We start from the raw sequence: 72,089 nt of genomic DNA, 5'->3' as shown, positions 1-72,089 counted from the left end.
CAGAAGTTAATGGTCTCAACAAAACTCCGATATTGACGAAAAACATGCAGTATGGTATCAATTTTCAAAACGAAAGTACGACATCATCGGTGCTGCTCGCCGGCGCACCTGAATATTGTTGCAGAATGAGTTCCTGCTCAACATTTATTGCTCAACAGTTACCTGGTTATTTCTTGCTACTGTCTAATTGGCGTCTGCATTTCCAAACGCTCTGGCTGTAGAACACTTCCCAACGAACTCCTCCGATTACGTGTCCCATGTACCCACCACCGTTGAAGTGTAAATTCCTCCCTTCAGTTTCCTGTGAATCTCGCCACTCTGACGTAGAGTGGCGACTGATGCGGCAAACAAACGAAAACAAAAAGACAATTGTCATGTCTCTTGTTAACCTTGGAAAATTACAGTAACAAGCGTATTGTCACGTTGCATAGCTGCTTGGATTGGGAACAACTCTGCCAAGAACGCGAGAAATTGCAGAGGGTTGTAAATATCACAGAGACCAAACCACTCATATTATCCATCTACACTCCACGCTGCATAACATTATCCAAACACCCAACATAATCAAAGACTTGGCCAAACCCGTTCAGTTCTTCTTTCCCCTACTCCAATCCGTCAAATTGTAGAGATGATTGAAAGCGCGCATCACCAAACTTAGGAATAATTTCATTCTCTGCTCTATTTGGCTTATGAACGTTCCCTCCATAGGCTAGGGTACTATTAAATTCCCTCTACCCCATTATGGACATGGATCTTCGAAAATAGCGAAAGTTAGTCACCTATTTATCTCTTACTACTTTCGAGATGGCAGTTATATTTACAAACGTTGTGACCTTACAAATGCCAGCTTCGAATCAACATATCGCAACGAACTCCTCTGATAGCTCGTTCTGTGCACAGATCGCCGTCTGAGTATAACGTCTTCCCGTCAGGTTCCTTGTAAATCTTCCCTTCCCACCATAAACCTTTGATCTCTGTTTTTTGATTCCCCTTGCTGGGTAAAAGACTGCGCATTCACCCAATCTGTTCCCCTTATACACCTATATAGCTCCTCTCAGCTTCCTGCGCTCCAAGGAATAACGTCCTAGTCTCTACCTATAGCTCGGCCCATACAAAAAACGGCAGCGAATCCCTGCTCTAACTACTGACGGTAACACCACAAACGGAGCAACGTGCACACACTGAACAGGGTCAGAGTGTAACACAGTAGAGAAACTGGCCAAGCACCTATCTATGTCTATGCTATCCATTTACTAAATGCCATTTATTCGCACCTCATCAGCAGAATATTATGCCCTGACACTATATATTTAAGGAAGGCAGTCCTTACTTAAAATACGATGTAGAGACTGAAGTTGAGCTTTATCTCTCGGATGAAGGAGCTGCCAAAGGAACCACAATTGATCACATCATCTACGCTGTGCAGTTTGGAAGAATACAAGTGAATTGAATGACACTGTAAATGTAGGAGTCTGCGAGGCCTGGACTGGATAGATGTTGAAAGCATTGTACAACCGATATATAGGTGTTGACTTTCGGATACAAGTTACAGAGTGACTTGTGATGAGAAGTAATTTACGCTTGCAAAAAGATATGAACCTCCACGACCCTGTACACCATAAAATTAGTGATGACAACTCATTACGTTAAAACAGGGCTGGAGCGAATGTGTTCGTAGCCAATAAGCAAATAAAAACCAATGTTATGGATTAGTACAAGTCCAAAGTGAGTTCCCGTTTAATATTGAAAATGGGAATAGCATCGCTCTTTAAATTACGCATTCAGCAGTGTACCTCTATGGGATAGAGGGTGGAGTTTCTATTATCTCCAAACGCCGGGACAGAGGTATCTTCACCTACTCTGCCCCTGAATGCTCGATTTTATGACCAACAGTCCTCAGTCAGTGTGGGCAGGTTACACTTCCTCCAGGATAACACCGGAGCCCTGCAAGGATTCGTTTTCAGTCCACTGCTATGCCTCCTTTACATGGAGTACAGGGCCAAATCTGTACCAATTGTATGGAATTGAAAATAGTTGAGAACAAGTTGCATGCGTTACACCAACCAACAATCTGTCGCGGGGCAAGCACTTTGATGCGACACCCAAGGAGGCACACTAACGCCTCTTCTACAGGTGGAGTCTGAGAAAATGGTGTATGTCAACATTAACTTTTACAGTGTTCTCGGGATGTACCGTGGACTGCAGACTGTCGGGTTAGACCAGATTTTGGATCGGGTACGTGTCTGTCTAGCCGGCGAGAAATTGCAGGGAGATATAAATGTAGGCAACTACATCACACGGACCAGACGTTCTATCATTGACTCCATCTGCACATCACGTTGCCTCGAAAAGAAAAGGGCCAACGTAATCGAAGAATTGTCCAAACCTGTCATTTCTTCTTTCCCCTACTCAACTCATGTACAAAGTGTAGAGGCGTTTAAGCGAACACTACCGGATAAAGGTATTTATTCACAAAATGCTGGACTAATTCAGCAGGTCAGGCAGCATCTCAGGAGAGAAGGAATGAGTGACGTTTCGTGCAGACCCTTCTTCAGTCTGATGACAGGGGGGCGGGACAAAGGAAGGATATAGGTGGAGACAGGAAGATAGAGGGAGAACTGGGAAGGGGAGGGGGAGAGAGGGACAGAGAAACTATCTAGAGTTGGAGAAGTCAATGTTCATACCGCTGGGCTGCAAGCTGCCCAAGCGAAATATGAGGTGCTGTTTCTCCAAATTTCCGGTGGGCCTCACTATGGCACTGGAGGAGGCCCATTACAGAAAGGTCAGACTGGGAGTCGGAGGGGGAGTTGAAGTGCTCAGCCACCGGGAGATCAGGTTGGTTAAGGCGGAGTGAGTGAAGCTGTTGAGCGGAATGATCGCCGAGCCTGCGTTTGGTTTCGTCGATGTAAAGAAGTTGACATCTAGCGCAGCGGATACAATAGATGAGGTTGGAGGAGGTGCAGGTAAACCTCTGTCTCACCTGGAAAGACTGTTTGGGTCCTTGGATGGAGTTGAGGGGGGAGGTAAAGTGACAGGTGTTGCATCACGTGCGGTTGCAGGGGAAAGTGCCCGGTGATGGGGTGGTTTGGGTAGGAAGGGACGAGTGGTCCAGGGAGTTACGGATGGAACGGTCTCTGCGGAACGTAGAAAGGTGAGTGGATGGGAACCTTCCTTCCTTTGTCGTCGTCCCCCTTGCATCAGTCTGAAGAAGGGGTTCGACCCGAAACGTCACCCATTCCTTCTCTCCTGAGCGGCTGCCTGACCTGCTGAGTTACTCCAGCATTTTGTGAATAAATACCTTCGATTTGTACCAGCATCTGCAGTTATTTCCCTACACTACCGGATAAAGCATTAGCTTATTTTCCTTCGTAATCACGGTTCTAAACGGTCCCTCCATATACTAGGGTACTGTTCAATTCGCCTCTGCACCATTGCGGATATCAGAAGGTATCTCAAAATGCTGGAGTAACTGAGCGGGCCAGGCAGCATCTCAGGGGAGAAGGAATGGGTGACGTTTCGGGTCGAGGCCCTTCTTCAGACTGATGTCAGGGGAGGGAGCGGGACAAAGATAGGATGTAATAGGAGACAGGAAGACAGTGGGAGAACTGGGAAGGGGGAGGGGAAAGAGAGGGACAAAGGAAGTATCTGAAGTTAGAGAATCAATGTCCATACCGCTGGGGTGTAAGCTGCCCAAGCGAAATATCCTCTGTCATTGCGGATACTAGAAATTGTCGAAGTAATTGATGCACTGCAATAGGGTCCAATGCTTCGAACTATATTCTGCACTCTGTATCTTCCACATTGCTCTATCTTTTGTCATAGAGTTATCGAATCCTACAGCACGGTAACAGGCCTTCTAGCCAGATTGCCCATGCCGACCATTATACCCCATCTACACTAATCACTCCTCTCCGACTTTCATCCACATTACTCTAAATCTTTCCGATTCATGGTGGAGTCTTACTGTCTTTGTCACAATATCTGCCTCAAATACCTCCCCTGGCAGTTCATTTTCTTTGTAAATCCATCTTGTGTTTTCGAGTTTGAACTGATACTGTCTATATATGGTAAATGTCTGGATACCTTGCAAAACAAAGCGTTTTAATGTAGCTCGGCACATGTAACAATAATAAACTTAAACCTGAATCTAAAACCTAAAACGCCTCTCATTTTAATTGTTTACAACAACGCGATCCCAGCGGGATGTTTCATGGCTCACAGAAGCATTGCATCACCCATTGTTCCAGACGTGCACTTCTGCAGACTTAAATACTATGTTTTGCACAAATTATATGCTTGGTGTTTTCACAGAACTCGAAATCTCAAACTGCACTTGTCCGGTTCGATGGAGAGCAGAACTAAGCAATGTGGCTTGTGTAAATGTTGTTCATATTCACAAATATACGGACAATTCAGGGATTAATGGAAATAGCCAACAATAATCAGCATTCTATATCTTCCTCCTCGCTGCATCTGCAGGACGTTAACTGATTGTAACTATGTATGGCTCATCTGAACTGAATGGACAGCGTGCAAAGCGACGCTTTTCACTGTATCTCGGAACATGAGGCCTAACTGAGCCTCACCTAGGCTAATGATCTGACGTAAGTAACATCTATGATGTCTACTAAGATTGTCCATGTATCACAAACAGTATTGATATGCAAAGTAAGGTGTTGAATGTGGGTTAACCACAAATTAACTGTTGGACAAATGCGAAGACAAGGTGAGGAGTGGGCACAGGAGGATGATCACGCAAAAACACCTGATACCGTATAAGGCGCCGTACTAATTGCCGGGTATCTGCAATACAGGTGTAAATACATCTAGAAGGCTCCGATGACGTACTTCCAGGAAGGAAAGTCATGTAATGTCAGAAGAGAATGACCTTATCAAAGATCGTACCATCTCCCCAGTACCCTCTCTGCGTCAAGTCTTCATTTCAGGTTCTTTGTAAATCTTGCCCCTCTCACATTTAACCTGTGATATCTGATTTTTTATACCACAAACGGAGCAACGTCGGGATGCATCACAGCCTGGTTTAGATATAGTTCTGCCCAAGATGACAAGAAATTTCCGAAATGTTGTCGGTTGTGCCCATGTATAGTATGACTGATCTGATCTGAGTGGATGGCATGCAAAACCACGCTTTTCGTTTTAACTCGGTACATGTGACAATAATAAATCTAGCATAACCCAAACCAACCTACTGTCTGGAGATAAGTAACAACTGTGATCAAACCGGAAATATAAGTACTATGATGGGACAAAGATTATCCGCGTGACACAGCCGATGTTGATGTACAAGGGAAGATGACGAATCGCTGTTAACCGCAAATGAACAGTTCGACAAATGCCACAGAAGGTAAGGTGTGGGGGCAGGAGACAGAATAGAGTAAAATGCTCAAACTGTATTGTGGACCGCAGTTACTGCCGGGCATCTGAAATAAAAGAGGAAAAAAGGATCAACCCAGAAGATTCGGAAGACATCAGCTTGTGGGGACAACGTATCTCATGTCAGAAATGAATGACCTTATCAAAGCTCCGATCTCGACGAAACTAATGCCCGCTCTGCTATTGTTTCGCGACGCATACGCCCGCAAAATATTGCCGTTGCACCGCCCTCTGAATTAGCGTGTAATCTGGTTCATCAGCGCACCTCAACATTGCTGCAGAATCAGTTGCTGCCCAACATTTATTACTCAGCAGAAATAAGATCCAAGATGGCTGTGACGCCATGCGGCTGCGACTCGCCGGCAGTCTGTTTGTCTTTTTGCTTTTTTTGTCTATGTGTTAGTGTTAGATATGTGTAGTAGTCTATTTTAGCTGTGTACATATGGGGGGGCACCTTTCTTTTACAAAAAAAAAATCTCTTCCTCGAGGCGCGGCTCGGCCGCGGGACCTTCCATCTCCCAGCACGGCCCGGCCGCGGGACCTTCCATCGCACGGCACGGCTCGATCGCGGGACCTTCCATCGCCCGGCGCGGCTCGGCCGCGGGACCTTCCATCTCCTTGCGGGGACTGCGCGAGTCGGGAGCCTCGGCCTCGGCAGAAGTCGAACTATCTGTCCGTCGGAGAAGCATGGGGGAAGAGAGAAGATTGTTTTTGCCTTCCATCACAGTGAGAGGGTGTCTGGAGGAGTCACTGTGATGGATGTTCGTGTTAAAATTGTGTGTCTTGCGTCTTTTACTCTGTACTGTTGTGGCTGTGTGGCAAATGATTTTCGTTCAATTTATTTTGAATGACAATAAAGGTAATTCAATAACCAAACCTGGCTGCCTATGGCAACTGCTGAGTTGCCCATACAAGGAAATAGTGGTGAACGCTGCTATAACTACTGACGGCGATACCACGTGTGGAGAAACGTGCACACACCGGCCCGATAGCCACTGAGTCACACAGCATAGACATTGGCCGAAAACTCGCTGTATATATGCTGTCCAATTACTAAATCCTATCTACCAGAACTTAGTCCGAAGAATATTATGTCCTGGAGCAATCTTTTTTAAGGAACGGGATACGTACCTTCGACTCGGGGCAGAGACAGAATTCGAGACATCCGTCGCATCAAGCGGCTCTCGAAGGCGAACAGTTGATCAGATCATCCATTCTGCGCTGCTCGTAAGAACGATATGTGAATGTATTGACCCGATATCGAGACTTCTGCGAGAACTTTGCAGGATAGATTTTGAGAGAATGACAGTCGCCTATGGATGATCACGTTCGGATTATCGTTTAGGATAAGAATTCACCTTGGAGTGACTGAGGTCAGATGTAAAATATTCTCGCAGATGTATCTGAATCGTAGACAGTATTATCTACCACCAGAAAACAAGAATGACCATTGATGAAATGCAGACAAGTTTGGGGCGAAGATCTTTGTGAAAAATAGGGAAATGAAAACTAATGAGACCTTGGTGGAAATGAACATGAAACCAAGAATAGTTTGTAATTATGATCTTGTATTCCAAACATACTTGAGCTGGGCATTGTGCGTGTGACCGTGTGTACCTGTGTCTGCTGGGGAGGGGTGGCTGTTATCTCCAAACTACGAGACCTAGGAATCTACTCGCCTCCGCCACTGCTTCCAAGGCTCTAATGCCCTAGGACCACCGACAGTGAGGATAATGGACACCATCTCCTCCATAATAACTCTCCGCATCGGTGCCCTGCAAGGACACGTTCTCAGTCCCCCACTATGCTCCCTTTACATGCTCAACTGTACGGACAAATATGTCTAATTACATCTACAGGTTTTCCCACAACATCACTGAGGTGGGTCTAATCAGGAAGAATGACAATAAGGAGCACGTGAAGGAGAGAGAGAACTAAGATACATGGTGTCAAGACTATCATCTTTTCCTCAATGTCAGCAGGGTGAAGGAGCTAGTAATTGACTTCAGGAAGCAAGATGCAATACATGCCAAATTAGCATCAATGGTGCAGAAGTGGAAATGGTTGAAATGTCCCCTTGGTGTTAATACTATCAAGGCCTATCCTGGATCAAACACATAGAAGCAACAACCCGAAGGCGCATTAACGTCTTTTGGGAAGAATATTTTTATGGACAATATGGAAAACTAATATGACCAGTTATGGAAATGTCTATCAGACCAAGACCAGTGTGATAATTATGATTGAATGTCTAAACAAACCTGAGCTTGGCATTGTGCTTGTATGCCTGTGTTTCCCGTTGGTGATAGACAACGAAGAAACGTGGTATCAGGACAATAACCTCTCCCTCACTGTCAGCAAGAGCTAGTCATTGACTTCAGGAAACATGTTGAAGTGCGTGCCACAATCAGCAACGATGATGCAGAAATGGAAATGGTAGCGAGCATCACGTTTCTTGGAGTTAATACCACCAAGGATATGCCGTGGACCAGCCACATGGATACAACAGGCCAGAATGCCCCCAGACCCCTTTCTATACCGAAGAGATAGAGAAAAATTGGCATGCCTCCAGTGACTCTTCCAAACTTCTATAGATGCTCCATAGAAAGCATTATGTAGGGCTGCATCACAGCTTGTTTTGTGAAAATCTGTGCATGGGAACTCAAGCAGTTGCAGAAATTGGTAAATGTAGACCAGTCCATTACACAGACCAGACTTCTCACCACTGATTACATCTACACTTTGCGCTGCCTCGGAAAAGCAGCCAATGTAACCAAAGACCCGTTCACTCAGACCATTCAATATCAATAGTCAATAGTCGTTTATTTGTCACATACACATAAATGTGTAGTGAAATGAAACATTACCCGCAGTTGAAACACTAAGACCAATAAGAATAATCAATAAAAATGCAATAACACATACAATCATACACTAACACCAAACAAAAGAAACATCCATCACAGTGAGTCTCCTCCAGTCCCTCCTCACTGTGATGGAAGGCCAGAATGTATTTTCTCTTCCCTGCCGTCTTCCCCCACGGTCAGGCTGTTGGAGTTGCCACATCGGGGCGGTCGGGGCTTCCGACATTGGAGTGCCGCGCCGGACGGTGAAAGGTCCGCGGCCTATTCCAGGCCGTGACGGACGGTGAAAGGTCCGCGGCGGGCCGACCCAAGCCCCGCGATTCGGGGCGGGTGAACACGCTGCCTCTGCCGCTGCCGGAGGTCCCGATGTCGACCCCCACCCAGGGCAGGGCCTGCGGGCTTCCGACGTCCACGCGGCCCGCGCCGGAGCCTCCGGAGACGAGTCGCAGCCGCTCCCGCAGCATCCGCAGGCAGCCAGCGCCGCAGGTGGTGAGTCCGGGCCGTGGGCTCTGCGAACCTGAGCCCAAGTGGTCCCAGGTGCATGGCCGGTGATAGGCCACAGCGGGAACAGAGACACGACACAGAAACAAAGGTCGCGTCTCCGTTCGGGAGAGAGAATTTTTTACAGTTCCAGTTCCCTCCCACCCCCCCCCCCCCCCACAAACATAACATACAAACACTACACCATATTAAAACTACAATTCATACAATACAACAAAAAAACACAAAAGACAGACGGACTGCAGGCAAGCCGCAGCTGCGACGGCCTTCTTCTCCCTGCTCCAGTCCGCAGAAAGTACACATACGTGAAAGCGCGCATAACCAGCAGCTTCTTCCCGTCCGTTATTGGGCTTCTTAAGGGCCCTTCCATAAGCGATTGTACTGTTTAATTCACATTTCCTAATTGACGGCATTGAACTTTGTCTCTGGAGCTGATGCGCTACATTGATGAAACTGTATCCGCACTCTGCATCTTCCCCTTTGCTCTATCTATGGTACATGAGTTCGAACTCATTGTACCTGTGCATGGAATATCTGGTTGCCTGGATAACATGCAAAGCACAGTTTCTTCATTCACTGTACCCCATGTAACAATAATAATCCTAATCCTAAACAAACACCTGCAACCCTGTGTGCCTCGCATCGTACAACTCCGGCAAGCCAGTGAGAGGTCTCAAAGGTTACGGAAGTATTGCATCACCTGCCTCTCCAACTCTGCGTTCCCACAGTTAAAAGTGAATTACTGCATATGCTCGAATGAATCTTTTGTGTTTTTACAAAACTCGTATTCTCAACTGTCCATTTCCGTTTCTTAGGACAAACGTCGAGCGGAATTATGCAACGCGGCTTGCGCAGATGTTTTTCATTCTTACAAATTTACAGATAAATCAGGGTTTGAAGACATTAAAGTACGATATGCAGCATGATATTCTATATCATGAACTATAGTTTGCTTGTGTATCTTCCTCTTTCCTCTATCTATTGTACAATAATTAACTGTTTGCAAATATATATGATACATCGGAAAAGATCTGGTAGCATGTGAAACAAATAATTCCACTAGACCCCAGTACCCGTGACACATACAAACCTTACATAAGCTAACCAACCAAATGATTTGAGGTGAGTAAGAAACATGACCAGAGCGGTAATGTTCGTACTCTGATGGAGACTAAAATTGGAGCCGATGCTGGTACACAGGAGAAGGTGATGAATGTTTGTTAACAAATGAACTGTTAGACTAATGCAAAGAGAAGGCGAGGAGAGGGAATAGGAGGAGCAACACAGTAAAATCGTTGATAATGTAAAGCAGATCGTAGAAATTCCCGCGCTTCTACGGAATTAGAGGAAGACAGGATATACTCAGTCGGGGAATCCACTGTGGTTGAAGTTTATGTTAACTTTTATTTAGTTGTGTGTCTTGTTGTTTTTTTTTGTATGGCTGTGTGGTAATTCGAATTTCACTGTACCTTAATTGGCACACGTGACAATAAACTGACCATGAACCTTGAGTCAGAGAGTCACACAGCGGGCAAACATGCCCTTCCACCCAACTTGCCCCTGCTGAGCAACACGAATCGTCGACGTCAGGCCCACCTGCCAGATTAGGACAATATCCGTCTAACCCTAACCTAACTATGTACCTGTCTAAATGTTTTTTTAAACATTGTGATAGCACCTGCCTCATCTACCTCGTCCGGCAGCTCGATCCGCACACCAACCTGCTTTGTTTAAAGAAATATCGCTTCGGTTCCTATTAAATCTCCCACCAGTCACCTTAAACTATGTCCTCTGGTTCTCGATTCCCCTACTATGGTTAAACAATTGTGCATTTACACTATCTATTCCTCTCATGATTTTGTATACCCCGAACGATCATCCTTCATTCTCATGGACTCCAATAAATAAAGTCCTAGCCTCCTCAACCTCTCCGTATCGCTCAGACACTGGAGTGCGGGCGACATACGAGTAAATCTGTTCTGTATCCTTTCCATCTTAACACCATCTTTCCTCCAACAGGATGACCCAAACGGAACACAATACTCTGAGGCCCAACCAATGTCTTGTACAACTTCCCAACATCGATATTCAATACTCTGATTGATGATGGCCAATGTGCCAAAGGCCTTCTTGACCACTCTGTCTACTTGTGACGCCACTTTCAAAGAGCTGTGTACCTGCACTGCTCGATCCCTCTTCACAACAACACTCGTCAGAGCCCTGAAATTCAGGATGTAATCCGTGCCCTTGTTTTTACTTCACAAAATGCAAAACATCACAAGTCTATGCATTTAATTCCGTCTACAAGTCCTCAGCTCACCTGCCCAGCCAATCAAGGTCCTGCTGTAATTCTTAACCACCATCTTCGCTATATGCAACATTAGTGACATCGGCAAACTTACTAATGATGCCTTATACGTTCTCATCCGATTCATTGCTTTAGATGCCAAATAGCAATGGGGCCAGCACCGAATCCTGAAGTGTGTAAAATCATTCCTGGCATATCGAATTTCCGCAGGTTCCTGTTGGTGTGCTTTATTGGGACACGTTTCTATGTGGTCGGTGCACGACAGATCATTGGTCATATTAATGCCAAGGAATTACAAGTTTTCAACTATTTCCAGTTTGGTGCTGATTGGGGCAGGGTACTCGTGTCAGGGGGCGGGATAAAGAAATAATATAGGTGGGGACAGGAAGACAGTGGGAGAACTGGGAAGAGGGAGGGGCAGGGGGGAAAGGGAGAGCCAGAGGAACTATCTAAAGTTGGCGAAGTCAATGTTCATACCGTTGAGCTGCAAACTGCCCAAGCGAAATATGAGATGCTGTTCCTCCAATTTCCAGTGGTCCTCACGATGGCACTGGAGGAGGCCCATGACAGAAAGGTCAGACTGGGAGTGGGATGGGGTGTTGAAGTGCTCAGCCACCAGGGGATCGGGTTGGTTAAGGCGGACTGAGCGAAGGTGTTGACTGAAACGATCGCCGAGTGTGCGTTTGGTCTCGCCGATGCAGAGAAGTTGACATCTAGAGCAGCGGATACAATATATGAGGTTGGAGGAAGTGCAGGTGAACCTCTGTCTCACCTGGAAAGATTGTTTGGGTCCTTGGATGGAGTTGAGGGGGAGGTAAAGGGACAGGTGTTGCATCTCCTGCGGTTGCAGTGGAAAGTGCCCGGGTGGGGTGGTTTGGGTAGGAAAGGACGAGTGGACCAGGGAGTTACGAAGGGAAAGGTCTCTGCGGAACGCAGAAAGGAGAGGAGATTGGAAGCTGTGGCCAGTAGTCGGGTCCCGTTGGAGGTAACAGAAATGTTGGAGGATGATTTGTTCGATACGCTGGCTGATGGGATGGAAGGTGAGGACAAGGGGGATTCTGGCCTTGTTACGAATGGGGGGAGGGGGAGCAAGAGCGGAGCTGCGGGATGTAGAGGATGCCCTAGTGAGAGCCTCATCTATAATGGGAGAGGTGAAGCACTCACTAACTTCATACATTTCACCACCGATTTCCATCCTGCTCTTAAATATACTTGGACTATCTCCGACATCTCCCTACCGTTTCTGGACCTCGCCATCTCCATCACAGGAGACAGACTAGTGACTAGTACGCCTTGCACCGCCAGGGAACCGGGTTCGATCCTCACTCCGGGTACTCCGCGACCGCCCACAACACTCTGGCTGAGGCGAAGGTTGCCAATAGAGACGGAGAGCGGCGGCAGGTTAGTGGGAGGGTCGGTGCAGGTTTCCTTTGTGTGGAAATCAGGCTGCGGTGTTGTTTACCTGCTGCTGCAAGTCCCGCCCAAAGCAGTGATTGCCATTGAAACTGCGGCAGACTGATTCACAGTCCGGAGCGGTGACAATTTGTCCGCCACTTCATTGACCAGTGTGTGAGCAGTGAGCGTTTGTGGACATGCCCCACTGGATAAACATGTGTCCGTTGTATGGCTGTTCGTCCGCAACTCCCCGAGGACTGAGTCCCTTTGTTCTCCCTTCTGTGGCAGAGTCTGGGCGCCGGGGCTGCGGCCAGAAGCCGACAATGTTGATCCGCTCTCGCTCGTTCTCTCTTGGACGGAGCTCACTGCGATTTCCCCGAAGTCTTGAAGCTTCAAAGTCACCGATATTACTGGCAATTGGGCATTCCGTTGCCTCGTCTGGTGGGTCCTTGGTGTGTTGAGGGTCTGAGTCTCGGACTACAGGAGAAACCGTGAATCCCCGTCAATCTTCCTGGAACACTGCTCGGAATCTCAACTCTTGGTCGAACAACTGAAGCAGAAGTGCGTATGTTTGACGTAAGGTTTTGAACGGGAACAAGGGCGGGTCGTTGGGGGTTAGATGCAGGAACTGCAGATTAGCAAATTACCCTCCCTCCGCTCGCCCCCATACCTCCCGTTCCCATTCTCCACTGGACCCCCACTACCAATCCCCCTCCCCAACCATCCCACCCATCTCTCTCCATGGCTCCTTCGCTGTCTTCCCATCACATCCACTCCCCCATCACCCTCCCATTCCCACTAACCCTCATTTTACCCCGCACCCTATCCCCCCGTATCCCCCCCACACAAACACCTGACCGCCAGACCACCAACATATCCGACGGCCTATACCTCATCCCCCACACACTCGACCCCCAACTCCCACACAAGGCACCCCTTGAAACCCAGACTCCCACACTCCTGACCCCCAGCCCCGTTGCACACCTGACCCCACGCCCCCCGCACACCTGAACACCACACCCCACACACAACTGAACTCCTCCCTCTCCTAAAATTGACCCCCAGCCCCCCAGCCCCCCACACGCCAAATAACCCCTGCCCCCACACACCTGAACACGAGCCCCCCTCACACACCTGATCTCCTGACGCCTATCCCGCCGCACACCCTACACCTGGCAAACCACACGTGACCCCGAGACCGACCCCCAGCTTCCCCACACACCTGACCCCATGACCCGCACACACACCTGACCTCCTGACCCCCACACACACCTGACCACCCAGTCCCCCCCACACCTGACCCCCTTCCACTCCCACACACCTGTCCCCCAGCCCCCAACGCAACTTACCCCCAGACCACACACACACCTGACACCCAGCCCCCACAAACCTGACCCCAAGCCCCCCAATTACCTGACCCCAAAACACACCTGTCACCCAGTCCCCCTATACTCCTGCCCCCAGCCCCCCACACACCTAAATCCCAGCCTCGCTCAGAGCTGACTCCCAGCCCCCCACACACCTGACCTTCTGACTCCCCACACACATGACACCAGCCCCCCACACACATGACCACCTGTTCCCCCAAACACCTGAACCCCTGATCCTCAGACCCCCACAAACCTCAACTCCAGTCCCCCACATACCTGACCCCAATTCCCACACAAATCTGACCACCAGCCTCGCACACAACTGATCTCTGAACCTCAGTAGCCACACACACTTGCCCCCCAGCCGCCCCCACCCAACACGCCCGATTCAGCCCCCCACACTCATGACAACCTGCCCGGTCACACACCTGACCCCCTCAAACCCCCACACACCTAACGAACTGCTCCCCACACACCTGAACACCTTGTCACCCAGACCACCGGACACCTGTCCATTATCCCCACCACACACGTGAACTCCTGCCCCGCACACACCTCAACTCCTGCCCCGCACACACCTCAACTCCAACCCCCAAAATACCTGACCTTAGCCCTCCAAAAACCTGACCCCTTCAGCCCCCCCGAACCTCTGACCCCCACCTCTACCACACACCTGAACCCGTGCCCCGCACTCAGCTGACCCGCTGACCCCAGCACACCTGTCCCTAAGCCCACCCACACACCTGAACCCCAGCCCCCCAGAACCCGGAAAACGAGACTCACACACACATGACCCCGCAGCTCCCCCCACACACCTGACCCCCATACCCCAACACACCTGACCCCCAACCCCTCATAAACCTGACCCAGACGTCCAACACATCTGACCCACTGACCCGCCCAACATTTGACCCAAAGCCCCATCACTCACCTGCCCCCACAACCCTCACACACCTGACCCATTGACCCACATCCCCCGCACACACTTGACCCCCATCCCCCCACAAACCTGACCCCCAGCCCCCCACGCACCTGGCAGCCAGACCGCTCAGACACCTGACCCCAACCTCCACATACACCTCACCTCCATACCCCCACAAACCTGACCCCCAGTCCCCCGCACACTTGACCCCCAGCCCCCCACAAAACTGACAACCAGCCTCTCCACAAACCAGAACCCCATCACCACACACACTTGACCTCCAGCACCATGCATACCTGGCCCCCAACCCCCACACACCTGACCCCAGCTCCCCATACACCTGAACCCAGCCCCCCCACACACGTGACCCTAGCCTCCACACACCTCACCTCTGAACCCCAGTAACACACACACACATGGCACCCAGCCCCCCACACACCTGCCCCCCCAGCCACCCCCACACGACTGATCCACGCCCCCCCCCCCAAACCTGACAACCATCCCCCCACACACACCTGACCCATTGGTCCCCACACACCTGAACAACTTCTCACCCAGCCCCCCGGACTGGTGTCGCTCAGACCCCCCATACACCTGAACTCCAGCAAACCACGCACCTCAACACCTGCCCTCCACACGCCTGACCCCTTCAGCTCCCCCACATAGCTTACCCCCCAGTCTTCACACACCTGATCCCCAGACGCCAACACACCTGACCGCCTCAGCCACCCACACCCCTGAAACCCACCCCTCCGACACACCTGACCTCCAGCCCCGCATACACCTGAACCGAAAGCCCCCCACCCACCTGACCACCTCAGCGCCCCTCACACCTGACCCCCAGAGCCCCCCAAACACTTGAATCCCAGCCCCCTCCACACACCTGACCCCCTCATCCCCCCCACACACCTGTTCCCCAACACTCCGACACACTTGAACACCAACCCAGCCGTCCCACACGCCTGTCCCCAGCACCGCACATAGCTGACATCCAGCCCCCCACACAGCTGAAACCTAGCCCCTCCATACACCTGACCCCAGCCCCCACGCACACATGTGACATATAGCCCCCACGCACCTGATCTCCAGTTCCGACACAACTGACCCCTGATCCCATGTAGCCACACAAACATGACACCCAGCCTCCCACACACGTGCGCCCGAGCTACCACACACTCCTGAACCACAGCCCCCCCCCTCGAACACTCAGCCCCCCCTCACATCTGACACCCAGACCCCCACACGCCTGACCCCAGTCCTCCGCACCTGACACCCAGGCCCCCCCCACCACTCACCGGACACCCATACACCTGACCTGCAGCCCCCCACACACCTGACCAACTTGTCACCCAGCCCCCCGGACACCTCATCCCCCCCTCCCACCTGAACCCCCGTCCCGCACACACCTGAATCCTAGCCCCCCACGCACCTGACCCCCACAGCACCTACTCCACACACCTGATTCGCAACCTCCACACACCTGACACCAAGCGCCCCACACACCTGACCCCCTCAGCCCCCACACACCTGACACCCTGCCCCCAAAACAGCAGACCTCAGCCATCCACACACCTGACCCCGTCAGCCCCCCACACCCCTGACCCCCACCCCTCCGACACACCTGAACTCCAGCCCCGTAAACACCTGAACACCAGCCCCCCCACACATAACCCCCTCAGCCCGTCCACATAGCTGAAACCACAACCCCCACGCACCTGACCCACTGACAAACAGCCCCGGCTCACACATTTGACACCCATCCACCACAAACCTGAATCCCAGCCCCCCAACCACATGACAGCCACCCCCGACCCACACACACACACCTGACCCCAACCCACACACACCTCTCCACAGTCCCCCAAATACCTGAGCCCCAGCCCCCACTCACCTGACGCCCTTACCCTCACACATCTGACCGTCTGACACACAGCCCCCCACACCTAAAACCCAGCCCCTATACACCTGATCCCAGCCCCCCACACACCTGACCCCAGCCCCCCACACACCTGACCCCAGCCCCCCACACACCTGACCCCAGCCCCACACACCTGACCCCGTCAGCCCCCCACACAGCTGATCCCTTGCCCACAACAGACCTGACCTCAGCCCTCCACACACCTGAACCCGAACCCCCCCACACCCATGACCCCCACCCCTCCGACACACCTGTACTCCAAACCCCAACACACCTAACCTCAGCCCTCCAATACCTGACTTCCTCAGACCCCCGCACATCTGACCCACACCCCTACCACACAACAGACCCCCCTGACTCCCCACACACCTGATCCTGAGCCCACCCACACACCTGAACCCCAGCCCCCCCCATAAACCGGACCACCAGCCTCCCACACACATGAGCGCCAGCTCCCCACACACACCTGACCGCCAGACCACCACACACCTGACCCTCAGCCGCCCAACACATCTGACCCACTGACCCGCCCAACATTTGCCCCAAAGCCACATCACATACCTGGCCCCCAAACCCATCAAACCCCTACCCTCTGGCCCACAGCTACCGCACACACCTGGTCCCCAGACCACCACATACCTGACCCCAACCCCCACAAACATGACCCCAGCACCTAACTGCCAGCCCCCCAAACACACCTGACACCAACCTCCACACACACCTCACCTCCAGTCCCCCACATACCTGAAACCCAGTCCCCACGCACACCTGACCCCCAACCCCCCCACTAATCTGACCTCCTGACACCCAGCCCCCCACACAACTGACAACCAGACCCCCACAAACCTGAACTCCAACCCCCCCACACACCTGACATCCAGCCCCCAGCATACCTGGCCCGCAGCCCCCACACACCTGACCCCCAGCCCCCCATACACCTGACCCTATCCCCCCAGACACACACGTGATCCTATCTCCGAAGCATACCTGACCCCCTCAGCCCCCAAACACACCTCACTGCCAGACCCCCACACACCTCACTCCCAGCCCCCCACACACCAGCCCCCCTCAGCCCCCTACACACACCTCACTCCCAGCCCCCCCACACACCAGACCCCCTCAGCCCCCCACACACCAGACCCCCTCACCCCCACCCCCACACACCTCACTCCCAGCCCCCCAAAAGCCTGAACCGCTCAGCCCCCCCGCACATAGCTGATCACCAGCCCCCCACACACCTGACACGCTCAGCCCACCCACAAACCTCACCCCAGCCCCCACACACACCTGCCCCCTCAGACCCCCACACACCTGACCCCTTGCCCACAAAAGACCTGAATTCAGCCCTCCATTCACCTGACCTCCCGACCCCCCCACAACACTGACCCCAACCCCTCCGACACACCTGAACTCCTGCCCCCCATATACATGTCCCCCTCAGCCACCCCCCACATAGCTGACCCCCAGCCCTCACACAACTGACACCCTGCCCCAACACATCTGACCTCAGCTCCCCACACACCTTACCCCAACCCCTCCCACACACCTGAACCCCAGCCCCGCAAACAGCTGGCCCCCTGACTCCCCACACACCCGAAACTGAGTCGCCACACATCCGAACCCCAGCCCCCTAGAAACCGGACTCCCAGCCTCCCACACACATGGCTCTCAGCTCCACACACACACCTGACCCACAGACCCTCACACAAATGACCACCAGCCCCTCATTAACCTGACCCCCAGCTGCCCAACATATCCGACACTCCGTTCCCACAAACACCTGACCCCTAACCCCCATTCAGCTGACCCCAGCCCCTCACAAACCTGACCCCCACCTTCCCAACACATCTGACCCAATGACCCCACCAACATTTGACCCAAAGGCCCCTCACACACCTGGCCCACTGACCCCGCACACACACCTGACCACAATCCCCCCACAAACCTGACCCCCAGCCCCCCACGCAACTGATAGCCCGCCCCCCACACACACACCTGACCACAAGCCCCACACACACCTCACCTCCAGTCCCCCACATACCTGACCCCCCAGTCCCCCCGCAAACTTGACCCCCAGCCCTCTGCTTACCTGACCCCCAGCCCCAATTCACCTGAAGCCCTGACCCCCCACACATCTGACCCCCTGACCCACAGACCCCACACCTGAAACCCACACCCCATACACCTGACCCCAGCTCTCCCCAGACAGATGACCCCAGAGCCCACACACCTGAACCACAGTCCCCACACACCTGACCTCTGAACCTCAGTAGCCACGCACACATGACACCCAGCGCCCCACACACGTGCGCCCCAGCCGCCCCTCCCACACACCTGAACCACGCCCACGCACACCTGACAACCAGCCCCCCACACACCTGACCCCCTCAACCATCCACACACCTGACCCACTGCTCCCCACTCACCTGAACAACTTATCACCCAGCCCCCCACACACCTGTCCCTCAGCCCCCCCCACACACCTGAAATCCAGCCCCGCACACACCTGAACCCCAGCCCCCCACACACCTGAACCCCAGCCCCCCACACACCTGACACCAGGCCCCCAACACACGTGACCTCTACCCTCCAAACACCTGATCTCCTCAGCCCCCACACCTCTGACCCCCAATCCGACCACGCATCTGAACCCCAGCCCCCCACACACCTGAACCCCAGTCACCCAGAAACCGGACCACCAGCCTCCCACACACATGACCCAGCTCCCCATACACAGCAGATCCCCATACCCTCACACCACCTGACTCCCAGCCCCCCACAAACCTGACCCATAGCCGCCCAACACATCTGACCCACTAACCCGCCCAACATTTGACCCAAAACCCAATCACACACCTGGCCCCCACACCCCTTATACACCTGACCCACTGACACACAACCCCGGACACACATGATCTCCAGACCCCCTCACACCTAACCCCCATCCCCCCGCACACTTGACCTCCAGCCTCCCACTCACCTGACACTCTGAAAACCACACATCTGACACCCCTGACCCCCAGCCCCCCACACTAATGACAACCAGCCCCCCACAAACCTGAACCCCAGCTCCCCATACACCTGACCCCAGCCCACACACGCACGCCACCCCAGTCCCCACACACATGAACCCGAGACCCCACACACCAGACTTCTCAACCCCAGTAACCACACACACATGCCACCCAGCCCCCACACACGTCCCCCCCCCCCCAGACGCCCCGCAGACGCCTGAACCACGTCCCGGCCACACACCTAACAAGCAGCCCCCCATACACCTGTCCCACTGCTCCCAACCCACCTGAATAACTTGTCACCCAGCCCCCCGGACACGTGTCCTTCAGCCACCACGCACACCCTTACTCTAGCAAAGCAAGCACATGAACGTCAGCTTCCCACACACCTGACACCCTCAGCCCCCCAAAAAAACTGAACCCCCAGCCCCCACACACTTGAACCCCTGCCCGCCACAAACCTGAAAAATTTGTCACCCTGCTCCCCGGACACCTGTTCCACAGCCCCCGCTCACATCTAAACCCCAGCACCCTACACACCTGAACTCATCAATCCAAGCCCCTCACACACCTGACACCCTCGGTCCCCACACACCTAACCCCTTGCCAACAACAGACCTGACCCCTGCCCCCCACACACCTGACACCCTCATCCACCCCCTCCCCACATAGCTGAACCCCAGCCCCCACACACCTGAACTCAATCCACCACACACCTGACCTCCACCCCACCCACACACCTGAACCCCAGCCCCGCACACAGCTGACCCCCTGATTGACCACACACATGACCTCCAGCCGCCCAACGCATCTGACCCACTGACCACCCCCAACATTTGACCCAAAGCCCCATCACACACCTGGCGCCCACACCCTTCACACACCTGACCCCCAGCCCCCACTCACCTGATGCCCTGAACCCCACACATTTGACCCTCGGTCGGTGCAGGTTTCCTTTGTGTGGAAATCAGGCTGCGGTGTTGTTTACCTGCTGCTGCTAGTCCCGCCCAAAGCAGTGATTGCCATTGAAACTGCGGCAGACTGATTCACAGTCCGGAGCGGTGACAATTTGTCCGCCACTTCATTGACCAGTGTGTGAGCAGTGAGCGTTTGTGGACATGCCCCACTGGATAAACATGTGTCCGTTGTATGGCTGTTCGTCCGCAACTCCCCGAGGACTGAGTCCCTTTGTTCTCCCTTCTGTGGCAGAGTCTGGGCGCCGGGGCTGCGGCCAGAAGCCGACAATGTTGATCCGCTCTCGCTCGTTCTCTCTTGGACGGAGCTCACTGCGATTTCCCCGAAGTCTTGAAGCTTCAAAGTCACCGATATTACTGGCAATTGGGCATTCCGTTGCCTCGTCTGGTGGGTCCTTGGTGTGTTGAGGGTCTGAGTCTCGGACTACAGGAGAAACCGTGAATCCCCGTCAATCTTCCTGGAACACTGCTCGGAATCTCAACTCTTGGTCGAACAACTGAAGCAGAAGTGCGTATGTTGGACGTAAGGTTTTGAACGGGAACAAGGGCGGGTCGTTGGGGGTTAGATGCAGGAACTGCAGATTAGCAAATTACCCTCCCTCCGCTCGCCCCCATACCTCCCGTTCCCATTCTCCACTGGACCCCCACTACCAATCCCCCTCCCCAACCATCCCACCCATCTCTCTCCATGGCTCCTTCGCTGTCTTCCCAACACATCCACTCCCCCATCACCCTCCCATTCCCACTAACCCTCATTTTACCCCGCACCCTATCCCCCCGTATCCCCCCCACACAAACACCTGACCGCCAGACCACCAACATATCCGACGGCCTATACCTCATCCCCCACACACTCGACCCCCAACTCCCACACAAGGCACCCCTTGAAACCCAGACTCCCACACTCCTGACCCCCAGCCCCGCTGCACACCTGAACCCACGCCCCCCGCACACCTGAACACCACACCCCACACACAACTGAACTCCTCCCTCTCCTAAAATTGACCCCCAGCCCCCCAGCCCCCCACACGCCAAATAACCCCTGCCCCCACACACCTGAACACGAGCCCCCCTCACACACATGATCTCCTGACGCCCATCCCGCCGCACACCCTACACCTGGCAAACCACACGTGACCCCGAGACCGACCCCCAGCTTCCCCACACACCTGACCCCATGACCCGCACACACACCTGACCTGCTGACCCCCACACACACCTGACCACCCAGTCCCCCCCACACCTGACCCCCTTCCACTCCCACACACCTGTCCCCCAGCCCCCAACGCAACTTACCCCCAGACCACACACACACCTGACACCTAGCCCCCACAAACCTGACCCCAAGCCCCCCAATTACCTGACCCCAAAACACACCTGTCACCCAGTCCCCCTATACTCCTGCCCCCAGCCCCCCACACACCTAAATCCCAGCCTCGCTCAGAGCTGACTCCCAGCCCCCCACACACCTGACCTTCTGACTCCCCACACACATGACACCAGCCCCCCACACACATGACCACCTGTTCCCCCAAACACCTGAACCCCTGATCCTCAGACCCACACAAACCTCAACTCCAGTCCCCCACATACCTGACCCCAATTCCCACACAAATCTGACCACCAGCCTCGCACACAACTGATCTCTGAACCTCAGTAGCCACACACACTTGCCCCCCAGCCGCCCCCACCCAACACGCCCGATTCAGCCCCCCACACTCATGACAACCTGCCCGGTCACACACCTGACCCCCTCAAACCCCCACACACCTAACGAACTGTTCCCCACACACCTGAACACCTTGTCACCCAGACCACCGGACACCTGTCCATTATCCCCACCACACACGTGAACTCCTGCCCCGCACACACCTCAACTCCTGCCCCGCACACACCTCAACTCCAACCCCCAAAATACCTGACCTTAGCCCTCCAAAAACCTGACCCCTTCAGCCCCCCCGAACCTCTGACCCCCACCTCTACCACACACCTGAACCCGTGCCCCGCACTCAGCTGACACGCTGACCCCAGCACACCTGTCCCTAAGCCCACCCACACACCTGAACCCCAGCCCCCCAGAACCCGGAAAACGAGACTCACACACACATGACCCCGCAGCTCCCCCCACACACCTGACCCCCATACCCCAACACACCTGACCCCCAACCCCTCATAAACCTGACCCAGACGTCCAACACATCTGACCCACTGACCCGCCCAACATTTGACCCAAAGCCCCATCACTCACCTGCCCCCACAACCCTCACACACCTGACCCATTGACCCACTTCCCCCGCACACACTTGACCCCCATCCCCCCACAAACCTGACCCCCAGCCCCCCACGCACCTGGCAGCCAGACCGCTCAGACACCTGACCCCAACCTCCACATACACCTCACCTCCATACCCCCACAAACCTGACCCCCAGTCCCCCGCACACTTGACCCCCAGCCCCCCACAAAACTGACAACCAGCCTCTCCACAAACCAGAACCCCATCACCACACACACTTGACCTCCAGCACCATGCATACCTGGCCCACAACCCCCACACACCTGACCACAGCTCCCCATACACCTGAACCCAGACCCCCACACACGTGACCCTAGCCTCCACACACCTCACCTCTGAACCCCAGTAACACACACACACATGGCACCCAGCCACCCACACACCTGCCCCCCCCCAGCCACCCCCACACGACTGATCCACGCCCCCCTCCCAAACCTGACAACCACCCCCCCACACACACCTGACCCATTGGTCCCCACACACCTGAACAACTTCTCACCCAGCCCCCCGGACGGGTGTCGCTCAGACCCCCCATACACCTGAACTCCAGCAAACCACGCACCTCAACACCTGCCCTCCACACGCCTGACCCCTTCAGCTCCCCCACATAGCTTACCCCCCAGTCTTCACACACCTGATCCCCAGACGCCAACACACCTGACCGCCTCAGCCACCCACACCCCTGAAACCCACCCCTCCGACACACCTGACCTCCAGCCCCGCATACACCTGAACCGAAAGCCCCCCACCCACCTGACCACCTCAGCGCCCCTCACACCTGACCCCCAGAGCCCCCCAAACACTTGAATCCCAGCCCCCTCCACACACCTGACCCCCTCATCCCCCCCACACACCTGTTCCCCACCACTCCGACACACTTGAACACCAACCCAGCCGTCCCACACGCCTGTCCCCAGCACCGCACATAGCTGACATCCAGCCCCCCACACAGCTGAAACCTAGCCCCTCCATACACCTGACCCCAGCCCCCACGCACACATGTGACATACAGCCCCCACGCACCTGAACTCCAGTTCCGACACAACTGACCCCTGATCCCATGTAGCCACACAAACATGACACCCAGCCTCCCACACACGTGCGCCCGAGCTACCACACACTACTGAACCACAGCCCCCCCCTCGAACACTCAGCCCCCCCTCACATCTGACACCCAGACCCCCACACGCCTGACCCCAGTCCTCCGCACCTGACACCCAGGCCCCCCCCACCACTCACCGGACACCCATACACCTGACCTGCAGCCCCCCACACACCTGACCAACTTGTCACCCAGACCCCGGACACCTCATCCCCCCCTCCCACCTGAACCCCCGTCCCGCACACACCTGAATCCTAGCCCCCCACGCACCTGACCCCCACAGCACCTACTCCACACACCTGAATCGCAACCTCCACACACCTGACACCAAGCGCCCCACACACCTGACCCCCTCAGCCCCCACACACCTGACACCCTGCCCCCAAAACAGCAGACCTCAGCCATCCACACACCTGACCCCGTCAGCCCCCCACACCCCTGACCCCCACCCCTCCGACACACCTGAACTCCAGCCCCGTAAACACCTGAACACCAGCCCCCCCACACATAACCCCCTCAGCCCGTCCACATAGCTGACACCACAACCCCCACGCACCTGACCCACTGACAAACAGCCCCGGCTCACACATTTGACACCCATCCACCACAAACCTGAATCCCAGCCCCCCAACCACATGACAGCCACCCCCACCCACACACACACACCTGACCCCAACCCACACACACCTCTCCACAGTCCCCCATACACCTGATCCCAGCCCCCCACACACCTGACCCCAGCCCCCCACACACCTGACCCCAGCCCCCCACACACCTGACCCCAGCCCCACACACCTGACCCCGTCAGCCCCCCACACAGCTGATCCCTTGCCCACAACAGACCTGACCTCAGCCCTCCACACACCTGAACCCGAACCCCCCCACACCCATGACCCCCACCCCTCCGACACACCTGAACTCCAACCCCCAACACACCTAACCTCAGCCCTCCAATACCTGACTTCCTCAGACCCCCGCACATCTGACCCACACCCCTACCACACAACAGACCCCCTGACACCCCACACACCTGATCCTGAGCCCACCCGCACACCTGAACCCCAGCCCCCCCAGAAACCGGACCACCAGCCTCCCACACACATGAGCGCCAGCTCCCCACACACACCTGACCGGCAGACCACCACACACCTGACCCTCAGCCGCCCAACACATCTGACCCACTGACCCGCCCAACATTTGCCCCAAAGCCACATCACATACCTGGCCCCCAAACCGATCAAACCCCTACCCTCTGGCCCACAGCCACCGCACACACCTGGTCCCCAGACCACCACATACCTGACCCCAACCCCCACAAACATGACCCCAGCACCTAACTGCCAGCCCCCCAAACACACCTGACCCCAACCTCCACACACACCTCACCTCCAGTCCCCCACATACCTGAAAACCAGTCCCCACGCACACCTGACCCCCAACCCCCCACTAATCTGACCTCCTGACACCCAGCTCCCCACACAACTGACAACCAGACCCCCACAAACCTGAACTCCAACCCCCCCACACACCTGACATCCAGCCCCCAGCATACCTGGCCCGCAGCGCCCACACACCTGATCCCCAGCCCCCCATACACCTGACACTATCCCCCCAGACACACACGTGATCCCATCTCCGAAGCATACCTGACCCCCTCAGCCCCCAAACACACCTCACTGCCAGACCCCCACACACCTCACTCCCAGCCCCCCACACATCAGCCCCCCTCAGCCCCCTACACACACCTCACTCCCAGCCCCCCCACACACCAGACCCCCTCAGCCCCCCACACATCAGACCCCCTCACCACCACCCCCACACACCTCACTCCCAGCCCCCCAAACGCCTGAACCGCTCAGCCCCCCCGCACATAGCTGATCACCAGCCCCCCACACACCTGACACGCTCAGCCCCCCCACAAACCTCACCCCAGCCCCCACACACACCTGCCCCCTCAGACCCCCACACACCTGACCCCTTGCCCACAAAAGACCTGAATTCAGCCCTCCATTCACCTGACCTCCCGACCCCCCCACAACACTGACCCCAACCCCTCCGACACACCTGAACTCCTGCCCCCATATACATGTCCCCCTCAGCCACCCCCCACATAGCTGACCCCCAGCCCTCACACAACTGACCCCCTGCCCCAACACATCTGACCTCAGCTCCCCACACACCTTACCCCCACCCCTCCCACACACCTGAACCCCAGCCCCGCAAACAGCTGCCCCCCTGACTCCCCACACACCCGAAACTGAGTCGCCACACATCCGAACCCCAGCCCCCTAGAAACCGGACTCCCAGCCTCCCAAACACATGGCTCTCAGCTCCACACACACAACTGACCCACAGACCTTCACACAAATGACCATCAGCCCCTCATTAACCTGACCCCCAGCTGCCCAACACATCCGACATCCGTTCCCACAAACACCTGACCCCTAACCCCCACTCAGCTGACCCCAGCCCCTCACAAACCTGACCCCCACCTTCCCAACACATCTGACCCAATGACCCCACCAACATTTGACCCAAAGCCCCCTCACACACCTGGCCCACTGACCCCGCACACACACCTGACCACAATCCCCCCACAAACCTGACCCCCAGCCCCCCACGCAACTGATAGCCCGCCCCCCACACACACACCTGACCACAAGCCCCACACACACCTCACCTCCAGTCCCCCACATACCTGACCCCCCAGTCCCCCCGCAAACTTGACCCCCAGCCCTCTGCTTACCTGACCCCAGCCCCAATTCACCTGAAGCCCTGACCCCCACACATCTGACCCCCTAACCCACAGACCCCACACCTGAAACCCACACCCCATACACCTGACCCCAGCTCTCCCCAGACAGATGACCCCAGAGCCCACACACCTGAACCACAGTCCCCACACACCTGACCTCTGAACCTCAGTAGCCACGCACACATGACACCCAGCGCCCCACACACGTGCGCCCCAGCCGCCCCTCCCACACACCTGAACCACGCCCACGCACACCTGACAACCAGCCCCCCACACACCTGACCCCCTCAACCATCCACACACCTGACCCACTGCTCCCCACTCACCTGAACAACTTATCACCCAGCCCCCCACACACCTGTCCCTCAGCCCCCCCCACACACCTGAAATCCAGCCCCGCACACACCTGAACCCCAGCCCCCCACACACCTGAACCCCAGCCCCCCACACACCTGACACCAGGCCCCCAACACACGTGACCTCTACCCTCCAAACACCTGATCTCCTCAGCCCCCACACCTCTGACCCCCAATCCGACCACGCATCTGAACCCCAGCCCCCCACACACCTGAACCCCAGTCACCCAGAAACCGGACCACCAGCCTCCCACACACATGACCCAGCTCCCCATACACAGCAGATCCCCATACCCTCACACCACCTGACTCCCAGCCCCCCACAAACCTGACCCATAGCCGCCCAACACATCTGACCCACTAACCCGCCCAACATTTGACCCAAAACCCAATCACACACCTGGCCCCCACACCCCTTATACACCTGACCCACTGACACACAACCCCGGACACACATGATCTCCAGACCCCCTCACACCTAACCCCCATCCCCCCGCACACTTGACCTCCAGCCTCCCACTCACCTGACACTCTGAAAACCACACATCTGACACCCCTGACCCCCAGCCCCCCACACTAATGACAACCAGCCCCCCACAAACCTGAACCCCAGCTCCCCATACACCTGACCCCAGCCCACACACGCACGCCACCCCAGTCCCCACACACATGAACCCGAGACCCCACACACCAGACTTCTCAACCCCAGTAACCACACACACATGCCACCCAGCCCCCACACACGTCCCCCCCCCCCAGACGCCCCGCAGACGCCTGAACCACGTCCCGGCCACACACCTAACAAGCAGCCCCCCATACACCTGTCCCACTGCTCCCAACCCACCTGAATAACTTGTCACCCAGCCCCCCGGACACGTGTCCTTCAGCCACCACGCACACCCTTACTCTAGCAAAGCAAGCACATGAACGTCAGCTTCCCACACACCTGACACCCTCAGCCCCCCCAAAAAACTGAACCCCCAGCCCCCACACACTTGAACCCCTGCCCGCCACAAACCTGAAAAATTTGTCACCCTGCTCCCCGGACACCTGTTCCACAGCCCCCGCTCACATCTAAACCCCAGCACCCTACACACCTGAACTCATCAATCCAAGCCCCTCACACACCTGACACCCTCGGTCCCCACACACCTAACCCCTTGCCAACAACAGACCTGACCCCTGCCCCCCACACACCTGACACCCTCATCCACCCCCTCCCCACATAGCTGAACCCCAGCCCCCACACACCTGAACTCAATCCACCACACACCTGACCTCCACCCCACCCACACACCTGAACCCCAGCCCCGCACACAGCTGACCCCCTGATTGACCACACACATGACCTCCAGCCGCCCAACGCATCTGACCCACTGACCACCCCCAACATTTGACCCAAAGCCCCATCACACACCTGGCGCCCACACCCTTCACACACCTGACCCCCAGCCCCCACTCACCTGATGCCCTGAACCCCACACATTTGACCCTCGGTCGGTGCAGGTTTCCTTTGTGTGGAAATCAGGCTGCGGTGTTGTTTACCTGCTGCTGCTAGTCCCGCCCAAAGCAGTGATTGCCATTGAAACTGCGGCAGACTGATTCACAGTCCGGAGCGGTGACAATTTGTCCGCCACTTCATTGACCAGTGTGTGAGCAGTGAGCGTTTGTGGACATGCCCCACTGGATAAACATGTGTCCGTTGTATGGCTGTTCGTCCGCAACTCCCCGAGGACTGAGTCCCTTTGTTCTCCCTTCTGTGGCAGAGTCTGGGCGCCGGGGCTGCGGCCAGAAGCCGACAATGTTGATCCGCTCTCGCTCGTTCTCTCTTGGACGGAGCTCACTGCGATTTCCCCGAAGTCTTGAAGCTTCAAAGTCACCGATATTACTGGCAATTGGGCATTCCGTTGCCTCGTCTGGTGGGTCCTTGGTGTGTTGAGGGTCTGAGTCTCGGACTACAGGAGAAACCGTGAATCCCCGTCAATCTTCCTGGAACACTGCTCGGAATCTCAACTCTTGGTCGAACAACTGAAGCAGAAGTGCGTATGTTGGACGTAAGGTTTTGAACGGGAACAAGGGCGGGTCGTTGGGGGTTAGATGCAGGAACTGCAGATTAGCAAATTACCCTCCCTCCGCTCGCCCCCATACCTCCCGTTCCCATTCTCCACTGGACCCCCACTACCAATCCCCCTCCCCAACTATCCCACCCATCTCTCTCCATGGCTCCTTCGCTGTCTTCCCAACACATCCACTCCCCCATCACCCTCCCATTCCCACCAACCCTCATTTTACCCCGCACCCTATCCCCCCGTATCCCCCCCACACAAACACCTGACCGCCAGACCACCAACATATCCGACGGCCTATACCTTATCCCCCACACACTCGACCCCCAACTCCCACACAAGGCACCCCTTGAAACCCAGACTCCCACACTCCTGACCCCCAGTCCCGCTGCACACCTGACCCCACGCCCCCCGCACACCTGAACACCACACCCCACACACAACTGAACTCCTCCCTCTCCTAAAATTGACCCCCAGCCCCCCAGCCCCCACACGCCAAATAACCCCTGCCCCCACACACCTGAACACGAGCCCCCCTCACACACCTGATCTCCTGACGCCCATCCCGCCGCACACCCTACACCTGGCAAACCACACGTGACCCCGAGACCGACCCCCAGCTTTCCCACACACCTGACCCCATGACCCGCACACACACCTGACCTCCTGACCCCCACACACACCTGACCACCCAGTCCCCCCCACACCTGACCCCCTTCCACTCCCACACACCTGTCCCCCAGCCCCCAACGCAACTTACCCCCAGACCACACACACACCTGACACCCAGCCCCCACAAACCTGACCCCAAGCCCCCCAATTACCTGACCCCAAAACACACCTGTCACCCAGTCCCCCTATACTCCTGCCCCCAGCCCCCCACAAACCTGAACCCCAGCCCAGCACAGACCTGAACTCCAGCCCCCTGCATACCTGTCCCGCAGCCCCCACACACCTAGCACCCAGCTCCCCATACACCTGACCCCAGCCCACACACGCACGCCACCCCAGTCCCCACACACATGAACCCGAGACCCCACACACAAGACTTCTCAACCCCAGTAACCACACACACCTGCCACCCAGCCCCCCACACACGTGCCCCCCAGACGCCCCGCAGACGCCTGAACCACGTCCCCGCCACACATCTAGCAAGCAGCCCTGCATACACCTGTCCCACTGCTCCCCACCCAACTGAATAACTTGTCACCCAGCCCCCCGGACACGTGTCCTTCAGCCCCCACGCACACCCTTACTCTAGCAAAGCAAGCACATGAACGCAAGCTTCCCACACACCTTACCCCCTCAGCCCCCCAAAACCCCCAGCCCCCCACACACTAGAACCCGTGCCCGCCACAAACCTGACCGCCTCAACCCCCCACACCCATGAACACCACCCCTCCGACACACCTGACCTCCAGCCCCGCATTCACCTGAATCTACAGCCCCCCACATTACTGAACCCCTCAGCCCTCCCCCACGCACCTGCATCCAAGCACCCACACAAACCTGACACCCTCAGCCCCCCAAACACCTGACCCGCAGCCTTCTACACACCTGACCAATTTGTCACCCAGCTCCCCGGACACCTGTTCCACAGTCCCCCCCACACATCTAAACCCCAGCCCCCACACACCTGAACTCAAGCCACAAACACACACCTGAAACCCAGCCCCCAATACACCTGACCCCTTCATCTCCCCCCACAGAGCTGACCAGCAGCCCCCCACACACCTGATCCACAGCCCCCCCACACACCTGACCCGCTGATCTCCCCCCACAACTCATCAATCCATGCCCCTCACACACCTGACACCCTCAGCCCCCACACACCTGACCCCTTGCCAACAACAGACCTGTCCCCTGCCCCCCACACACCTGACCCCTTCATCCACCCCCTCCCCACATAGCTGAACCCCAGCCCCCACACACCTGACCTCAGTCCACCACACACCTGACCCCCACCCCACCCACACACCTGAACCCCAGCCCCGCTCACAGCTGACCCCCTGATTGACCACACACATGCACCCCAGCCGCACAACGCATCTGACCCACTGACCACCTCCAACATTTGACTCAAAGCCCCATCACACACCTGGAGCCCACACCCTTCACACACCTGACCCACAGCCCCCACTCACTTGATGCCCTGAACCCCACACATTTGACACTCTGACCCACAGCCCCCCACACCTGAAACCCAGCCCCTATACACCTGACACCAGCAACCCCACACACGTGACCTCAGCCCTCACACACCTGAACCCCAGTCCCCACACACCTGACCTCTGAACATCAGTAGCCACATACACATGACACATGACACTCAGTGCCCCCACACGCTTGAAGCACGCCCCACAGACAACCAGCCCCTCAACACACCTGATCCCTTCGTCCCCCACACACCTGACCCAATGCTCCCCACACATCTGAACAACCTGTCACCGAGCCCCCCGGACACCAGTCCCTCAGCCTCCCCACACACCTGAAACCCGGCCTCGCACGCAACTGATCCCCAGCCTCCCACACACTTGAACCTCAGCACCGGAAACACCGGAACCCCAGCACTGCACACACCTGAAGCACATCCCCCCACACACCTGACGCACTGCTCCCCACACACCTGAACAACCTGTCCCCCAGCCCCCGGACAACTGTCCCTCAGACACCCCCCCACACACACCTGAACTCCAGCCCCGCACACACCTGAACCCCAGCCCCCCACACACCTGACCCACTGCCCCCAACACACCTGCCCTCAGCCCTCCACAAACCTGACCACCTCAGCCCCCGCAACTCTACCACACATGTGAACCCCAGACTTGCACACAGCTGACCGCTTGACTCCCCACACACTTGCCCCCAGCGCCCCCCCCCCCCCACATACCTGAGCCCCAGCCCACCAGAAACCGGACCACCAGCCTCACACAAACATGACCCCCATCTCCACCACACACCTGACACCCAGACTCCCACCCACCCGCCCAACATTTGACCCAAAGCCCAATCACACACCTGGCCCCCACACGCTTCACACCTGACCCACTGACCCACAGCCCCCGCACACACCTGATCCCCAAACCCCCACACACCTGACACCCATCCCCCCACAAACCTGACCCCAGCCCCCCAAGCACCTGACAGCCAGCCACCCCACACACACCTGACCGCAACCTCCACACAGATCTCACCTGCAGACCCCCGCATACCTAACCCCAGTCCCCCTGCACACTTGACCCCAAGCCCCCCACTCATGCCTTACACCCAGCTCCCATACTCCTGACCCCAGCCCCCACACACACGTGACCCCAGCCTCCACACACATGAACCCCAGTCCCCACACCCCTGACCTCTGTACCCATACACGTGCCCCTCAGCCGCCACCACACACCTGAACCACGCGTCTCCCACACACCTGACAAGCAGCCCCCCCCCACATGACCCACTGCTCCCCACACACATGAACAACTTGTCACCCAACCCCCCGGACACCTGTCATTCACCCCCCCCCCCACACACCTGAAATCCAGCAAAGCACGCACCTGAACCCCAGCCTCCCACACACCTGACACCTCAGCCCCCCCCCCACATAGCTGACACCCCAGCTGCCACATACTTGAACCTCAGCCCCCCACAAACTTGACCGCCTCAGACCCCACACACATGACCCCTGTCCCAACACACGGGACGTCAGCCCTCCACACTCCTGAACCCATCAGCCCTCTCAAATAGCTCAATTCAAGCCCCCCCCCACATTCCTGGCCCCCTCAACCCCCACACGCCTGACCCCTTGCTCACAACAGACCTGACCTCAGCCCTCCACACACCTGACTTCCCGACACCACCCACACCCCTGACCCCCACCCTTCCAACACACCTGTACTCCATCCCCACACACACCTGACCCCATCAGCCCCCCCCCCACATGGCTGACCCCACACCCCCCCCACACCTGACAACCAGCACCCCACACACCTGACCCCCAGCCCTCCACGCACCTGACCCCTCAGCTCCCCCCCACGTACCTGAACCCCAGCCCCCCCCCACACACCTGAACCCCAGCCCCCCAGACACATGAAACACAGCCCCGTACAGGCCTGAACTCAAGCACAGCACACACCTGAAACCCAGCCTCCACACACCGGACCCCCTGCCCCCAGCAGACCTACACCCAGCCACGCACACAGCTGACTCCCTGTCTCCCAACACACCTGACCCTGCGCCCCCCCCCCCCACACCCCTGAACCCCAGCCCCCCAGAATCCGAACCACCAGCCTCACACACACATACATAACCCCCAGCTCCCCTCACAAACCTGAACCCCAGACCCCCACACACCTGACCCCCAGCCCCTCACAAACCTGACCCCAGACGCCCAACACATCTGACCCACTGACCCGCCCAACATTTGACCCAAAGCCCCATTACACACCTGGCGCCCACAACCCTCACACACCTGACCCACTGACCCACAGTCCCCCCACACACCTGACCCCATCACCCCACAAACCTGATCCCCAGTCCCCCCGCCATTTGACCCCCAGACCCCCAGTCGCCTAACGTCCTGACCCCCAGCCCCCCACACAACGGACAACCAACCCCCTACACACCTGAACCCCAGGCCTCACACACCTAAACCCTAGCCCGAACACACCTGACCCCCTCTTCCCACCCACATAGATGACCACCAGACCCCTTACACCTGATCCACAGCCACCCACACAACTGACCCGCTCAGCCCCCCCACACACACATGTCCCATTGCCCACAACATACCTGACCTCAGCCCTGCACCCACATGACCCCATGACCCACACACACCGCTGACTCCCACCGCTCCGACGCACCTGAACCCCTGCCCCCCACACACCTGGGCGCCCACCTCCCATACCCTGAACCCCAGCCCTGCGCACAGATAACACCCTGACTCCCCACACACCTGAGCCTGAGCCCCCTACATACCTGAACCCCAGCCCCCCATTAACCAGACCCCCAGCCTCCCAAACACATGCCTCTCAGCTCCCCACACACACCTGACCCACAGACCGTCACACAAATGACAACCAGCCCCTCACAAAGCTGAACCCCAGCCGCCCAACACACCCGACCCTCAGTTCCCCACACACACCTCACACCCAAACCCCCACTCAGCTGACCGCCAGTCCCTCACAAACCTGGCCCCCAGCTGCCCAACACATCTGACCCCTCCAAACATTTGACCCAGAGCCCCATCACACACCTGCCCCCAATACCCCTCACACACCTGACCCACTGACCCACAGACCCCGCTCACACACCTGACTCCCATCCCCCCACAAACATGTCCCCAGCCCCCCACGCACCTGACAGACAGCCCGCCACACACATCTGAACTAAACCCCCACACACACCTTACCTCCAGTCCCCCACATACCTGACCCCCTGTCCCCCCGCACACTTGACCCCCAGCCCCCTGCGTGAGCCCCCACTCACCTGATGCCCTGACCCCCACACATCTGACACCCTGACCCACAGACCCCACACCTGAAACCCAGCCCCCCATGCACCTGAACCCAGCCCACCAGACAGGTGACCCCAGAGCCCACACACCTGAACCTCAGTCCCCACACACCTGACCTCTGAACATCAGTAGCAACATACACATGACACCCAGCGCACCACATATGTGCCTCCCAGCCGCCGCCCCTCCCCCACACGCTTGAACCACGCCCCCAGACATCCAGCCCCTCAACACACCTGATCCCTTCAACCCCCACACACCTGACCCACTGCTCCCCGCACATCTGAACAACTTGTCACCCAGCCCACCGGTCACTAGTCCCTCAGCCCCCCGCACACACCTGAACAACAGCCCCGCACACACCTGAACCACAGCCCCCCACACACCTGACCTAGTGCCCCCAACACACCTGACCTCAGCCCTCCACAAACCTGACCCCCTCAGCCCCCCGCACCTCTGTCCCCTGCCCCTACCACATATCTGAACCCCAGCCCCGCACACAGCTGACCCCTTGACTCCCCACACATTTGCCCTCAGCCCCCCCCCCCATACACACCTGTGCCCTAGCCTCCCCGAAACCGGACAACCAGCCTCACATACACATGACCCCCAGATCCCCACACATACCTGACCCCCAGAGTACCACACACATGCCCAACAGCACCTCACAAACCTGACCCCCAGCCGTCCAACACATCTGACACACTGACCCGCACAACATTTGACTCAAAGCCCAATCACACACCTGGCACCCGGACACTTCACACCTGACCCACTGACACACAGCCCCCGCACACACCTGATCCCAAACCCCCACACACCTTACCCCATCCCCCCACAAACCTGACCGCAGCCCCCCAAGCACCAGACAGCCAGCCACCCCACAGGCACCTGACCCCAACCTCCGCACGCACCTGAACTCCAGACCGCCATATTCCTGACCCCCAGTCCCCCTGCACACTTGACTCGCAGCATCCCAGTCTCCTGTCACCCTGACCACCACACATATGGCCCCCTGACCCCTAGCCCCCAACACAACTGAAAACCAGCCCCCCTGAAACCTGAAACCCAGTCCCGCACACACCTGAAGTCCAGCCCCCTGCATACCTGGCCACCAGCCCCACACACGCCTGACACCCAGCTCCCCATACACCCGACCCCAGCCCCTACACACATGTGACCCCAGTCCCCACACACCTGAACCCCAGTCCCCACACACCTGACCTCTGTACCCCAGTAACCACACAGTCATGATACCCAGCCCCCCACACACGTGCCCACCAGCCCACCCCCACACGCCTGAATCACGCCTCTCCCACACACCTGACAAGCAGCCCACCCCCACACCTGACCCAATGCTCCCCACACACCTGAACAACGTAACCCAGCCCCCCGGACACCTGTCCCTCAGCACCCCACACACCTGAAATCCAGCAAAGCACGCACAGAAACCCCAGCCGCCTACACACCTGAACCCCTCAGCCCCCCCCCACATAGCTGATCCCCCAGCCCCAACTATTGAACCCCAGCCCCCCACACAGCTGACCGACACAGCCACCACACCTGTGAACCCCACCCCTCCGACACACCTGACCCCCAGCCCCGAATTCATCTGAACCCAAACCCCCCCCACACAACTGACGCCCTCAGCGCCCCACACACCTGGCCCACTCAGCCGCCCCACATAGCTGATCCTCCAGCCCCCACACACTTGAACCCCAGCCCCCCACACATGTACGCACCAGCCGCCCCACACGCCTGAACCACGCCCCTCCCACACACCTGACAAGCAGCCCACCCCCACACCTGACCCACTGCTCCCCACACACATGAACAACGTAAAACAGCCCCCAGGACACCTGTCCCTCAGCCCCCCACACACCTGATCAACTCAGCCCCCCACACCTCTGAACCCCACCCCTCCGACACACCTGCCCCCAGCCCCGCATTCACCTGAACCCACAGCCCCCACACAACTGACCCCTCAGCGCCCCACACACCTGCCCCCCTCAGTCGCCCCACACACCTGAATCCCAGCCCACCCACACACCTGACTCCTTCAGCCCCCCCACACACCTGACCCCCCTGCCCCCAACACAAGTGACGTCAGCCCTCCAAGCACCTGACCCCTACAGCCCCCCACACACCTGTCCCCCTCCACTCCGACACACTTGAACACCAGCCCCGCACACCCCAGAACCACAGCCGTCCTACACGCCTGTCCCCATCCCCGCACACACCTGACCTCCAGCCCGCCACACAGCTGACACCTAGCCCACCAGACACCCGCCCCCAGCCCCCACGCACAGATGTGACCCACAGCCCCCACACACCTGAATCCCAGTCCCTACACACCTGCCCCCTGATCCCATGTAGCCAAACAAACCACGACACCCAGCCTCCCACACACGTGCCCCCGAGCTATCCCCACACTCCTGAACCACAACCCCCCCCACCCCCCGACAGATCTGACACTCAGTCCCCCACATACCTGACACCCATACCCCCACAACATGACCCCAGTCCTCAGCACATAACCCCCAACCCCCCCCCCACTCACCTGACCCCCTCAGCTCCCCACATAACTGACCCACAGCCATCCACACACCTGACCAACTTGTCACCCAGCCCCCCGGACACCTGTCCCACAGCCAGCTCGACACCCGAACCTCCACCTTTCCGAAACACCTGAACTCCAGCCCCGCACACACCCGAACAACAACCCCCTACACACCTGACTCCCTCAACCCCCCCACACACCTGACTCCCAGCCCCACACGCACCTGACCCCCTCATCCCGCACACACCTGACTCCCAGCCCCCACACCTGACCCCCCAGCCCTCACACAGCTGACTCCCAGCCACCCAACACACCCGACTCCCAGCCCACCCACACACCCGACACCCAGCCCACCCGCACATCTGACCCCATCAGCTCCCCCACACAACTGACAGCCTGCCCCGAACAGACCTGACGTCAGCCCTCCACGCACCTGACCCCCTCATTCCCCTCATCCCCAAAAAAACACCTGACCCTCACCCCTCCGACACACCTGAACCCCAACCCCGCACGCACCTGACCTCCAGGCCTTCCACACACCTGACCGCAGCCCGCACACAGTTGGTGCCCAGCCCCCCACACACCTGACCCCCTCAGCCATTACACAACGGACACTATGTCCCCAACACACCTGGCGTCAGCCCCCCACACATCTGACCCCCTCAGCCCCCCACACACCTGACCCCTACCCATCCGACACACCTGAACCTCAGCCCCGCACACACCTGAACCCAGCCCTCCCAGGCACCTGACCACCAGACCACCACACACCTAACCCCCAGCCCCCCTCAAACCTGCCCCCCAGCAGCCCAACACATTTGACCCACTGACCCCCCCTAAAATCTGACCAATAGCCCCATCACACACCCGTCCCCCACATCCCCCACTCACCTGACCCACTGACCCACAGTCCCCGCACATAAATCACCCGCAGCCCCCCACACACCTGACCCCCAGACCCGAACAGACCTGACCCCCAAACCCCACACACCTGACTCCTGGCCCCCACGCATCTGATAGCCACCCGCCCTCCCCACACACACCTGACCCCAACCCCCACACACAACTCACCTTCAGTCCCCCACATACCTGATCCCCAGTCCCCACACACACTTGACCCCCAACCCCCAATCACCTGACTCCCTGACCCCCACACATCTGACCCCCTGAACCCCACCTCCGACAAACTTGCCTCCCACATACACCTGAACCGCAGCCCCGCACACATCTGACTTCCAGCCCACTGCATACCTGACCATAGTCCCCCCATACACCTGACACCCCGCCCCCACAGAACTGAACCCCAGTCCCCACACAGCTAACCTCTGATCCCCAGTAGCCACGCACACCTGACACCCAGGCCAATCAAACGTGCCACCCAGTCCCCCTCCCCCACACTCCTGAACCACACAATATTTGACCCAAAGTACAATCACACACCTGGCTCCAACACTCCCCACGCACCTGACCCTCTGACCCACCTCCCCGCACATAACTGACACGCCCCCCCCCCGCCCCACACACCTGACCCCTCAGCTCGCACACACCTGTCCCCCACCCACACACCTGACACCCTCAGCCCCCCACACACATGACCCCCTGCCCCCAACACACGTGTCGTCAGCCCTCCGCACACCTGACACTCTCATCCCCCCACACACCTGACCCACACCCCTACGACACACCTGAACCCCAACCTTCCCACACGCCAGTCCCCCGGCCCCGCACACAACTGACATCCAGCCCCCCACAGGGCTGAAACACAGCCCCACCACAAACCTGACCCCAGCCCCACGCACACATGTGACCCACTGCCCCCACACACCTGAACCCCAGTCCCCGCATATCTGACCCCTGTTTCCATGCAGCCACACAAGCATGACACCCAGCCTCCCACACAAGTGCCCCGAGCTACCCCTACACTCCTAAACCACAGCCCCCATCCCCGATAGATCTGACACTCAGCCCCCCCCCACACACCTGACACCCAGATCCCAACAGACCTGACCCTAGTCCTCCACACATGACACCCAGCCCCCCCCCCCCCCACTCACCTGACTCCCTCAGCCCCCACACACCTGACCCACAGCCTCCCAGACACTTGACCAAATTGTCACCCAGCCCCCCGGACATTTGTCCCAGGCTCCCCCCCCCACACAAACCTGAACCCCAGCCCCCATACACTTGATCCCCATAGCACCTACCCCACACACCTGAGACGCAGTCCTCCACACACCTGACTCCCCCACCCCTCTGACACAACTGAACTCCAGCCCCGCTCACATCTGAACACGAGCCCCCTACACGCCTAACCCCCTCAGCCCCCCCCTCGTGGCTGACCCCAAGCCACCCACACACCTGCCCCCTCAGACCCCACACACCAGCCCCCCAGCCCCATACACCTGACCCCTCCAGTCCCACACACCTGCCTCCCAGCCCGCCACACATTTGACCCCTCCAGCCCCCACACACCTGACTCCCAGCTCATCACATACCTGACACCTCCAGTCCCGCACACGTGAATCCCTGCCCGCCACACACCTGACCCTCCAGCCCCCACACACCTGACTACCAGCCACCCCACGCACCTGACACCCAGCCCTCCACACACCTGACCCCTTCACACCCGCACACACATGACCCTCACATCTCCGACACACCTGAACCCCAGCCCCGCACACATCTGTCCCCCGGGCCTCCCACACACCTCAACCCCAGCCCCGCACACAGCTGACGCCCAACTCCCCACACACCTGACCCCCTGAGCCCCCCACACAACTGACCCCATCCCCCCAAAACACCTGGCGTCAGCACTCCACACACCTGACCACCTCAGCCCCTCACACTGCTGACGCCCACCCCTCCGGCACACGTGAACCCAAGCCCCGCACAAACCTGACCCCTCTGCCCCCCACAAACCTGACCCCCAGCGGCCCAACACATCTGACCCACAGACCCACCAAAATATGACCCAAAGCCCCATCACACACCTGGACCCCACCCTCTCTACGCACCTGACCCACTGACCCACAGTCCCCGCACATAGCTGACCCGCAGCCCCCCCACACAGCTGACCCCCAGACCCCCACACACCTGACCCCGACCCCGCAAAACACCTGACTCCTGGCTCCCCGCGAACCTGACAGCCAGCCCCCCCACACACCTGACCCCAACCCCCCACACACACCTCACCTCCAGTCCCCACATACCTGATCCCGTCCCCCCACACACTTCACCCCAGGCCCTCAATCACCTGACTCCCTGACCCCCACACATCTGACCTCCTGACCCTCACCCCCTCACATATCTGACCCCCTGCCCCCGCACACACCTCAACCCAGCCCCACACACACCTGACCCCCACAGCACCTACCCACTCACCTGAATCGCAGCCCTCCACACACCTGACTCCCAGCGTCCCACACACCTGATCCCATAAGCCCCCACACACCTGACACCCTGCTTCCCAAACACCAGACCTCAGCCCTCCACACACCTGACCGCCTCAGTCCCTCACACCCCTGGCCCCACCTCCCCGACACACCTGAACTCCAGCCCCGCACAGACGTAAACACTAGTTCCCCACACACCTGACCACCTCTGCCCCCCCACATAGCTGACCCCAAGACCCCTGCACAACTGATTCGCTCAGCCCCCTCCCCCACACCCGACTCCCAGCCCCTCACACAGCTGACCCCTCATCCCGCAAACACCTGACTCCGAGCCTCTCACACACATGAGCGCCCCAGCCACCACACACCTGACACCCAACCAACACACATATCTGACTCCCTCAGCACCCCCCACACACCTGACCCCCTGCCCCCAACACACCTGACGTCAACCCTCCACACACATGGCCCCTCCAGCCGCGCACACACCTGACCCCAGGCCTCCCACACACCTGAACCCCAGCCCCGCACACAGCTGACGCCCAACCCCCCCACACACCTGACCTCCTCAGCCCCCCACACAACGGTAACCCTGTCCCCAACACACCTGGCTTCAGCCCTCCGCACACCTGACCCCCTCAGCCCCATACACACCTCACCTCCACCCCTCCGCCACACCTGAACTCCAGCCCAGCACACACCTGAACAACAGCTCCCCAAACACCTAAAACCCTCAGCCTCCCTACATAGCTGAACCCAAGCCCCCTACACACCTGCCCCCCTCAGCCCCGCACCCCACACCTCACTCCCAGCACCTCACGCACCTGACCACCTCAGCCCGCCCACACACCTGACCCTACCAGCCCCCACACACCTGACTCCCAGCCACCGCACACAGCCGACTCCCAGCCCACCCACACACCCGACACCCAGCCCACCCACACATCTGACCACATCAGCTCCCCCACACACCTGACCCCCTGCCCCAGCACACCTGACGTCAGCCCTCCACACACCTGACACCCTCATCCCCCAAAAATCACCTGACCCTCACCCCTCCGACACACCTGAACCCCAGCCCGCACACAGCTGACGCCCAACGGCCCACACACATGACCTCCTCAGCCCCCCACACAACTGACCCCCTGTCCCCAACACACTTGACCTCAGCCCTCCACACACTTTACCCCCCGGTACACCTGAATCCCAGCTCCGCACACACATGACCCACAGCCCTCCCCCACACCTGACAACCAGACCCCCACACACGTGACCCCCAGCCCCCCACACACCTGAGACACAGACCCCGACACTCCTGACCCCCAGCCCCCCACAAACATGACCTCCAGCCGCCCAAAACATCTGACCGACTGACTCCAGTCCCTCACCTCACCTCCAGTCCCCACATACCTCACACACCTCAACTCCAGTCCCCACATACCTGACCCCCAGTCCCCCCCCACACTTCACCCCCAGTCCCCCAATCACATGACTCCCTGACCCCCACACATCTGACCCCCTGACACCCCCCCTCACAAACATGACCCCCTGCCCCCAAACACCTGACCGACAACCCCCCACACACCTGACCAACAGACACGCACACACCTGATCACCAGCCCCCCACACACCTGACCCACAGACCACCACACACCCGACCCCCCAGCCCCCCAACAAACCTGACCCCAGCGGCCCAACACATCTGACCCACTGACACCACAAAATTTGACCCAAAGCCCAATCACACACTTGGCCCCCACACTCCCCATGCACCTGACCTTCTGACCCACATCCTCCGCACATCCCCCTGACCCTCTGACCCACATCCCCCGCACATGCCTCGCAGCTCCCCCACACACCTGACCCCCAGACACCCACACACCTGACCCCCAGCCCCCACACGTACCTGGCCCCCAGCTCACCCACACATCTGACCCCAACAGCCCCCCACACATGTGGCCCCCTGCCCCAACACACGTGACGTCATCCCACCAAACACCTGACACCCTCAGCCCCCCACACACCGGACGTCCAACCCTCCGACACACCTGAACACCAGCCCCGCACACACCTGAACCCCAGCCCTCCCACACACCTGATCACAAGACCCCCACTCACATGACCCCTGCCCCCACACACCTGAACTCCAGTCCCCACACAGCTGACCTCTGAACCCCAGTAACCACACACACGTGACATACAGCCCCCCACAAACGTGTCCCACAGCCGCACCCCCACACGCTTGAACCACATTCCCCCGGACATCTGTCCTTTTGCCCCCCCACACACCTGAACTACAGCAAATCACGCACCTGAAACCCAGCTCCATACCCGCCTGACCCCCTCAGCCCCCACACACCTGACACCCTGCCCCTAACACACCAGACCTCAGCCGTAAACACACCTGACCGCCTCAGCCCCCACACCCCTGACCCCCCACCCCTCCGAAACACCAGAACTCCAGCCCCGCACACATATGAACACGAGCTCCCTACATATCTGACCCCATCAGCCCCCCACATATCTGACCCCTTCCCCCAAAACACCTGACGTCAGCCCTCCATACACCTGACCCCCTCAGCCACCTACACACCTGACACTCACACCTCCGACGCACCTGAACCCCGCCCCGCACACACCTGACTCCCAGGCTTCCCACACACCCCAGCCCCGCACACAGCTGACGCCCAACCACAGCACACATGAGCCCCCCACACAACTGACCCCTGCCCCAACACACCTGTCCTCAGCCGTCCACACACCTGACCCCTGCAGCCCCTCACACACCTGACGCCCAACCCTCCGGCACACCTGAACCCCAGCCCCGCACACACCTGAAACCCAGCCCTCCCACACACCTGACCACCAGACCCCCACAAGGTGACCCCCAGCCTCCCACACACCTGACCCACAGACCACCACACACCGAACTCCTCAGCCCCCCACAAACCTGATCCCCAGCGGCCCAACACATCTGACCCACAGACCCCCTAAAATTTGACCCAAAGCCCCATCACACACCTGCCCCCACACTCCGCACGCACCTGTCCCACTGACCAACAGCTCCCGCACATAACTGACCCGCAGCCCCCCCCCCCCACACACCTGACCCCCAGACCCACACACATCTGACCCCCCAGCACCCCACACACCTGACTCCTGACCACCACGCACTTGACAGACAGCCCCTCCACACACACCTGACCCCAACCCACACGCACACCTCACCTCCAGTCCCCTCATACCTAACCCCCAGTCCCCCCACACACTTTACCCCCAGCCCCCCAATCACCTGACTTCCTGACCCCCACACATCTGACTCCCAGACCCCCACCCAACCTCACACACCTGACCGCTTGCCCCCCACACACCTGACCGACAACACTCACATCTGACCAACTTGTCACCCAGCCCCCCGGACACCTGTCCGACGCCCCCCCGGCAAACCTAAACCCCAGCCCCGCACACACCTGAACCCCAGCCCCCACACATCTGACCCCCACAACACCTACCCCATACACCTGAATCGCAGCCCTCTACACACCTGACTCCCAGCGCCCCATATACCTGACCCATTCAGCCCCCACACACCTGACACCCTGCCTCCTACACAACAGACTTCAGCCTTCCACACACCTGACCGCCTCAGCCCCCCCCCCCACACAACTGACTTCCAGCCCCTCACACACCTGACCCCATCAGCCCGCAGACACATGACCCCCAGGCCTCACATGCACCCGAACCCCAGCCCCGTACACAACTGACGCCCAACCCTCCACACCCCTGACCCCCACAGCCCCCCATACACCTGACCCCTCTGCCCCAAACACACCTGGCGTCAGCCCTCCACACACCTGACCCCTCAGACCCCACAAACCTGACCCCCAGGCGCCCAACACATTTGACCCACTGACCCCCCAAAATTTGACCCAAAGCTCCATCACACACCTGACCCCCACATCCCCACGCACCTGACCCACTGACCCACAGCCCCCGCACATAACTGATCCGCAGCCCCCCCAACACACCAGACCCTCAGCACCCCACACACCTGAGTCGTGGCCCCCCACACACCTGACAGCCAGCCCCCCACACACACCTGACCCCAACCCGACAGATACCTCACCTCCAGTCCCCACATAGCTGACCCCAGTGCCCCAACACACCTGACCCCAGCCCCTCAATCACCTGACTCCCTGACCCCCACACATCTGACCACCTGATCCCCATCGCCCCCCGCACTAACCTAACCCCCTGCCCCCACATACACCTGAACCACAGTCCCGCACACACCTGACTTCCAGCCCCCTGCATACCTGACCCCAGTCCAGCACACACCTGACGTCCAACCCCTTCACACGCCTGACCCCCAGCCCTCCACACACCCGACTCCCAGCCCTCCCCACAAACCTGACACCCTCACCTCGCCCCACACACTTGACATCCAGCCCTCCACACACCTGAACTCGTTGTCATCCAGCCCCAGGGACACCTGTCCCTATTCCCCGCCAAACACACACCTGAACTCCAGCCCCCCACACACCAGACCACCTCGGCACCCCCCACAAACCTGATACCCTGACCCCAACACACATGACTCGCATCCCCCCACACACCTGACCCCTTCAGCCCTCCTCTCACCTGAGCCCCACCCATCCGGTACACCTGAACCCCAGATCTCTCACACACCTGCCCCCCTCAGCCTATCCCCACATAGGTGAACCACAGCCCCGCACACAGCTGACGCCCTGCCCCCTCACGCCTGACCCATTGACCACACACACATGATCCCAGCCCCCCACTTACATGACCCCCTCATCCCAAGACCCCCCGCACACACCTGACCTCCATCCCCCTGCCTACTGGCCCCAAGCCCCCACACACCTGGCTCCCAGACCCCCCATACACCTGACACCATCCTTCTCACACTTGAACCCCAGCCCGCACACACCTGAACCCCCGCCCCGCACACACCTGACCTCCAGCCCTCACACACACCTGAACCCCAGCCCCGCACACAGCTGACGCCCAGCCCCCCACAGGCATGACGCCTTAAATCCCTACACACATGACCCCCAGTACCCTCACACACCTGATCCCCTGGTTCCAAGACCCCACACACCTTATCTCCAGTCCTCCATGTACCTGATACCCCACCCCACCGCAAACCTGACCCCTAGCCCCCCACACACACCTGAACCCAGCCCCGCACACACCTGACTTCCACCTCCACACACCTGACACCCACACCCCCCCCCCCCACACCTGACACCCAGCCCCCCCATACACCTGACCTCAACCTCCCCCACACACACGGAACCCCCAGCCCCCGCACCTGAACCTCATCCCTTCACGTACCTGAACTCTGATGCCCCACTAGCCACACACACATGACACCCATCCCACCAGAGACTTGCACCCCAGCCACCCACCCCCCCCCCACAATCCTGAACCTCAGCCACCCCCGCACACCTGCCTCCCAGCCCCACACACCTGTCCCCCTAAAGCCACCACACACCTGACACCCAGCCTAACACACACACCTGACCACCCAGCCCACCGGACACCTGTCCCCAGCCACCCCCACACCCTTGAACACCAGCACCGCACACACCTGAACTCCAGCCCCGCACACACCTGAACCTCAGCCATCCACACACCTGAACCTCTCAGCCCACCCCACCCCCAGCCCCCGCCACACACCTGACACCCACCACCCCCATACACCTGACCCCAGCCCCCCACGCACGTTAACCCCAGGCCCCGCACACCTGAACTCAGCCCCGCACACACCTGAACCCCAGCCATCCACACACTTGAACATCTCAGTCCCCCACCCACATAGCTGACCCCCAGCCCCCCATACACCTGCCCCAGCCCCCCCCACACACCTGACCCCAGCCCCCCACTCACGTGAACAACAGGCCCCACACACCTGACCTCTGATCCCCAGTAGCCACACACACATGACACCCAGCCCCCCACATACGTGCCCCAACACCCCCCCCCCACTTCTGATCACACCCCCCCACACACACACCTGACAACCAGACCCCACACACCGGAGAAACTGATGCCCAACCCCCTGATCCCCAGACCCCTACATAGCTGACCCCCAGCCCCACGACACACCTGAACCCCAGCCCCACAAACACACCTGACACCCAGCTCCCCTGCACACCTGACCCTCTGACCCGCAGCCCACCCAAACATACTGACCCGAGACCCCACACACCTGATCCCCAGAACCCCCCCACATCTGTGACCCACACCCCCCCCCCACACACATACCGGACCCCAGCCCTCCACACACCTGACCCCCAGCCCCCCCCCACATATGTGACCCACACCCCCACACAAAAAGCGGAGTCCTAGCCTCCACTCATCCGACCGACAGCTACACCACACACCTGATCCCCAGCACCCCCACACATCAGACCCCCTTCTCCCAGCCCCACCACACACTTGACCACCTGGTCACCCAGCCCCCAGACACACACCTGATCCCCATCCCTCCCACAGACCGGAATCCCAGCCCCGCACACACGTGACCCCCATCCCTCCCACAGACCTGCATCCCAGCTCCGCACAGCTGACGCCCAACCCCCCCCCCCACACACGCCTGACCCCCTTACTCGCCACACACATGATCCAAGCCCACCACACACATGACTCCCTGTCCCCCACACACCTGCCGCCTGATCCCCAGCCCCCACACACCTGACACCCTGATCACATAGACAGTGGCGGCGCCTAACGGCAGCGGCTGACTAGCAGTCTGTTCGTCTTTTTTCCTTTTTTTTTTGTTGTGTGTCGGTGTTGGGATGGTTTTTATATATTTTTGTGGTTGTGTATGTGTGGGAGTGGGTGGTGGTGTGGGGGGGGGGGAACTTTTCTCTTCCTCACGGCGCGGGGTGCGGCTCGGCTGCGGGGCCTAACATCGCCCGGTGTGGCTTGGCCGCTGGACTTTACATCGCCCGGTGCGGCTTGGCCGCTGGACTTAACAGTGCCCGGTGCAGCTCGGCCGCGGGACTTTACATCGCTGGTGCGGCTCGACTGCGGGACTTAACATCGCCCGGTGCAGCTCGGCTGCGGGACTTAACATCGCCCGGTGCGGCTCGGCTGCGGGTCTTTTCATCGCTGGTGCGGTTCGACTGCGGGACTTAACATCGCCCGGTGCGGCTCGGCCACGGGACTTTACATCGCTGGTGCGGCTCGACCACGGGACTTTACATCGCCCGGTGCGGCTCGGCCACTGGACGTAGCTGCGCAAGGCTTGGTCGCGGGCCTTTCATCGCCCGGTTCGGCCGCGGGACGTTTCAGCGCCCGGTGCGGGGACTGTGCGGGTCGGTCGGGGACGAGCTGTCTGTCCGTGGGCGTGGGGAAGAGAGTGGAAGTTTTGTTGCCTCCATCACAGTGAGGGGGTGTTTGGAGTCACTGTGATGGACGTTTGTGTTGGGGTCATGTGTCTTGTGTTCTTTTTTTCTATGACTGCTATGTAGTTTCGTTCGGTACTTCGGTGCCGAACGACAAATAAAGCTCTGTTATACCTGTTATACCTGTTATACAAGACCTCCATAAATCTGACCCCCTGATCACCAATCCCCCACAAACCTGACCCCCACCCCCACAACACACCTGACCCCCACCCCCACAACACACCTGTCACGCAGCCCCACCACAAACCTGCCCCCTGACCCGCAGCTTCACCACACACCTAACATCCAGCCCCCCCCACACACATCTGACCTACTGACCCCAGCTCCCCCGCACAACTGACGCCCGCACACCCCTGACCCCCAGCCACCCCGCACAACAGAACCCCTGACCCCCGCACACACCTGACCCCCAGCCCCCCGCGTACGTGACCCCCTGCCCCCACATACACTTGACCCCCCCCAGTACCCCACACAGCTGATCCACAGCGCCCTCCCTCACACACTTGACCCCCTGACCCCAGCACACACCTGACCCCCCAGCCCCCCACATACCTGACCCACAACCCCCCACATACCGGACCCCCAGCCCCCACGCGAACTTGACACCCAACCCCCCACACAGCTGACCAACAGCTCCCCCGGACAGCTGACGCCCAAACCCCCACACACCTGAAACCCTGATTCCCCAAACACATGATCCCAGCCCCCCCCAAACATGACTACCTGATCCCCAGATCCCACACGCACCTGAACCCCAGCCCCGCACACACCTGACCTCCAGCCCCCTGCCTACTGATCGTTAGCCCCCACACACCTGACACCCAGCCCCACCTTTTCCTGACCCCAGCCACCACACACCTGATCCCCAGCCCCGCACACACCTGAACTCCAGCGACGCACACACCTGATCCCCAGCCCCGTAACAGCTGACGCCCAGGCCCCAGAACCCTGACCCTCTGAATCCCCACACACATGACCCCAGCCACCCACACACATGACCACCAGTCCCCCCAAAGGCCTGACCCATTGATTCCCAGACCTCACCTCCTGTCCCAAAATACCTGACTCCAAGCCTCCCCCACAAAAATGACAACCAGCCCCACACACACACCTGACACCCAGCCCCCCTCACACCTCACTCCAGACACCCCCACACACACGTGGCCCCCAGCCCCCACAATCCTGAACCCCATTCCCCGCACACTTAACCCCTGATCCCCAGTTGCCACATACACATGACACCCAGCCCCCCACACACGTCCGCCTCAGCCGCCCCCCACTCTCCTGATCCAAAGCACACCTGACTAGCAGCCCGCCCCCTCAGCCCCCCACCCACCTGACCTCCAGCCCCCAACACACCTGACCACCTTGTCACCCAGCCACTCGGACACCTGTCCTCAGCCCTCCTATACACCAGAACACCAGCCCCCCAAACACCCGAACCCCAGCCCTCCATACTCCTGAACCCCAGCCCTCCACACACCTGACCACCTCAGCCCCCCATCCACACAGCTGATACCCAGCCCCCCCGTAAACCTGACCTCTTCAGCCCCCACAAACCTGACTCAGATCCCCCGCATACACATGCAAGCCCCTCACACACCTGACCCCATTAGCACCCCCACACACCTGACTCCCAACCCCCCCCCCCACACACACAACTGAACCTCACTTCCCACACACCTGACCCTGATCCCCAGTAGCCTCACACACATGACACCGAGCCCCCTACACACGTGCGCCCCACCCCCACCCCAACACTCCTGAACCACATCCCGCTCGCGCACACTCCCAGCACCTACACACCTGACACCCTCAGCTCATCCCACACCTGACTCGCAGCTCCCCACACACATGACCACCTTGTCACCCAGCCCCCCGGACACCAGTCACCAGCCACCACCACCCCCGCACACATGAACCCCAGCCCTCCACACACCTGACCACCTCAGCCCCCCACCCACACCTGACTTCTAACCCACCATACGACTGACCCCCTGCCCCCAACACACCTGAGCTCCCCAGCCCCTCCCAAAACATCTGAATTCCAGCCCTCCACACACGTGGCCCCCTCAGAACCCAACCCGCATAGACGACCCCCAGCCCCCCACACACACGCTCCCCAGCCCCTAACACACCTGACCTCAGCCCTCCACACACCTGACCTACTCAGCTCCCCACACCCCTGATCCCATCCTCCGCCACACCTGAACCCCAGCCCCGCATACACCTGACCCCCAGCCCTCCCAAATACCTAAACCCCAGCCCCCCTTGGAGCTGATCTCCTGACTCCCCACACATAAACCCCAGCCCCTCAAAATCCTGAACACAGGCCTCCCACCCACATGACCCCTAGCTCCCAATACACACCTGACCCCCACACGCCCACACACCTGACCCCCAGACCCCCACACACCTGACCCCAGGCCATCTTAAATCTGACCCTCAGCCGCCCACACATCTGACCCAATGACCCGCCCAATATTTGACCCAAAGCCCCATCACACACCTGGCCCCCATACCCCCCACACACCTGACCAACTGACACACAGCCTCCGCACACACATGGCCCGCAGCCCCCCACACACCTGGCCCCCATTCCCCCACAAATCTGACCCACAACCATCCAACACATCTGACCCACTAACACCCCCAACATTTGACCCAAAGCCTCATCTCATACCTGACCCCACACCCCCCAAACATCTGACATGGATAGAAAATTGGTTGACAGACAGAAAGCAAAGAGTGGGGAGAAATGGGTCCCTTTCAGAATGGCAGGCAGTAACTAGTGGGGTACCGCAAGGCTCGGTGCTGGGACCGCAGCTATTTACAATATCCATTAATGACTTGGATGAAGCGATTGAAAGTACCATTAGCAAATTTGCAGATGATACAAAGCTGGGTGGTAGTGTAAACTGTGAGGAAGATGCTATGAGGTTGCAGGGTGACTTGGACAGGTTGTGTGAGTGGGCGGGTGCATTGCAGATGCAGTTTAACATGGATAAGTGTGAGGTTATCCACTTTGGTGGTAAGAATAGGAAGGCAGAGTATTATCTGAATGGTGTCAAGTTAGGAAAAGGGGACGTACAACCAGATCTGGGTGTCCTCGTGCATCAGTCACTGAAAGGAAGCATGCAGGTACAGCAGGCAGTGAAAAAAGCCGTTGGAATGTTGACCTTCATAACAAGAGGAGTTGAGTATAGGAGCATAGAGGTCCTTCTGCAGTTGTACACGGCCCTAGTGAGACCGCACCTGGAGTACTGTGTGCTGTTTTGGTCTCCAAATTTGAGGAAGGATATTCTTGCTATTGAGGGCGTGCAGCATAGGTTTACTAGGTTAATTCCCGGAATGACTGGAGCGACTAGGCGTGTATACACTGGAATTTAGAAGGATAAGAGGAGATCTTATCGAAACGTATGATTATTAAAGGGTTGGACACGTTAACGGCAGGAAACATGTTCCCAATGTTGGGGGAGTCCAGAACAAGGGGCCACAGTTTAAGAATAAGGGGTAGGCCATTGAGAACTGAGTTGAGAAAAAAAAATTCAGTCAGAGAGTTGTGAATCTCTGGAATTCTCTGCCTCAGAAGGCAGTGGAGGCCAATTCTCTGAATGCATTCAAGAGAGAGCTAGATATAGCTCTTAAGGATAGCGGAGTCAGGGGGTATGGAGAGAAGGCAGGAATGGGGCGCTGATTGAGAATGATGAGCCATGATCACATTGAATGGTGTTGCTGGCTCGAAGGGCCGAACGTCCTCCTCCTGCACCTATAGTATATTGTCCATTGTCTGTTGACCCACTGACCCACAGCCCCCTTACACACCTGAAACCCACCTCCCCACATACTGACTCATGACCACCCCCCCCCCCCCCACGAACCAGAAAGCCAACCTCCCAACACACACCTGACCCCAACGCCCACACACACCTCACCTCCAATCCCCCACACACCTGATCCCCAGCCCCGCACACAGCTGACGCCCAGCCCCCCACACGCCTGACACCCAGAATCACCACACACATGACCCCAGCCCCTCACACACATGACCCCCAGTCCCCCCACACACCTGACCCGCTGATTCCCAAACCCCCACATATCTCACCCCCAGAGCCCCACATACATGACCCCCAGCCCCCCACACACACCTGAACCCACCCCGCACACACCTGACCAGCGCCGCACACACCTGTTCCCATCAGCCCCCACCCGCATTTCTGACCCCAGCCCCCCCACACACTTGAACCCCAGCCCCGCACACACCTGATCTCCAGTCCGCACACACCTGACACCCTCACCCCTCCAACACACCTGGCTCCCAGCTCCCCCACACACCTCACCCCCTCAGCCCCCATACACCTGACCCAATCCCCCAACATACCTGACGTCATGCCTCCACACGCCTGAAACCCTCAGCCCCCCCCACACACCTGAGCCACACCCCTCCGACTCACCTGAACCACAGTCCCGCACACACCTGATCCCTTGCCTAGCACACACCTGGCCCCAGCCCTCCCAAACACCTGAACCACAGTCCCAGACACCCAGACGCCCACACGCATGACCTGAATCCCCACAAACATGACCACAGCCCCCACACACACATGACACTCAGTGCCCCCACACACCTGTCCACCTGTTTCCGAGACCCCCATACGCCTCACCTCCAGTCCCCCACATACGTGAGACCCAGCCCCTCGACATACCTGACCCTCAGCCCCCACACACACCAGAACCCAGCGCGGAACACACCTGACCTCCTCCCCCATGCACCTGACCCCAGACCCCCCACACACGTGAACCCCTGCCCCCACACACCTTAACCCCACTCCACACACACCTGACCCCTGATATCCAAGAACCGCACACACATGACACACAGCCTCCCCGCAAACCTGACCACTTCAGCCCCCCACAGACCTGACTCCCAGCCCCCAACACACCTGACCTCAGCCCTCCACATACCTGACCCACTCAGCTTTCCACACAACTGACCCCCACACCTCCGATACACGTGAACCCCATCCCCGCACACAACTGACCCGCAGCCCTCCCAAATATGAACCACAGCCCCCCACAAACCGGACACCCAGCGTCCCACACACATGACACCCTTCCCCCAACACACTTGACCTCATCGCTCCACCTGACCCCTCCGACATACCTGAACCCCAGCTCTGCACGCACATGACCCACAGCCCTCCCCCACACCCCGATCCCAGATCAGCTGACCGCAGCCCTCCACACATCTGACCGCCTCAGCCCCCCACAGCCCTGACCACCACCCCTCTGACACACCTGAACTCCAGCTCCGCACACACCCGAACCCCAGCCCCCCTCACAATTGACCCGCGCAGCCCCCCAAACACATGACCCCAGTCCCCCACACACCTCACCTCCAGTCCCCCACAGAGGTCACCCCATCCCCACACACACTAACCCCAGCCCCGGACACACCTCAACTCCAGCGCCGCACACACCTGACCCCCTCAGCACTCCCCTCTACATTGCTGACCCCAGCCTCCCATATACCTTCCTCCCAGCCCGCACCCACCTGATCCCATGACCCAACATACCTGACGTCAGCACTCCACACATCTGACACCCTCAGCCCCCACACATCTGACCAACACCCATCCGACACACATGAACCCCAGCCCCTCACACACCTTAATCCCCAACCCCCCCACAAACCTGACCCCCATTGCTGACCACCAGCCCCCCATATACCTTCCTCCCAGCCCGCACCCACCTGACCCCACGACCCAACTTACATCTGACACCCTCAGCACCCCACACATCTGACCACCACGCCTCCGACACACCTGAACCCCTGACCCTCACACACCTGAATCCCCAGACCCCCACAAACCTGACCCCCATTGCTAACCCCAGCCCCCCCCCACAAACCTAACACACAGCCCCCACACATCTGAATCCCTCACCTCCCCCCACATAGCTGAAGTCCAGCCCCGCACACAGCTGACGCCCAACCCACCACCACACGCCTGACCCCCTGATTCCCCATTCACACGATCCCAGCCCCCCACAAACATGACCCCCGACCCACACACACCTGAACCCCAGCCCCGCACACTCCTGATTTCCAGCCCCCTGCCGACTGATCGCTATCCTCCACATACCTGCCACCCAGCCCCCCCATATACCTGACCCCAGCCCCCCCATATACCTGATACCCAGCCCCGCATACACCTGATCCCCAGCCCTACATACACCTGAAATCCATCCACGCACACACCGATCCCCAGCCATCCCACTCATCTGAACCCCAGCTCCGTAACAGCTGACGCCCAGCCCCAAGTCCCCTGACCCCCTGAATCCCCACAAATATGACCCCCAGTCCCCCCGCACGCCTGACCCCTTGATTCCCAGACCTCACCTCCTGACCCCCACATACCTGACACAAGCCCCTCCACAAACATGACCCCCAGCCCCAGACACACACCTGACACCCAGCTCCGCTCACACCTCACTCCAGACACCCCCACACACACGTGGCCCCCAGCCCCCACAATCCTGAACCCCACTCCCCGCACACTTAACCCTTGATCCCCAGTAGCCACACACACATGACACCCCTGAACACATGACACTCCTGAACCAAACCCCCACCACTCGCACACCTGACTCCCAGCCCGCACACAGCTGACCGCCTCAGCCCCCCACACACCTGACCCCCAGCCCGCAACACACCTGACCGCCGTGTCACCCATCCCCTCGGACACCTGTCCCCAGCCCTCCCGTACACCAGAACACCAGCCCCCCACACACCTGAACCCCAGCCCCCAACAAACCTGAACCCCAGCCCCCCACAATCCTGACCCCCATTGCTGACCCCCAGCCCTACCCACACACCTAACACACAGCCCCCACACAGCTGAATCCCTCACCCCATTACATAGCTGTCCCCCAGCCCCGCACAGAGCTGACGCCCAACCCCCCACACGCCTGATCCCCTGATTACCCACACACACGATACTAGCCCCCACAAACATAACACCCTGATCCCCAGACCGCCCACACACCTGAACCCAACCCCGCACACACCTGACCTACAGCCCCCTGCCTACATGACCCACAGCCCCTATGCACCTGGCACCCATCCCCCCATACACCTGAAACCAGCCCCCACACACATGAATCCCAACCCCACACACATGAACCCCAGCCCCGCACACACCTGAATCCCAGCCCCGCACACACCTGAAACCCAACCCCACACACACCTGAATCCCAGCCCCACCCACACGTGAAACCCAGCCCCCCACACACCTGACCTCCAGCCTGCCCACACACCTGAACCCCAGCCCCGCACACACCTGACCTCCATCCTGCCCACACACCTGAACATCAGCCCCGCACACAGCTGACAGCCAGCTCCCCACAAGCCTGACCCCTTGAATCCCCACAGACATGACCCCAGTCCACACAATCCTGACACCCAGCCCCCATACACCTGACCCCAGCCACCCCCACACACACGTGACACCCAGCCCCCAGACACATGAACACCACTCCCCACATACCTGACCCTGATCCCCAGTAGCCACACACACATGACACGCAGCCATCCATACACGTGCGAACCAGCCACACTCCTCACTCACCCACACACACATGACTCCCACCCCACACACCCCCACACTACTGAAAGACATCTGTCCCCCCGCACATTTGACTCCCAGCCCCTACACGCCTGACTCACTCAGCCCCTCACACACAAGACTCCCAGCCACACACACACACTTGACCACCTTGTCACAGAGCCCCCCGTGTCCCCATACACACCTGAAACCCCACAGTGTCCCCATACACACCTGAAACCCAACCCCGCACACACCTGAACTCCATCCCTCCACACACCTGACCCCACTAGCACACCCCACACACCTAACTCCCAGCCCCCCCACACACCTGACCCCCTCAGACACCACACACCTGACCCCTTGCCCGCAACACACCTGACCTCATCCCTCCGTACACCTGAACCCCTCGGCTCCCCACACTTCTGACCACCACCCTCCTCCACACTTGAACCCCTGCCCCACACACACCAGACCCCCAGCACTCCCAAATACCTAAACCCCAGCCCCGCACGAAGCTGACACCCTGACTCCCCACACACCAGACCCTGAGCCCCACCACACACATAAACTACAGCCCGCCACAAACAGGACCACCACCCTCACACACACACGACCCCCAGCTCCCGATACACAGCTGACCCCCAGACCGCCACAGACCTGACCCCTAGGCCCTCTCAAACTTGACCCACAGCCGCCCAACACATCTGACCCACTGACCCGTCCAACATTTGACCCAACGCCCCATCACACACCTGGCCCCCGCACATCTGACCAACTGACCCACAGCCTACGCACACACATGAACGCAGCCCCCCCCCACACACACCTGACCCCATACCCCTACACACATGACCCACTGACCCACAGCCCCCGCACATAACTGACCCCCAGACCCCCCCCACACACCTGACCCACTCGGCCCCCCACACACCTGACCCACTGCCCCAACACACCTGACCTCAGCCCTCTACACACCTACCCCTCTCAGCTTTTCACACCCCTGACCCTCACCTCTCCGATACACCTGAACCCCAGCCCTGCACACACCTGACCCACAGCCATCCCAAACACCTGAACCCCAGCCCCGCACAAAGCTGACACCCTGACACCCCACACTCCTGACCCTGAGCCCCCCACACACCTGAATCCCAGCCCCACCAAAAACCGCACCCTCAGCCTCCCACACAGATGACACACAGCTCCCAACACACACCTGACCCCCAGACGTCCACACACCTGCCCCCCAGCTTTTCACAAAACTTACCTCCAGCCCCCCGAAACACCTGGCCCCCAGACACCTACACACGTGACCCCCAGCCCCACAAAACGGAATCCCCCCTCGCACCTGAAAGCTACCCCCCAAACACACACCTGACCCCAACCCCCACACACACCTCACCTCCAGCCCCCCACACACCTGAACCCCAGCCTCGCGCACAGCTGACGCCCAGCCCCCCACACGCCTGACGCCCAGAATCCCCACACACACATGACCCCAGCCCCAACACACATGACCTTCAGTCCCCCCACACACCCGACCCCCTGATTCTCAGACACACACACACCTCACCTCCAGAGCCCCACATACCTGACCACCAGCCCCCCACACATAACTGAACACATCCCTGCACAATCCTGACCAGAGCCACACACAGCTGACCCCATCAGGCCCCACCCGCATTGCTGACCCCAGCCCCCCCCACACACACTTGAACCCCAGCCCCGCAAACAACTGATCTCCAGTCCGCACACACTTCACACCCTCACCCCTCTAACGCACCTGACAAACAGCCCCTCCACAGACCTGTCCCCCTCAGCCACCCACACACCTGACCCATACCCCCAACACACCTGATATCAGCCCTCCACACACCTGAAACCCTCAGCCCCCCACACACATGAACCCCACTGCTCCGACTCACCTGACAGACAGTCCCGCACACACCTGATCCCTAGCCCCGCATACAACTGACCCACAGCCCTCCCACACATTTGAACTCCAGCCCTGCACACTCCTGAACCCCATCCCCCCACACATCTGAACTCCAGCCCTCCACAAACGTGACCCCCTCAGCCCCCCACCCACATAGCGGACCCCCAGCCCCACACACACACGACCCCCTGCCTCCCCACACATCTGACCACTTCAGCCACACACACACACACCTGAATCCCAGCCCCTCTATACACCTGACCCCCTCAGCCCCCAACACACCTGACCCCTTGCCACCAAAATACCTGACCTTAGCTCTCAACACACCTGACCCCCTCAGCTTTCCACACCACTGACCCCCACCCCTCCGATACACCTGAACGCTAGGCCCGTACACACCTGACCTACAGCCCTCCCAAACAACCTGAACCACAGCTCCGCACAATGCTGACCCCTTGACTCCCCACACACCTGGCCATGACCTCCTCCCACACACCTGAACCCCAGCCCCCCACAAACCGGACCCCCAGCCTACCACACACATGACACCCAGCTCCCAACACACACCTGACCCCCAGACTTCCACACACCTGACTCCCATACCCTCACAAAACTGACACCCAGCCCCCACACACCTGACCCCCAGACCCCTACACACACACCTGACCCCAAACCCCCACACACCTGACCCTTAGCCCCTCATATACCTGAACATCATCCGCCCAAAATATCTGACCCACTGCCCCCCCAACATTTGACCCAAAGCCCCATTACACACCTGCCCCCATCACTCCCCACACACCTGACCTACTGACCCACACCCCCGCACATAACTGACCGCAAGCACTCCCCGTCCACACACTTGACTCCTGGCCCCCCCCACGCACCTGACAGCCAGCCCCCGCAGACACACCTGACATCAACCCCCACACACACCTCACCCCCATTCCCCCCATACACTTGACCCCCGGACCCCACTCACCTGACCCACTGACCATCACACACACCCTAACCCAAGCCCCGCACACACCAGAGCAATTGACGCCCAACACCCTCACACAGCTGACCTCCAGCGCCCCACACACCTGAGCCTCAGCCCCCACACACACACCTGACCCCCTCAGCCCCTCCACACACCTGAACCCCAGCCCTCCACACACGTGACACCCTCAGCCCCCCCCCAAGCTCATAGCGGACCCCCAGCCACCCACACCCACGAATCCCATCCTCCCTACACACCTGACTACTTTAGCCCCCACACACCTGCATCACACCACCCCTAAACACCTGCCCCCCTCAGCCTCCCACACACCTGGTCCCCTGCCCTTAACACACCTGACCTCAGCCCTTCACACACCTGACCCCCATACGTCCACACACCTGACCCCCAGACGTTCACACACCTGACCCTCAGCCTCTCACAAAACTGACCCCAGCCCCCCACATACCTGACCACCAGACTCCTACACACATGACTCAAAGCCCCTCACAAACCTGACCCCCAAGCCCCACACACAACTGACCCCCAAACCCCCAGACTCCTGACCCCCAGGCCCTCACGTACATGACCCACAGCCGCCCAACACATCTGACCCACTGACCCCCCCAACATTTGACCCAAAGCCCCATTACACACCTGCCCCCCACAACCCCCGCACTGCTGGCACACTGACGCACAGCTCCCGCACATAACTAACCCGCATTCCCCCCACACACTTAACGCCCAGCCCCCACCCATCTGACCCACTGACCCTCACACATCTGACCCCCTGACACCCACACCCCAACAAACCTGCCCCCCTGCCCCCCACACACACCCGAACACCAGCCCCGCACACACCAGAGCAACTGACGCCCAACGCCCTCACACACCTGACCTCCAGCCCCCACACACCTGAACCCCAGCCCCCCACCCAGCTGAAATCCAGCCCCGCACACACCTGAACACCAGTCCTCACACATTTGTAACCCAGCCCTCCACACAAGTGACCCCCCACCCACATAGCTGACCCCCAGCCCCCCACACAAACGATCCCCAGCCTCCCCCACACCTGACCACATCAGCCCCTCACAAACCTCACACCCAGCCCCCTACACACCTGACCACCTCAGCCCCCCACACACCAGACCCAGTGCCCCAACACACCTGACCTTAGCCCTCCAAGCACCTGAACCCCTCAGCTTTCCACACCTCTGATCCTCTCCCCTTCGATACACCTGAACCCCAGCCCCGCACACACCTGACCAAGAGCCCTCCCAAATACCTGAACCACAGTCCCGTACAAAGCTGACAACATGACTCCCCACACAACTGACACTGATCCCCCCACACACCTGAACCCCAGCCCCCCACAAACCGGACCACCAGTCTCCAACGCACATCACACCCAGCTCCCAACACACACCTGAACCCCAGACGTCCACACACCTGACCACTAGACCCCGACACACATGAGCCCCAGCCCATCACAAACCTAACCCCCAGCCCCACACACAACTGATCCATAAACCCCCACACTCCTGACCCCCAGGCCCTCACATACCTGAACCACAGCCGCCCAACATATCTGACCCACTGACCCCCTCCAACGTTTGACCCAAAATCCCATTACACCTACCCCCGGCATAGTTGCCCTCAGCCCCCCACACACCTGCCCCTAGCCCTCCACGCACCTGACCCCATCCCCCCACACACCTGCACACACCTGACCCCATCAGCCCCCCACACATAGCTGTCCCCCACCCCCCCCCACACATCTGATCCGGAGCCCCCCACACACAGGAACCCTCAGCCCCCCACACACCTGCCCCCATCACTCCTATAGACATGAACCCCAATCCCGCAGACGTCTAGATCCCCGCACGCCTTACCCCCTATACTCGCCACACACATGATCACAGCCCCCCCCCCACACACATGACTCCATGTCCCCCCACACACCTGAACCCCTCCCCCCCACACATCTGAACCCCAGCCCGCCACACACCTGACCCTCAGCCCCCACACACACCTGAACCCCAGCCCGCCACAGACCTGACCCCCAGCCCTTCCACACACCTGACACCCAGCCCCTCCACACACCGGACACCCAGCCCTTCACTCACCTGACCCCCAGCCCCCACACACCTGACACCTAACCCGCCACAGAGCTGACCACCAGCCCCCAGCCCCCCACAGAGACCTGACCCCCAGCCCTGCCAAACACCTGACACCCAGCCCCCCCACACACCGGACACCCATCCCCTCACACACCTGACCCCCAGCACCCACACACACCTGACCACTCGACCCCCACACAGCTGACGCCCAGGCCCCCACACGCCTGACCCACTAACGCACCATAGGCATGACACCAGCCCCCACACATATGTCCCCCACTACACCTAACCCCTCTGATCCCAGACACCCACACACCCAACCCCTCGCCGCGACACACCTGACCCCCAGCCCCAGAACAGATCTGTCACCGAGCCCCACCACACACCTGCTTCATGACACCCAGCCTCACCACACACCTAACACCCAGCGGCCCGGACACCAGTACCCCAGCCCGCCCCACACATCTGACACCCAGAACCCCCCCCCCACAGATCTGACCACTAGTCCCCCCCCCACACACCTGACATCCAACACCTGACGCACCATAACTTCAGCCCCCCACACATCGGACCTCCTGACTCCCCACATACAAGACACCCTGCCCGAATCCCCCCCAAAACCTGACGAACTGACACCAGCCCTCCACACACCTGACACCCTGGCAGGTGTTTGACCTATCCCACAGCCATCTCACACCTCTGATCCCTAGCCTCCCCCCCCCACACAACTGACCACCTTGTCATCCAGTCCCCTAGACGCCTGTTCCCCAGCCTCTCACACACCTGCCCCTTGCTCCCAGCACCCGCCCCACACACCTGACCCCCAGCATCCCACACAACTGACCCGCAGCTCACCCATACAATTGAACCCCTGACCCCCAGCCGCCCCACACCCCTGACCTACAGCCCCCCTCATACATGTGACCCCCTGTCATGCAGCCCCCCAAACACATGACCAACAGCCCCCAACCACATGACCACCAGCCCCCCAACATGCCTGACCCCCTGACTCCACATACACATGAGCCCCAGCCCCCCTCTCACATGACCCCCAGCCCACCCCTACAAGCCTGACCCACAGCGCCTTATAATCATGAGCCCCCAGCCCCGCCACACACCTGACACCCAACTCCCCAAACACCTGACCCCCAGCCCGCCACACACCCGACCCCTGACCCACAGCCCCCCGCACACAACTGACCACCAGCCCTCCAGGCAGCCCCCCTAACAAATGACACCAAAGCCCCCACACACTTGACCCGCTGACTCACAGGTTGTCACATTTGGAACACCCAGCCCCCCCATACACGTTCCCCCCTTCCCCCCACACACTTGACCCCAGCGTCCCCACACACTTGACCCCCAGCCCTCCCACGCACCTGAACCCCATCCCCGCGCACACCTGACCACCCGACCCCGACACAGCTGACGCCCAATCCCTCACACACCTGATCCCCAGCCTGCCACACACCTAACTACGGCCCCCCACACACCCGACCCCCACTCCCCCCCAACCACACGTGACCCCCTGACGCCTCACACCCCTGGGACCCGGCACCCCACAAACATGGCCCCTTAACCCCCAGCTTCCGCACACACCTGACCAACAGCCCCTCATACACTTGTTCCCCTGCCCCCCACACATCTGACCCCAGCACTCCCACGCACCTGAACCTCAGCCCCGCGCACACCTGACCACCAGTCCCCCACACACCTGACCACCCGACCCCCACACACATGACCCCTTGAACGATAGCCCCCACCTGACACCCAGCCACCCAGGTACATGACCTCCAGCTCCGCCACACACATGACCTCTACCACCCCCACACACCTGACACACTGAACCCCAGCCGCTCTACACACCTGACCCCCTTGCCCGAAGCCCCCCCAGACACCTGACAACCATCCCCCCCACACTTCTACCCCAACCCCCTCTACAATCTTGACCGCCAGGCACCTCCTCACAACCCTGACCCGAGCCCCCCACACACACCTGACCCACTGAGCCCCGAACCGCTACACCCCGAACCGCTGAGCCCCGAACCGCCCCCGGGCCCCCATCCCCTCACACACTTGAACCCATGATCCCACCTACCCCCTCACACCTGACACCCACCGCAGCACACAATTGACCCCCTGCCCTCTCAAACACCTGAACCCCAGTCCGCCACACACCAGACACCCTGCCCTCCCACACACCTGCCCCCAGCCTGCCACACATCTGAACCCCAGCCCCTCACACACCTGATCCCCCAACCCCCCACACACCTGAAAACCACCCCACACATCGGACCTTCAGCCCCTCACACAACTGACGCCCAGCACAACACACGCCTGACCCACTGACTCACCACACACACGAAAGCAACCCCGCACACACATGATCCCCAGTCACCCCAGACACCTGACCCCCTGATCCCAGACCCCCACCGCTCGGCCCCACACACCTGACCCCTCGCCCCCACACACCTGACCCCCAGCCCCACAACAGACCTGTCACCGAGCCCCACCACACACGTGAAGCCCAGACCTCCTACAAAATGAACCTCAAGCCCCACCAAACACCAGATATCCAGCTCCCCAGCACACACTTCACCCCAGACCACACACACCTGATCTGCATCCCCAAAATAACTGACGCAAAGCCCACCAAAACAACTGACCACAAACTTGACCCCATGCTCCCCACACACCCGGCCCCCAGCCCCCCACCCACCTGACACTCAGCCCTCCACTCACCTGACCCCCAGCCCCCCACACATCTGACCCCCTCAGACCCCAACACGCACGACCCCCAGCCCTGCCACACACCTGACACCCAACCCTGTCCCACACACCTGACCACGGCCCCCCACACACCCGTCCCGTACCTCCCACACAGACACCTGACGCCCCAGACACCTGGGCCACAGTAACCCACAGACTTGAACAACTGACCCCTGCAGCACCACACACCTGACCAACAACCCAGTACACACATGACCCCCACACATCTGACCCCCAACCTCCCCACACACCTGACCCCCGCCCCCCCAAAAACCTAACAACCAGCCCTCTCACACACCTGAAACCCGGCCACGCGCACACCTGACCACCCGACCGCCACACAGCTGAAGCCCCACCCCCACACACCTGAACCCCAGCCTGCCACACACCAGACCGCGGCCCCCAACACAACCGACCCCCACCTCCCACCAAATGTGACCACCGGACGCCCCACACACCTGGGCCCCAGCACCCTACATACCAGACCTCTTGGCCCCCAGCTCCCTCACACACCTGACCACCAGCCCCCCACACACCCGGCACCCAGCCATCCAGATATACGACCTCCAGCCCCGCCACACACCTGACTCCTAGCACCCCACACACCTGACCCACTGAACCCCAGCCCCCCCACCCCCTACTCACCTGCCCATCTTGCCCAAATCCCCCACCTAGGCACCTGGCACCCATCTCCCACACACCTCTCCCCTAGCCCCCCTACAATCCTGACCTCCAGGCACCGCCCACAAACCTGATCCCGAGCCTCTCACACACACCTGACCCCCTGAGCCCCAGACCCCTATATACCTGATCCCCATCCCCTCACACACCTGAAACCGTGATCCTCACCCGACCCCCACACACGTGACACCCAGCCCCCACACACCTGACCCACTAACGCACCACACACACACGACACCATTCCCCCACATCCATGACCCCCAGGAACACCAGACACCTGATCCCCCTGATCCCAGACACCCACACACTAACCCCTCGCCCCGACACACCTGACCCCCAGCACCAGGACAGATCTGACACCGAGCCCCACCACACACCTGCCCTATGACACCCAGCCTCACCACACACCTGAAACCCAGACCCCTCACAGACTTAACCCCCAGCGCCCCGGACTCCAGACCACCCACCCCACCCCACTCATCTGACACCCAGACCCCCCATAGACCTGACCAGCGCCCGCCAAACACCTGACCTCCCGACTCCCATGCAGCTGACGCCCAGATCCCCACACGCCTGACCAACTGACTCACCGCGCACACGAAAGCAGCCCCACACACACATGACCCACAGTAACCCCAAACACCTGACCCCCTGATCTCAGACAGTCACACACCTGACCCCACGCGCCCACATACCTGACCCACAGCCCCACAACAGACCTGTCACCACACACCTGCCCCCTGACACCCAGCCTCATCACACTCCTGAAACTCAGCCCCCCTACAGACCTGACCCCCAATCCCGCAAACACCTGACCACCAGCGGCCCCACACACCTGCCCCCCGCCCCCCCCCCCACACACCCAGCCCTCCTACAAAACGAACCACAAGACCCACCAAACACCTGACAACCAGACCCCCTACACACACATCACCCCAGACCCACACACCTGACATGCATCCCCAAAATACCGAACCCACAGTCCACCCACACAACTGACCACCACCCCCCACACACCTGACCGCAAGCTCCCCACACACCCGACCCCAGACCCGCACACACCTGACACCCAGCCCCACACTCACCTGACCCCCAGCCCCCCACATATCTGACCCTTCAGCCCCAAACACGCATGACCCCCAGCCCTGCCACACACCTGACACCCAACCCTCCCCCACAAACCTGACCACGGCCCCCACATTCCCGACCCGTACCCCCCGCACACACACGTGACGCCCCACACACCTGGGCCACAGCAACCCACAGACCTGAAAAACTAACCCCTGCCGCCCCACACACCTGACCAACAACGCAGTATACACCTGACGCCCAGCCCCCACCCCACCCCTGACCCACAACCCACCCACATCCTTGACCCCCAGCCCCCCCATAAACCTGACCCATGCCCCCCACGCACTTGACTCCCAGCCCCCCCACATACCTGACCCCCAGCCCCCCACACACCTGACACGCAGCCCTCCCACACACCTGAAACACGGCCCCGCGCACACCTGACCACCCGACCGCCACACAGTTGACGCCCAAACCCCCGCACAACTGAACCCCAGCCTGCCACACACCTTACCACAGCCCCCCACACACTAGACCCCCACGCCCCACCAAATGTGACCCCCTGACGCCCCACACACGTGGGTCTCAGCACCCTACATACCTGACCCCTTGACACCCAGCCCCCTCACTCACCTGACCACCATTCCCCCAAACACCCGACACCCAGTCTTAGTGCCCTACCTACACCAAAACACCATCCTGTAAAGTTTCCAGTCAGGTTTCAGAGCCCACCACAGCACAGAGTCTGCCTTGTTGAAGGTACACAACGACCTGCTTCTCGCCATCGACACCGGCGACTGTGCAATCCTGCTCCTTCTCGATCTCAGCGCAGCGTTCGATACAGTGGACCATACCATCCTTATTGACCGTCGGTACGCGGTTGGCATTGATGGCACTGCCCTGAGCTGGTTCGTTTCCTACCTCAAGGATAGGAGTTTCCCCATCAACATAGGCAGTTATTCCTCTTCTCCAGCTAGCCTCTCCTGCGGAGTTCCACAAGGCTCCATCCTAGGCCCCATTCTCTTCTCTCTATACATGCTACCCTTTGGCCAAATCATTCAAAGGCACGGCATTTCCTTCCACTGCTTTGCCGATGACACTCAGCTTTACCTCCCCCTGAAACCCAACAACCAGTCAAATTTAAACAGCCTCTTACACTGCCTTGAGGACATAAAATGTTGGATGGCACAGAACTTACCCCAATTAAACGAGAGCAAGTCTGAGGTCATCCTATTCCCCCCCCCCCCCCCCCCTCCGACTCCGTCAAATCGATAACAGGCAGTCTTGGAAGCCTATCCTGCCTAGTAAAACCGCATGTCAAAAACCTCGGCGTGATATTTGACTCTGCATTAAAGTTTGACAAGCAAGTCAACGCTGTGGTAAAAGCAAGCTTCTTCCAACTACGTACCATAGCTAAAATCAAACCTTTCCTCCAATTCGACGACACTGAAAAAATCATTCATGCTTTCATTTCCTCCCGCCTAGACTACTCCAACTCCCTATACACTGGGATCAGCCAATCATCCCTGTCCCGCCTGCAACTGGTCCAAAACGCCGCAGCGAGACTCCTGACGGGTACCCGTAAAAGGGACCACATCACGGCGATTCTGGCCTCTCTCCACTGGCTCCCTGTACGGTACAGAATCAACTTCAAGCTACTCCTATTCATCTATAAAGCCCTAAATGAACATCCCCCCCTACATCAAAAATCTTCTTACCCACCTCTCTAACTCCAGGTCCCTCAGGTCGGCCGACTTGGGGCTACTCACCATCCCGCGGTCTTGGTTTAAGCTCAGTGGTGACCGCGCTTTTGCGGTTGCAGCTCCTAGACTGTGGAACAGCATCCCTCTCCCCATCAGAACTGCCCCCTCCATCGACTCCTTTAAGTCCAAGCTCAAAACCTATTTCTACTCACTAGCGTTTGAGGCTCATTGAGGAGGCGCTGTGAACTGTTTTGTATATGCTGTTAAGTTTGTGTGCTACTGTATGTTTCATTTTTTCCTTAGTACCTAATCAGATGTCAGCACTTTGGTCAACGTGGGTTGTTTTTAAATGTGCTATACAAATAAAATTGACTTGACATGACTTGACTTGACCATTCCCCCAAACACCCGACACCCAGCCACCCAGATACACGACCGCCACACACCTGACTCCTAGAGCCCTACACACCTGACCCGCTGAACCCAGCCCCCCCCTACGAAACTGCCCCCTTTGCCCCAAGCCACACCTGGCACCCATCTCCCACACACCTCCCCCGTGCCCCCCTACAATCCTGACCTCCAGGCACCACCCACAACCATGGCCCGGAGCCCCCCACACACACATGACCCCCTGACACCCAGCCCCCCCCACACACCTGACCCCCAGCCCGCCACACTGCTGAATCCCAACGCCCCACACACCTGACCTCCAGCCCTCCCACATACCTGAAATTCAACCCCCTCACACACCTGAACGCCAGCACTCCACACACCTGAACATAAGCCCCCACACACACATCTGAACCCCAACCCGCCGCACACCTGACTCCCCGCCTCCAGCCCCCCACGCACACCTAAACCCCATCCCGCCACACACCTGACAACCATCCCTCCCACACCTGAACCACAGCCCCTCACACACATGACTCCCAGCCCCCACACACACCTGACCTCCCGACCTCCACACAGCTGACGCCCAGCCCCCCACACGACGTATCCACTAACGCACCACACACACGACACCAGCCCCCCACAATCATGACCCCGCAGTAACCCCAGACATTTGACCCCCTCATCCCAGACACCCACACACCTAACCCCTCACCCCGACACACCTGACCCCCACCCCATAACAGATGTCACCGAGCCCCACCACACACCTGCCCCATGACACCCAGCCTCACCACACACCTGAAACCCAGCCCCCCCACACACCTTACCCCCAGCGCCCCAGCACACCAGACCCCCAGCCCAACCCACACATCTGACACCCAGACCCCCCACAGACATGAACACCAACCCCCACACACACCTGACATGTAGCCCCCCACAACCTGAACCCCAGGCCCCCACACATCGGAGCTCCTGACCCCCCACATACCAGACTCCCTGCCCGCAGCCCCCACAACCTGACCAACTGACATAAGCCCTCCACACACCTGACACCTTGACAGGTGTGTGACCTGTCACCCAGCAACCTCACACACCTGAACACCTGAACCCTAGCCTCCCCCCCACACACCTGGCCATCTTGTCATCCAGCTCCCAGCCACCTATTCCCCAGCCTCTCACACACCTGACACCTTAGCCCCAGCCCCCCCCCCCCCCTCCACACTCCTGACCCCCAGCCCACCCACATACCTGACTCCCAGCCGGCCACACACCTGAAACTCAGCCGCTCACACAGCTGACACCAAGCCTCTCACACACCTGATCCCCAGCCCCCCACAAACCTGCGGTCAGCCCTCCCACATACCTGACCCACTGACTCACCACACAAACGAAAGCAGCTCCGCAAACACATGACCCCCATTAACCCCAGACACCTGACCCCCTGACCTCGACACCCACACAACTGACCCCGCGTCCCCACACACCAGCCCTCCCCCCCACACGTGACACCAAGCCCCCCCCACAAAACGAACCACCAGCCCCACCAAACACTTGAGAACCAGCCCCGCTGCACACACTTCACCCCCAGACCCCGCACACCTAATCTCCAAAACCCCCACACAACTGAACCCACGGCCCTCACACACCTGACCCCCAGCCCCCACACATCTGAAACCCTAACCCCCACTCACCTAATCCCCAGTCCTCCACACAACTGACCATTCAGCCCCCAACACGCATGATCCCCCGCCCTGCCACACAACTGACACCCAACCCTCCCCCACACACCTGACCACGGCCCCCCCACATACCCGACCCCCACCCCCCCCCACAAACACGACCCCCTGACGCCCCACACACCTGAACAACTGACCCCTGCGCCCCCACACACCTGACCAACAACCCCGTACATACCTGACCCTTCACCCCCCCCACACACCTGACACCCAACCCCGCCACACACCTGACACGCAGCCCCCCCCACACCTGACCCCTGCCCCCCACACAATTAGCGCCCAGCCCTCCCACATACATGACCCCCAGCCCTCCCAGGCGCCTGAACCCCAGCCCCGTGCACAGCTGACCACCCGACCGTCACACAGCTGACGCCCAACCCCCCCCCCCCCCACACCTGATCCCATCCTGCCACACACTTGACAACGGCCCCCCACACACTCGGCCCCCACCCCCCAGAAAGTGTGACCCCCTGACGTCCCACACACCTGGGCCCCAGCAACCTACACACCTGATCCCTTGACCCTCGGCCCCCCACACACCCGACACCCAGCCACCCAGATACATGACCGTCAGCCGCGCCACACACCTGACTCCTAGTCCCCCCCACACACCTGACCCACTGAGCCATAGCCCCCACCCCTACACACCTGCCCCAGGTCCCCCCAGACCTTGACACCCATCTCCCACACACCCCTCCCCCAGCCCCCCTATAATCCTGACCTCAAGGCACCCTCCAATAGACAATAGACAATAGACAATAGGTGCAGGAGTAGGCCATTCAGCCCTTCGAGCCAGCACCGCCATTCAATGCGATCATGGCTGATCACTCTCAATCAGTACCCCGTTCCTGCCTTCTCCCCATACCCCCTCACTCCGCTATCCTTAAGAGCTCTATCCAGCTCTCTCCTGAAAGCATCCAACGAACTGGCCTCCACTGCCTTCTGAGGCAGAGAATTCCACACGTTCACCACTCCCTGACTGAAAAAGTTCTTCCTCATCTCCGTTCTAAATGGCCTACCCCTTATTCTTAAACTGTAGCCCCTTGTTCTGGACCTCCCCAACATTGGGAACGTGTTTTCTGCCTCTAATGTTTCCAATCCCCTAATTATCATATATGTTTCAATAAGATCCCCCCTCATCCTTCTAAATTCCAGTGTATGCAAGCCCAATCGCTCCAGCCTTTCAACATACGACAGTCCCGCCATTCCGGGAATTAACCTAGAGAACCTACGCTGCACGCCCTCCATAGCAAGAATATCCTTCCTCAAATTTGGAGACCAAAACTGCACACAGTACTCCAGGTGCGGTCTCACCAGGGCCCGGTACAACTGTAGAAGGACCTCTTTGCTCCTATACTCAACTCCTCTTGTTATGAAGGCCAACATTCCATTGGCTTTCTTCACTGCCTGCTGTACCTGCATGCTTCCTTTCATTGACTGATGCACTAGGACAACCAGATCTCGTTGAACTCCCCCTCCTCCTAACTTGACACCATTCAGATAATAATCTGCCTTTCTATTCTTACTTCCAAAGTGAATTACCTCACACTTATCTACATTAAACTGCATCTGCCATGTATCCGCCCACTCACACAACCTGTCCAAGTCACCCTGCAGCCTTATTGCATCTTCCTCACAATTCACACTACCCCCCAGCTTAGTATCATCTGCAAATTTGCCAATGGTACTTTTAATCCCTTCGTCTAAGTCATTAATGTATATCGTAAATAGCTGGGGTCCCAGCACCGAACCTTGCGGTACCCCACTGATCACTGCCTGCCATTCCGAAAGGGACCCATTTATCCCCATTCTTTGCTTTCTGTCTGTCAACCAATTTTCTATCCATGTCAGTACCCTACCCCCAATCCCATGTGCCCTAATTTTACCCACTAATCTCCTATGTGGGACCTTGTCGAAGGCTTTCTGAAAGTCGAGGTACACCACATACACTGACCCTCCCCTTTCAATATTCCTCGTTACATCCTCAACAAATTCCAGTAGATTTGTCAAGCATGATTTCCCCTTCGTAAATCCATGCTGACTCGGAATGATCCTGTTACTGCTATCCAAATGCTCAGCAATTTCGTCTTTTATAATTGACTCCAGCATCTTCCCCACCACTGATGTCAGACTAGCTGGTCTATAATTACCCGTTTTCTCTCTCCCTCCTTTCTTAAAAAGTGGGATAACATTTGCTATCCTCCAATCCACAGGAACAGATCCTGAATCTATAGAACATTGAAAAATGATCTCCAATGCTTCCACTATTTCTAGAGCCACCTCCTTAAGTACCCTGGGATGCAGACCATCAGGCCCTGGGGATTTAGCAGCCTTCAGTCCCATCCGTCTACCCAAAACCATTTCCTGCCTAATGTGGAATTCCTTCAGTTCCTCCATCACCCTAGGTTCTCCAGCCCCTAGAACATTTGGGAGATTGTGTCTATCCTCCTCAGTGAAGACAGATCCAAAGTAACGGTTTAACTCGTCTGCCATTTCTTTGTTCCCCATAATAAATTCCCCTGCTTCTGTCTTCAAGGGACCCACATTTGCCTTGACTATTTTTTTCCTCTTCACGTACCTAAAACAACTTTTGCTATCCTCCTTTATATTATTGGCTAGTTTACCCTCTTACCTCATCTTTTCTCCCCGTATTGCCTTTTTAGTTAACTTTTGTTGCTCTTTAAAACAGTCCCAATCCTCTGTCTTCCCACTCTTCTTTGCTATGTTATACTTCCTCTCCTTAATTTTTATGCTGTCCCTGACTTCCCTCGTCAGCCACATGTGTCTCTTACTCCCCTTAGAGTCTTTCCACCTCTTTGGAATAAATTGATCCTGCAACCCCTGCATTATTCCCAGGAATACCTGCCATTGCTGTTCTACCGTCTTCCCTGCTAGGGCCTCCTTCCAGTCAATTTTGGCCATGCCTCATACCTCTGTAATCCCCTTTGCTATACTGTAATACTGACACTT

The sequence above is a fragment of the Rhinoraja longicauda genome, chromosome 39, assembly GCF_053455715.1.
Source record: "Rhinoraja longicauda isolate Sanriku21f chromosome 39, sRhiLon1.1, whole genome shotgun sequence".
In the NCBI taxonomy this organism is placed as follows: domain Eukaryota; kingdom Metazoa; phylum Chordata; class Chondrichthyes; order Rajiformes; family Arhynchobatidae; genus Rhinoraja; species Rhinoraja longicauda.
Note: the sequence above shows the minus strand (reverse complement) of the source record.